Source organism: Varanus komodoensis, unplaced genomic scaffold (assembly GCF_004798865.1).
Source record: "Varanus komodoensis strain SLA01 unplaced genomic scaffold, ASM479886v1 scaffold12, whole genome shotgun sequence".
NCBI classification, from domain to species: domain Eukaryota; kingdom Metazoa; phylum Chordata; class Lepidosauria; order Squamata; family Varanidae; genus Varanus; species Varanus komodoensis.
In genome coordinates, this window is record NW_025335349.1 from 23586476 (window position 1) to 23647423 (window position 60948).

General features: G+C 45.8%; 2 protein-coding genes across 5 annotated transcripts in view; both read right to left on the reverse strand.

The window, feature by feature from the left end:
• Positions 1-9069, reverse strand: part of FBXO32 (F-box protein 32) — a 28655-nt gene extending 19586 nt beyond the window's left edge. Inside the window, exon 1 of one of the 4 annotated variants that reach the window (XM_044421848.1) lies at positions 8658-9069. In XM_044421848.1, the coding sequence (XP_044277783.1) occupies positions 8658-8779 (122 nt within the window). In that variant the 5' untranslated portion in view covers positions 8780-9069. Of the gene's footprint in view, positions 8301-8657 lie in introns of those variants that run through there. The other 3 variants (XM_044421849.1, XM_044421846.1, XM_044421850.1) reach the window with 3 other exon arrangements.
• Positions 9070-48629: 39560 nt separating this feature from the next.
• KLHL38 (kelch like family member 38) lies at positions 48630-56443 on the reverse strand. Its single transcript, XM_044421495.1, has 5 exons — positions 56225-56443; positions 55732-55892; positions 53846-55250; positions 52804-52909; positions 48630-50254 (listed from the first exon to the last, which is right to left on the reverse strand). Exons 3-5 carry the CDS (start codon positions 55193-55195, stop codon positions 49968-49970), a joined length of 1743 nt encoding a protein of 580 aa, XP_044277430.1. The 5' UTR covers positions 55196-55250; positions 55732-55892; positions 56225-56443; the 3' UTR covers positions 48630-49967.
• Between the last annotated feature and the right edge of the window lie 4505 nt (positions 56444-60948).

The window sequence follows — 60948 nt, forward strand, 5'->3', positions numbered from 1 at the left end:
ATGCTCAATGCCCCTAGAAAACACATTCTATGGGGGAGACATTGTGGTCCCACTCCCCCCAGGGGCTAATTTTCTAAATATAAAAAGTTCTCCATCCTCTTGTAGAAGAAGCATTCCAGCTATCCCCTCTGCCTACAGGCTGAAGTGTACCACCCAGGTTTCCGAATGTCCGAAAAACTCCATCATAACTTTTAACCTTGGTGCAGTTTAAGGACATCAAGATTCCCCAAGCTGAGCTGACGTTCACAAGTCTGTTCTGGGACCCAGCTGCTGCTCTAATACAGATGGCCAGGTGAGCCTAGGCTAGTTGGGTTGTCTTTACCAACCCACTAAGTGGTAAAGCAGCAATATAATGGTTAACTATAAGCACTTTCTTATTCAGTGCTCTTAGGGATGCACTGACACTGGGAAGTCTGGCTTGTTTCAGCTCAGAGAGCCTCCTGCTGGCTTCCAATCTGATAAGCTGAGTCAGTTTTTCCCCCCTGTAGAATTCTATCTCCAAGACAGTGTTAAAAAATAAAATGAGCAACCTGCAGCCTAAGAAAATGTGCCCAAACATGCAGGTTTTGCTATGTGCATAGACTTGAGTAAACCACACTCGAACTGCATAGAATTCCACCAACTGAAAACTAAAAACTATGCAATACTAGCATGATCTGTATAATTTATGCAAATAGAGTGATTGACTCACAAAATGAGCAGACACCAGAGCAAGACTAATGAACCGGAATAAAGGGGGCCAAACCCTCGCCGGATTCCCTATACATCCCTACAGGCAAACGTTTGTTTATGCATCTAAGGAGCTCTGTACTGTGGGAATCACCTTCTGCCTAGAGCTGGGACGGGCAACAGAAGAGCTGCGGGCTGCATGTGGCCCCAAACAGCCTCCATCCTCCAGCATGCCACACGTGAGTCATCAACAAGCTGCTGCAAAAGCTTTAACAGGGCAAATAAAGGACTCTACAGAGCCATCATTTATTTGAACCAAGTCTTCACACCTCCTTCACTACTCTGAGGCACTACAACAGCGCCATGGCTTCAGAATTCGTGCAAAGCAGAGCTGCATCAAGAGGCAAACTGGGTGTCTCCTTTACACCAGGCATGGGCAGTCTTCAGGGATTCATTCTGCACTGTTGTTTTTCATACCAGCTCTCAGGCCCACCAAGGGAGCCTGGGGCAAAATGGTGGCTCCGAGAATGAAGCGAATGGCTGATTGTGCTCTATGAGCCTTGCACTGAGAAAACCTTCCTAAACAAGTAAAATCTTATCGAAATCATAACGCTTACTGTTGAACCATCTGCCTGCCCCTACCTCACACCACTGCCATTGAGTAAAGCTAGAAGGGCATGTGGCTCTCCAACAAGTTCGCAGCCTTTTTCAGTTAAACTTGAGTTTTTGCTGAGTTTGTACTACAGAAGTTTGCTCCTAATAGGGAGGCTGAGTTCAGCCAACCAAGTGACTTAACGATGAATTCGACACAGCCATGAATGCAACAATTTTTCGGGTAGTTTTAGAAAACTCAAAATGTATGCAAACACTACCCCATAATGTCTTTTCCCCCCACACAGAGCTGAACAATTATGGCAGGAGAGCTGTGAAGCACTAAACCTATAATCTAACCAATTCGTATTTACATAGTGATCTGTTTTTATCACCCTAAATGCAATGTTTGGGTCATGAACTATTTTAAAGGTATGTCTAAGAGAAGAAAGTTAAAAGAAAAACAACAACTAAAAGAACAGAAAAGCCCCTGCAAAATGAGAAATTCCCTCCTGCTTTTTAAAATTATAACAAAAACCTGTTCAGATCCAACACTATTGCCAAATCTCCTGGCTGGTCTGTGGGTGGATTAAATCTCAATCTCAAAACAATGGTAGGGGGAAAAAAATAATGACTTCCTTCTCTACTCTGCAATGCCAAATAGAGGTTAGTTTCCTATCGCCCATTGACTTATTCACTAGTGCAAGGATCAGACAACCTACTGGAGCCTTTTGTACTCAGGAGACTAAAACTAGGTATCCTATTTCTTTGTTCTGCTCCAAACAAGGGATCCTAATGGTGGTGCTCCAGGCAAAACAAAAAGGATATTGTTTCTGCCATAAAGTACAGTAAAACGATCTTATGTTCTCGAACTCCATTTGCAGCTCTAGCCAGAAACATGTTCACTTTGCAACTGCACCTTGTAAATTCAGGAGCTAGTACATTGGATACAAAATTCAGCACTGCAAAAACATCAACTTTTTCTTCTTCTCTGTTTGAGACCACAAAAAAGGCATGAAATACAGGACATAATGAAATCTCAAACAGCAAATCAGGTTTTTTTGGGATGGGTGGGGTGCAAGCTGGATTTTCAGGGGTCAGGGAAAGTAGGCCCTCTGTTGTTCTTTGTCCTCCTGAATGACCAGAAGCAGAATAAATTAAGGAAATCCAGCAAGTATAGGCTATTTTTCTGGTTTGTATGATAAATACAGGCTGCAGAATTCAGCTCACTGGCTTGCCTAATGCATTTATGGTCTTCTTGCAAGAAACTCAAGGAATCTTAGTTTCCTTGTTTTATCCTCGCCACAACCCTGGAGGTGGGTTAGGCTGAGACTTAAGCTTCGGAGCTGCATAGGGGCTAGAACCCGGATCTCCCAAGTTTGTAGTTCAGCACTGGTCCTACTGCACCACACGGGCTCTTTTGCTGTGGATCCCCACTATTTCTTTTACCTCCCATGTAAGTACTCAAGAGTCCAGGCTTGGCCACCATGTGGAGACATGGGATGTTTAAACCTTCCCAAACAGTCATTTCGCCAGCACCACCTACATTCACCCTCCTTCATGGCACTCACGAAGGTTTTTCTTTTCCTTTTTAGCTGCCGCAAGAAGAAGGCAGAAAGGTGGAATTTAGGAACCAAATAGCTGATCCGATGCAGAGGAGAACACGACGGGGAGATCTGACCACTTCTTACTCAGAACATGCAATCTGGAATATTGCCACTTGACCTGGCCAGTGCAGAAGTGAATTGTACTCAGCACATCTACAAATGCTTACAGAGCACTGGTATTTCTGGATATGTTCAGGGAAAATTCCAAATTATTGACATGTTTGGTTTGGCTTCCAAGGCACATGCTTGGTGATGCAGCAACAAAAATTGGAACACAACAGCTGTGATTTGGAGCCCAAAGGAGCTGCAGCGCTTATGTGTTACTTAGAGAAGCATCTGCCCCCTCCTACTTCTCCCTGTGTTTTCCCAAAGCAAAAGCTATCTCTGTCCTTATCTTCAATAGAAACTATATCTTTGTTTACCCGGCTATGTTACTAGGACATAGAAGTGTCAGTGGATCAGATGATTCAAGGGTGTTTTTTTGCCCAAGACCATGTGATGTCATTTGAAACTTGTGCTACAGAGGTGAAGAGTTTCCAAATACCAGGGACAGTGTCAGGAGTCAGCATGACTGGGTGGATGCCAAGGCCCATGTTCTAAGAAGGGGTACACTAGTGACCCCCAGAACCCGCTGGGTTGCGTCTTGTGCTTTTCTGCCATCATTGACTAGGTTCAGACAACACAATAATCCACACTCAAGGGAAGAGTGCGGATTGTCAATGAACTGTGGGTTATTACAGAAGCATGCATTATCATGTTGCCTGGATCCAGCCAAGACAACAAACCATGGTGAACAAGACACCTTTCATAAGCCAACATGAAACCATGCATTCTCTTGTTCAGGCAGTTGGATTCAGACACCACAATAAGCACTGCTTCAACAACAACCCCCACAGTTCAATGACAACTCATAATCTATTCTCAATCCTGCAATGTGGGTAACTGTGTTGTCTGAACCCAGCCATTGTCTCTCTGTGCATGCACAGAGTGAGCAGAACAAGAAGAAACAGCAGCCTGTGCTTCTCTTGCTGTCCCCTTCATCCGGAAGGTGCAGGCAAGCAAATGTGTATTTGTGGGAATGGCAGCAATGGGATCCCACCCAGGGAGCCCCCCCACCCGAGGGCATCCTGCTTAAGGGACCCCCAAAATCTGGGGCCAACACTGCCAGAGACAAATGTTTTGTACCAGCTGCAGAAAATGTATCAAATCCTGTAACACTTCAGAAACAGTTCAAATTCTGGGGAAAGAGAACAGGGGGCCACATGTTATACCCAGGGACAAAAGCATGTCTGAATGCACCTCCATTCTAAACATGTTCCTCTGCAAAAAAGCAAGCATGTCATGCGAAGGGAGCTTCTCTCTAGATCTCAATGTGCAGGGAGATTTTATGCTCCAGCAAAGGAGGGTTCATGCATCAAACTGCAGCAACACCCATTCCAAGAAGCTGCTTACACCAAGACCATCTCTCAGTTTTGTGATTGGGGCTGGCAAGAGCATTCCAGGTTCTTAGGGAGATGTCACTGTTGTCCTTTGCTGTAGGATAAGTGGAAATGCTGGGCACTGAAACTGAGACCTTCTGCTTACAAAACAAGTGCTCTACCACTGAGCTAGAGTCTCTTTCCTTAGAATCTTGAAGGCACAGTTGCCCTTCGCCTCCCACTACAGGACTAGAACCTGCAAGCATCTTTGAAAGCAATGGCTCTGATCAAGTGCTCAGGCAGCCCCAAACAATTGCATCACTCCCTGAAGCAACGCCCTACTATTCTATGTACCTTTGCTTTATTCAGCACTTTAGCAGGTGTGAATATACCTGCTTCTCTTGTGCTCAAGTGCACATCTAGTCAGATTCTTTTTTTTTAACCATTAACAGTACTACAGCTATCTTTCTGCAGCAAGACTATCTTTCCAGACTGATGGATGGCAATTCTTCTTGCAAGGAGGTTTTCAGGAGCATCATACAACGCTGTTAAGGTGTAGCCCTGACAGATAACACGATAACCCACATTCAAGGCTTGAGCATGGGGTGTCTTTGAATGGTGGGTTGTTGTAGAAACTGGCGTTATCATGTTGTTTGGACCCAGCCACACTAACAAAGCATGGTTTGTTAAACACAAACAACTCACATTCCATAAGCCAACAACAAACCTTAGGTCCTGTTCATGTGGTTGTTTGTGTTATCATAACATGTTTGGATTATGATAACACAATAACCCATGGTTCAACATCCCACAATTCAAGGACATCTCACACTCGACCTATCTTTAACCCTTGAGTGTGGGGTATCACTGAACCCAGCCAATGACAAATATATGAGCAATGCACTAATCCCAAGTACTGTTAAGTTCTGCCACATATACCGAATCCCCAAATTGTTGCATTTAATGTTGCCATTCCAATTTCAAAAAGTAAGTATCCACTTTCTCTGCTAAACATAAATAAAAGCCAACTTTTATACATTCGCATCCCAAACAAACATTCTTGGGCCCCAGAGTACCACAATCCCATAACAAATAATTCTGCTTTATTTTTAATGTTGCTATGAAAATGTTTGTATAGTGTTTAAATGATCTGAAAAGATACAAAACGAACAGTTACCCAGCCAAAGCTGTTGTTTCTACTTGTTCTTCATTATTGTTCATTTTATGGGACAAATGTGGAACGAAACATCCGGATCGGTAACATGCAGTACCAGTCCCTGCCAGAAACAGGAAACTGGATTGCCTATTAATTCACAACCTTTGGTTTTTATGCATGGAAACTTTTAATATGCAAACACATGTCAGTTTGTGGCCAACATTTTGTTTGATGCCAAACAAAATAAACCAAAATGCCCTGCCAAAATCAAGACTTTTGTTAACTAAACACATTAAACCAACAGAGATCTCCAAGTTTAAAAATAGACTGGGCCCATTGTTTTAGTTCCACATCTCAACTATTGTATGCTCTGAAACCTCTTGAACTGTCAGTATCAATCGCTTGTAATTAAACAGATACCACAGCTTGAGCAAAGACTTCAAGCACAACACTCCTGATGGTGATGCTGTGTTCCGTTGCCATAAATGTGCATTTTAGCAATATAACCATGCAGTGATTATTATGCAACGCTGACCCTGAGATTTTTTAAACTTCTGCTTTCTTGGAAAGGATTACTAGGAGACAGTTGAAAATAAGTTCTCAAATTAATAATATAAACGGTTGAATCTACAGCCCCTTTAGCACTGAAGTTTCCCCTCTCCTAATGAGGAACACTTCAGCTTTACATTTGCTATTCAGAAGCATATGCAGTGAGCCTTATGCCCAGGTAAATGCACTTGGAAATGCAGCCTCAGCCCTGTACTTCTATGCCTGTTTACACAGAAGAAAGCTCCTGAGAGTTCAGGGGGATTTACTGCTGGGGAAGTAGGCTAAGCATTGTTGCTCTGAGCACCTTTAACTCCAAACACTTTGCCCCAGCTAGGCTGCAGACCAGGCCAATTCTGTTTCTCCTTATTTTCTCGCTTGGTTAGCAAGCTCGTCCAAGTAGCTCCAAACCCTCATAACTAGAAAGCTGGCTCTCATACAGAAACCATCCATCTTAAACTGTCTCCTGATCGGCTGCACTTTCTAGGCAGAGACAGGGGAAAATATGTGCGTGCCAGGCACAATTCTTCTGCTCACTGTAACTGCATAAAGTGTCCCACACAAGCTTCTGCCAAAGGAATAATCACTAGCGGTTTCTAGGCTTTCACTGCTGTTGTTGATTTTAATAAATATGACACATACTAATGCTTCCTGATCAACCCTGCCTGTTCTTTGGTATGCCAAGCAATGTACTTAGTCCTCAAGATTCTCAAGGTTTTCTTTGAGGAATCCAAATGCAACGGGGTCATTTCCATTCTCTGAACTGGGCACTTTTGCCAGGTCCATGCTAGGAACAGTGAGCTCAGAGGGAGGAGACTGGGCGGCACAGACTGGGGCTGTTACACCACAGCAACTGAAGTCTGGAAGGACTCAGGGAGGGTTTAAATGACAGCCTGGTCAAAAGGTGATGAAAAGCCAGGGATTCTGAGAGTTAGAGAAAAAGCTGGAAGAAGCTAGAAGTGGGGTATTAATGCTACTTTTATAAAACAGATTTTCTTGTACTCCATGGCAGAGTATCTCTGAACATGTACAGAGTTGTTTCCCAGGGGACATCTCTTTCATATCTCTCTGGAGACTATGCTTGGGTGTTGTATGCAGGCCAGTCTGCCAATACGGGTAGGAGGTCCACAGGTGCTGCTGAGAAAAGGTCTAGAGCATGACAGCCAGCGGAGAGCCATGTGGCGGAGAGGTTTGGATTCTGGAGTGGCAAGGTCAACAGCACAGCAGCTAGGAGACCGACACACACACACACACCTTGGCTCACTCAGTGCACTCTGCAAAAAGATTCCAGCCAGCCACCCCCACCACCCAGACCTGACCAGGCGGAGCTCAGCAGGGTGGTACAGTGTGTGGCCCTTTGCACTCACAGCATGCACGATGCATGTGGCACTAATAATACCCTGCCGCACGCATGCCCAACGAGGCAACATTCACATGCACTTACCCAGAAGTGATTCAGCAAGATCCCTCCCCCCACCAAAAAAGCTTCGGCTCTGGATCAGCCAGTTTTGGCGACAGGGTGAGAGAGTAAAATGCAGGTTGAACTGAGGCAGTTCTGAACCAGTGGTCACCCCATGGCATGTGCTGGGGAGGCAGATGGGAGCAGAGGCTAGGAAGGGAGCACATGATAGTCCATGATGGCACGTAAGATGCCTCCTAAGTAGCCACAAGCTTCCTTGTCGCTTTGTTGCTGTCACTTGCTGCCAAGTCCCCAGTCCGAACTGCCCTGTCCTTGTCAGCCCTGCTCAGCTCTTGCAAACTTAAGGCTGTGGCTTCCTTTATGGCATCAAGCGAACCACATCGCTCTGTGCCTCTTGGCTTGCCAGCTGGGGTTCGAGAGGCAGCTCTTAGGCTCAGCTCTTCCAGTCATCCTTGTTAAGACTTTGGTCAACAAACCGACCTACTGGAGGCGAGCATACAAATAATGCCACCCCAGGCTCCGAACCAGAGTTTTAACAAAGCACAACCATCCCCTCTGGTCAAGTTCCTAGAAATTCCATTCACTCCCCATAACTCCCTCAACATTCAGATGCAAACGCTGACAGGACGACGCAAACAACCGGAGCAGCCCCTCCCAAAGGCGTTGCACTACAACTCCCAGCATCCCCCAATGGGGTTGGGGGAAGCTGATCTGAAGCAAAGCGTGAAGCCATAAAAATTAAAAACGTTCCATCTGGAACTGGCAACGCTTGCCGCTGCACCGCAGGAGTGGTGACTGCGCTCTCGCTCGCCTTTCGCCTTCTGGGTCGTGGAGACGGTTTTGCTTGGCAGATGATCGTCCACCGCGCAATGACGCCACCACAACCCCAAGAGCGTAAACAAAGGCGTTGCACCCGCGCACCAACAGACAGGCACGAGGTAAAGCGTCCCTTCGCAATCGCCATCGCCCTCACTCTAGCAATGGCCCAATAACAACAGCAGGTAAAGCCCTTCACCTGTTCTTGTTGCATTGTTTGCAACAGCATCATCTATTCACGGCTACGATGCACTGCGTTTCTGCAAGTACGCGCACGGCGCCCAGCCAGGGCCCGCCACCGTTCCCCCGCAGCCGCCCCCGAGTCCGACAGCGCTGCTTCCGTCTCGCGAGCGCGGGCACCTGCCCGGCACCTTCCGCCCTGCCCACGCCCGACGCCAGCCGGGCCCGGACAGCCACCTGGGCGCGCGGCTCACCTGTTCCACTCGCCGCCGTAGCCGCCGGGGTGGTCCTTCCCGTCCAGAAACCTCGTCCAGCCGTCCGCCGTCTTCACCCAGCTCTGCCCCGGGGAGCGCCAGTCCTGCCCTAGAAAAGGCATCGTGGCCCGGCCGAAAGCGCAACCGCAGGAGCAGCAAAGCCGGCGACTTCGAGGGCTTTTCCTCTCGCACCCTCTTTCTCCGTCTCTCTCGCACTGCCCCCCCAAAGCAGAGGCGCACGAGAAGGGCTCGCTGCGGGGAGGAGCCTCCGTTCGCCGCGGACTCCGGAGCTCACGGGCCGCACGCCCAGGACAGCGGGACCGCTTCTTCCTGCGCCCCGATGAGCCTCGCCGGCGCCCTCCGAGGGGTGTCTCTGTGCCGCCTCCGGCCGCCTCGGTATTTATCCAGTGGGTGCTGGTGGCTCTTTGTTGCCGGAAGAGCGACGCGAGCTCCTCCCCTTGCTCGGGAGGGGACACGTGGCTTTGTTTATTGCCGCGCTCCGGCGTCCGCTGCAGAACGGCGGAGAGAAGGCGGCGCTGCTCGGCGCGACCTCCCTCCCCGCGCCTCTTGCGCAATCCCTGGATGGAAACTTTTGCCCTGGCACCGGGGTCTCGCTCAGCTGCCCAGCCTCGGTATATTTATAGGGCCCCAAAGCAAAGTTTAGCACAGACCAAAACAAAGAGAGGCTACAAGGAGACACGATGGACAACAATGCGCCATTTGGGGGACAAATTATTATTTTGCAAAATCCGCAGTTTGGCAGTACCTTTATTAGGTTTTTATTAGGATCCATTCAGTGGCAAGAGTGAGCTTTCGAGGGCTTCACAATTCTTCCGCAGCCTGCATGGTACATGAAGCAAGGGGTGGGGGAGTTTAAAAGTTAGGCTGAGTATTGCAAGCGTAGGGCCATATTTAGACCAGTGATGAGCAACACGTAGGTCCCATAGGGCCCTCCCAGCTGTTTTTGCCATCTTTATCTCACATCGCCAGGATCTCACAGTGGCAAAAAGAAAGCAAATTTCCCTCAAAGCTAGGCATGCGGGAATCCCACACCTAGTTGGGAAGCAGCACTACACTCCCAGGAGTGCAGTTTTGCTTCCAGACTAGGGGTGCGTCCCCATGATTTAAAGGAAAACCACCTTTTGCCACCTCCACTGTTTCTTTCCAACATGTTGGTGACCAATATGGTAGCAAGAAGATCTAAGGTATGTTCCTGTGGCCTCCAGGTCAACAAATTGCCCATTCTTGATTTAGACCCCCTATCTGAACGATGATTTAATGCATTATGGTGCAATCCTATGCATATTTAGACAGAAATAACTGCTGCAACCAAGGAAGTACGTCCCCACCCCAGCCCAGAATGAAGGAGCATTGAGGGGTGAGGGGGTGGCAGTGGTGATGACAGCATGTATTCCCACATCAGTTGGCCATGTTTCCCACTGCAGCTTCTGTCTTTTCGCTTATGAGAAAAAAATCCATTGACATGGAACAGATGGACTAGCTTCACAGTGTACTAGACTGGTAGCACTAAGAGCCCTCCGCCTGAAAGCACCCTGGGAGAATATTTCAGGGACACTGCAGTCATGTCCAGCAGCTGCTGATGGGCCTGGAACCATTCACAGGTTACTATTCTCCTAAAACGGTGGACTGCATCCACCTGCAAGAACAGCCTGGCTATCGTTTCTAATATCATTTCTCCTGGAACCAAAGAGAAGTAACCCAAAAGCCAGATACCTGGAACTGTGGATAAAAAAGACATGTAGCAATTGTGAGCAGCACTTCCCCACAATGTGCGTGGATGCAGAGACAAATACCTGATAAATACTTTCATACACGCCTATTATACTTGTGCATCCGTATAGTAAATGTGCAGAGTACTAGTAGAGCATGAACTAGACCCTACTCCTTAAATACATAAGCCCATCAATTGCTGGAGTAAGTTGAGGTTTATTATCCTCAGAGAGAAGCTTGTTCTTGGAGTTGGTTGGACGTCTCTATTGACATCCCCAACAGGCCTAGTCAGGCATTATTTCTTCAAGTAAGTCATGTCACATATAGGTGAGAAGAGGTGTCCAGCTTTGGGAAGAGGTGTCCAGCTTGCAGCAGAGAAGCCCGTAGAACATGTGCCAGCTTTCTCTGTAACCCGAAATGCTCTGCAATTAGGGTTCTTGATCACAGGAAGGGCATGCAGACCTGATCTCTCCTACAGGCGATGCGGAGCCCTAGGGATGACCCTGTTCTCCCATCCATGCAGTATTAAGTATGTGGGGAAACAATTCCTGAATAATAACAGAAATGACAGGGGGGCTTCCCTGAAATACAGCTTGCTCACCCGGGCCAGTTGTGCTCTGCAGTGGAGAGATGAAGTAGTGCAGTGGAACTGTGTGCATTTCAGGGCGGGATGGGACCTTTTGAAGTTCTTCAGTCACACTTGAACTTTGCATTAGTTCTTCAATCTTAACTTCTTTCTCTCCTATATGTAAAAAAACGTACATTTTGTTAAGTTCTTATCAAAAACAAACCCAAATGAAATGCTCATGCATCTGCCCAGCCAAATTCAAAGCATCCAGCTATTTCCAGCATGGAGACAACCTTGATATACTGGTATGCAATAAAGGTGCCAAAGATGAAGAGTCTGTTAGGGAAAAAAAAAAAGATACAGCAATCCTAATTATGCCCTAACAAGGTTGAACAGAGAGAGAGTTAAATCCAGACTTTCAAGAGCAAGAACTTAATGCCTCAGGCCAGGATGGACAAATTTGTCAAATTTGTGGGTGTCTCCCACATTCATACACTTTCCCCACTCCAGTTATTTTTACCCTGAATTTGGAGAACTTCAGTTATGGTAAATTCTGTTCAAAACTGTCCTGTAATGATATTCTTACGCATCCCTACTTGAGTCTTAGTTCATGTGAGGTGACAACAATTTGGCCATGGACCTGGGTTTGCACCCGAGCACATGGGCCACCATTCCCTGCTATGCACAAAGAGTCTGTGGCAGAGATTGAGATTCCTTGGCAGGCAAGTCAAAATGGAAAGTATTTCTTGAAGGTAGAAAGTTAAAAACCACTGTTCTAGGATGAGTGATCATGTAACAGACCTTCTCTCTCCATTTAGCCCACTTCACTGGGGCTGCTGGGAAGGTTAGATGAGGTAAGACTGAGAAATCACTTCGTACACTGGGGATCTTCTATCAAAAATATGAGCACAACTTTTAAATTGTGTGTCTATGCTAAAGCCCTCTGGGCAGTTTACAAGTGTTCCTAAGGGGACCCTGATGCAAGAGAATAATTCAGGAGGGTTTTATGATCATTCCCCCCTAAATGCTTCCATGATTCTTGTTGTTCAGACATGCAAGAAAGAAATTGATGTTTACTTTTCAATATATCCAAAGATAATGCATCTTGATTCTCCCTGTCTAAGAGACCATCCATCACTTGACAGTGTTTCTGTCATGTGAGTGTCTTACTTTCATTTGATTACAGTTACAATCCTATTGGGATGCCCATGTGGCTGTGAATTCAGAAGCTCACGGTCATCCTTTGGTCAAAAGGAGGAACGGTGCCGGTGATCTTTGCTTCCTCATCCTCCTGTCCGGCATATTCCACTAGACTGTTTCTTATTTTCCATGGGGCAGGGAATGAGGCTGGATAGACTTCATTTTCTAGATTTTCCAGTCTTCTCTTGTCCCTGCCCATTGCCTCCTCTCCGAGGTTGTTTTCCTGACCTATGAGAGCGGCCACTGTTATTCTTTCTGCACTGCTGCAAGGGGGCAGGAGAGGGACACAGAGTTCTGATTCCTAGCCCTGAATTCAGAGCACTGTCTCCACCCTTGGATCTTGATATCTGAATATCCTGTTTTTGTTCTGGGGCCATTGGATTGCTCCCTCTTCTGCTGAAATTAGAGCTTCTCCTTGTACAAGTCATGCAAACCACAGAATCAGAATCGGTACCAGAGCAGGGCATTTTCTTGGAAGTGGTTCTTATTTGAGACTAGGCATCAAAGAAACTGCCCATTTTGGATTCTCTCCATTTTTCATCTTCCAGTCTAGAATTTATTTCATCCAAAACATCAAGATTTGGATAAGATTGGTATGCATCTTTGTACACATTTCTCATAGGTGCATTTAATGCCATGTTTCCTTTATATTCATGTTTTTGTGAGCAAATTTGCTAATGTAATGCATGCTTTTCACATTATTTTCACCATTTTTGCATGCACTTCCCTCAGATAGATGCACTCTTGAACTTTTCTTTTTTTTATTGGAGACCTCCATTGCAAAATTTGGAGAAGTGAAAATTCCAGTGAAAATTTGTGGAAAACTGGTGTTCAGGCTTGCATGGCTGCATAGAAGCTCTCTTCTTTGGACAGTCATACTGCATCTGTAGGCAGTGATAAAAATGGTGTTAGTTAACATGCTCCCTCTGCTTGCACATTTGCTCCATTTGGATACAAAACTTCTAAATACATTTCATTGCAAAAATTGTTGTACTAGCTGAAGGCCTTGACTCTCTCTATACACACACGTATGGAAGTGAAGACCAAGCCCAAGATCATGCACAGTCTTGTATTCCTGATCACTGTGCATGGGTGTGAGACCCTGACAGCACAGAAAGCTGAAAGGAAGAGAATTGACGTGCTCAAAACACGGTGCTGGAGGAGAGCTTTGTGAATACCCCGGACCAACAAAAAGACAAACAGGTGGGTCCTACATCCACTCCTAGATCTTTTCTTGGAAACAGAACTGATGCTGTCTTCTCACGTCATCAGAACGTAAGACTCCCTGGAGAAGACAACCATGCTTGGGAAAGTTGGAGGAAGCAGCGGTGGCGGCAGCGGCAGCAGCAGAGAAGAAAACAACAGGGAAGACCAACTATGAGATGGCTCAGTTCCATAAAGGAAGTCTTTGCCTTTACAAGAGCTGAGTAGGGCTGTTAAGAACAGAACATTTTGGACGGCATGCATTCCCAGGCTTGCCATAAGCTGGAAACAGTCTGACTGCACATAACAGCCTCAAATACATACCAACACACACATATAACAAAGTACCAAGAGTTCAGAATTGCAAAATAGTGCAAATGAGTTAAAATTATTATAAACAAAAATTCAACTTTAGCTCGACACTTTGAACCCCCAAAGCAATATCTTGCCATTTCGACTCTTTCTCTCTTCTTAATCATTTTATTTTATTTTATATTTTTTGCTGCTTAGGCACTCAAAAGAAAATGAATCATTTCTGCCAGGGCATTCCTATATCTGTATGTTAACATGGATAACATCTGAATACAGCAAAAAAAAAAAAAAAAAAAACCCTTCAAGTTATTCAGAACCCCATGGCAGAAAACGGGCTGTAAGTTGTGATTTTGAGCAGAAAAGCAGTAAGCAATGGAGCAAGCAAGTTGAGGGGCTATGGAGAAACCCCTGGTATATTTTCAGCATCTAAGTCTGCATGAGATTCTAGAACAAGGAAGAGTTGCTCTGGTTAAGGCTGGAGGACCACTTTTGGAGCAAGGAAGCTGTGTTAGGGGCACCCTCCGTGCATTCAGTCCAGACATACACTCAAGGGTCAAATGCTGGAAACAACCACAACGCACAAGACACAGTTCCACAAGCTGCAATTGGCATGGGTTGGCCTTCCTCCTATGATGTTACCAAGGAACCTACATTGCCCAGATTTTGCACTTTTAAAAAAACCCTGCAAGTTTCCTTTTAATACTAAAGAATGGATAAATGCATGTGTGTTCATGTGGCAATTCTGCCAGTGAAACAACAGCAGATAGTCCGCCAGTAGCGTGGGGCATTTGTTGATATGCAGGCTGCTTTTCTTTGGGGACTTTATTTTCATTCCCTGGTCTGCTCTGGGTGCTTCAGGGAGGAAAAGAAAGGCCAGAACTGAATAATGGCAGAACCAGGGTTTGATTTGCTTTTCTGCCTCTCAGTCATTTTATCTGGGAACCTGCGAAAAAGCAGGACCCATCTCAGAGAAGCTGGATGCATGTAGCTGTGCTTTTGTTGTCCTTTGTGTATTCCAGTTTTCCCCAGAGGATGCTGTTTGTGAAAGATCAGTGGTGCAAAGAGGCATGTCCTCTCCTTGGTATTATGCAAAGGAAGAGAAGAGAAGGTGGCCTGAGTTTGCTTGTGTAAGAGTGTTTGGAGATAAACATCTCCCAAAGCAAGTCTAGGTGTCATAATCCGAGGCCTGCTCTCACCCCAGCTCCTGATTGATCTGCTGACTTGTGGAATTGCAGCAACAGCTGGCACTTGCTGTACAAGGTGTTATGTGTTGTTCAAAATAAAGTCCCAGAAGGCAAGGGCTCAAGGTTATCAAGATAAATGTACAAATATCGGAGCCTGGCACGGCTGCAGTGAGCACCAAGTAGTTGAGAATGGGAGAAGAATGTTTTGAAGTCAATCGAGATTTTTTCCATTAATTGGACCCACTGACCTAGGCCAGCGATAGAGGAGAGGTTATCTTTTAGAGAGTTGAAGGTAGTTTGAAAAAGAAGTCATTGCTTCTGGGTATGTGTGCATGCACTTTCATTTTGCCTGTAGTAAACAACTTTCATAGAGTTCTCATTTCTTTCAACCCCTCTTTTGCTCTCAAGGAACAGGGGGGCAAATGGAACACACTTGTGCGTCATGAGAAGCAACTCCTGTTTCATGCCATTTCAGCTTCCGCAAACACTCTTATTATATCTCCTCCCAGCCGGTTGCCTAGTCGATTCTGGGACAGCGGTGCCCTCCTTTTCTGAATGCTGCATGAAACAGTTTGAGATAAGGGTACCTTTCAGAAAACAGTATTCAGAGGGCGGGACTGTGCCTGTTAGTCAGTCTGAAAGCACCTGTCCTCATTCTTCCTTTGTGGTCAAACATCAGGAAGCCCCGTGAAAGGGGTTTGTTTGTGCATAGGAAGCCAAGATGTGAGTGCAAGCTCTGATTGGCCTGGATTCCCACTTGAGTGGACAACCCTTATATGGATGCCCCAGTACATCTGTAGATCCCCTATAATTTCAGACCAGTTTCAAAGGCACAGACCCTGGAGCATGTCAGCAACATTGAAAGGGCTAGAAGAGCAATTTCACATAGAGCAACCATGTAGAGGAAAGACTATGGAGAAGATCTACTGAGGTTGTTCACATAACATGTGCTGGGAAAATTCAGATAAATCCTGGCAGAAAAAGGTTGCTTATATGTGCCCTTGTGTTATAAAAATACCTGCACCCCTTTCTCAGAAAGCAGCAGAATTCCAAGCCAGGTCACTGTTTAGTGCTGCTGTTACTTTAAGATGGTGGAATTCTTAACTGGACTGAGAAGCTGCTGTAGGCTAATACTATCAGTGAGGAAATACTTGTGTTCTCATCAGCTGCAGAAAAACCTGAAACAATGGTGTCTATTTGTTTCTGAATGGACCCACTTAAGCAACTAATTCCACAGAGGAAAGCACCTGCACAGTGTAGCTGTCAAACCAGATTTCCTGAATGGTTTCTCAGTCAGACACATTTGCATGTTTAAGCAGGAGCCAAACTGCAAAGAAGTTTACTGAATTGACACATCAATAAAGCAACCAGTAAAGTTTTCCATACTATTGTTATCAGTATTTCTGATCGGTTTAGAACGTTATGTCATGCTTAAAGACATCAGGAAACTATTGTACTAATATTATCTGGAAACTTAACACTCTGTATTGGTCTATGGGACTAGCAGGTTATAAAAGTGTCTGTACATGGGCTGTGATTTTGTAGTTGGTGGAGGGAACCACTACCTGGTAGCGTGCTGCCATAAGTAACTGCAGGGGTCCTGGGTGATCTTTCAATAAAACTGCTAAGGTTCAAGGCGAAAGGGGCCTTTCCTGACTGAGCCTGGTTACCATGTGTTGCGGCTGCCATTGAGGCTACCTGATACATGTCAGCTGAGAGTATGGGCTAAATATGCGTTGTCATTGAATCATGGGTTGATATCAAAATGTAGGTTGTGTGAACCTAACTATGCTAACCACAAACAACTCAGTGCACACAGCTCAAAAACCATGGGTTCTCTTTGCAGATCCCTTCCAGACTAGCAATTCTGATAGTGCAAGATCTAGGATCGCTGTGTGTGTGTGTGGGGGGGGGGGGGGTCAAGTAAACTGCTTAAGAGAAAAACCAGTTGGCCAAGTCCCTGAGTTGGCATGCCCTTTTGCATTAAGGGACACCTTGTCAACACAGCTGTCACCTTTGTGAATATGCCAGGAAGGCAGGGAGATGACTCATGCTTTGGATCTCTTGACTTGAAGGGGGACGGAATTGGCCTCTGTAAAAGCAAGCAGCCTGCTGCTTGGGGGTCAGAAACCTATAGAAAGTGGGTCAGAGAGTTAAATGATTCCCAGGGAGTTTTTGGAGTGCCTGTTGGAGTGTCAAGCACCCCATTTTGATCCGTACTATGGTCAGTAAATGCAGAAATTACAATGAGTGCAATGACTTCCTTCCAAAGGGAAACCAGCTCAGGGTAATCAGTAGGAAACTAGGGTCCTCGTGACAACCTGGAGCCATCCCAGATTGGATTCCATTCCATGTAAGAAGCATAGCAAACAGATGTTTGGACCATGCCAACTTTGGTAAAGCCGTTGCCCATACCTGTGAATTGCCTAATTACTATTGCATTGCACATCTCCTTGGCCACGTGGTGCACAGTGTATTTTAGGTTAGTGGGCACATTTTGAATTTTGAGAGAGTGTTGCATCGGGAGGTCCATTCATATAATGGCAGCTACGGTGGGCAAGACACAAAACACTGGTTTCACAGAAGGCAAACTGGTGGGAATAAAGGAAAATAACTTGCCCAAGAACCTAATAACAAGACAGAGGTGGGGTGGGGGGTGATCTGCAAATACCTCCTTTGAACCCAGACAATGATGATTCTGGGGGGGGGGGCACCTTTTGCTTTGCAACGTGCCAAACTCCTAGTGAAAAAAACCTTCTGAAAAATCAGAAGAGGAAGGAAGTCTGCCTGTGTTGCATCATGCTGAAGACTGGCCATACACCATTTGATTTTCCCCCTCCCCGAAAGGTACTAACCCTCATCAAAGATGCTCCCCGAAGTTAAGCTAGCATCCGTAGGATAAGGACCTTCCTATAGTGAAGCAGTGGTAAAAAGTGAGGAAACAGAAGTTAAAAATCATTAAAATCCATGCCAATCCAAAGGAGGACCAGGAAAAACCTTAGGCTGAGCTCACCTTCTGTTGGAACTTAGGTGTGTGGTTTTTGCAGCTTGATGGCCTAAAAATATATTGGCATCTCTCACCCCTATATTCTTGAGTCATTCCAGGTTATTCCCTCCCACCTGGGGCTTTCAGACAATCTTCCCAACAGCCTGTACAGTCAGCCTCATCACATGAGAGCTAAGAACTCTGGCAAGTGAGTCATCCTGTGAGAAAAACGTCAGGCTATCATGTGACAATCCCAACCACATCTTTTGAACTCATCCACTGCCTCAAGAAACTAAATGCAAATGGCAGCTGAGCTGGGGGATGCTGCCTGTTGTAACCCAACACATCTGCAGGCTGCCAGGTTGGGGAAGCTGGTCGTAAAAGAGGTTAAAATTTGTTCTCTATTGCCCCAGAAGACAGAGCTAGATCTGATGGCCCTAAGTGGAAGGGCGTGTACATTCTGGCTGACTACTGGGTGAGACATCTTAATGGAAAGACCAGTTGAGAACTACCTTAGTGGAGGGATGGGTTCTTCCCAGCTTTGAGGAAAGGTTGGGCAGCTAAGGTTTGTATATGCTAATTTATATGTATAAATGTAAATGTAGATATAATAATGTACTTTAAATAGATATACTATGTCTCTCACCCTAGTGTGGGAGACTGTGACAAGGTAATCTAAATGCCTTGTTTGGTCTGGTGCCCAGTGCTATTGATGGGTAGCTGCAAGGCCCAGTTCTTCCTTCCAATGGTTCTTTAAGCTTGACTGGACAGCTTGAATAGAGGACCACTTCAAATAGAGGATAGTCCTCTGGCTGCTCCATAAAGGACAGGGGGAGTGCATCCCTGTTGGTTCTTCTGGACCTCTCAGCAGCTTTTGATACCATCAACCATGGTATCCTTCTGGATAGGCTTGCGGGACTGGGGGTCGGAGGCACTGCTTTGCAGTGGTTCTGCTCCTATCTCAATGGCCAATTCCAGAAGGTGGTGCTGGGGGACTATGGCTCTGCGCCATGGCAGCTATGCCATGGAGTACCGCAGGGGTCCATTTTGTCCCCTTTGCTGTTTAACATCTACATGAAACTGCTGGGAGAGGTCATCAGGAGGTGTGGGCTGCAGAATCATCAGTACGCTGATGATACCCAGCTCTACCTCTCGTTTTCCACCAATCCAGGTGAGGCAGTGGCTGTGCTGAACCGGTGCTTGGCCGAGGTAATGGGCTGGATGAGGGCCAATAAACTGAAGCTCAATCCAGACAAGACGGAGGTCCTGTTGGTTGGCAGATCGGGCTTCGGAGAGGGTGAATTGAACCTAGTCCTGAATGGGGTTGCACTCCCTCTTAGGGACAAGGTCTGCAGCTTGGGAGTGCTCCTCGACCCAGAGCTTTCATTGAAAGCTCAGGTGACAGCAGTGGCGAGGAGCTCTTTCCTTCAGCTTCGGCTGATCCACCAGCTGCGCCCCTATCTGGAGTATGACTGCCTCGCAACAGTGACACATGCATTGGTGACTTCCCGCCTTGACTTCTGTAACGCGCTCTACATGGGGCTACCCTTGAAGACGGTCCGGATACTTCAATTGCTTCAAAATAGAGCTGCCAGGCTGCTGACGGGGACTGGGCGTTACGTTCACATGACTCCAGTTCTCCGTCAGCTTCACTGGCCCAATTCAAGGTGTTGGTGATGACCTATAAAGCCCTAAATGGCTTGGGTCCTGGCTACCTGAAGGAGCGCTTACGGCCATATACACCCGCCCGCCCCCTGAGATCTGCGGGAGAGGCCTTTCTCTGGGAACCCTCCATGAAGGAAATTAGGAGGGTAGGTACTCGTAGAAGGGCTTTCTCTGCGGTGGCGCCCAATCTATGGAATGCGCTCCCCAGAGAGGTCCGCCTGGCGCCATCGTTATTTGTTTTTCGGCGCCAGGCGAAGACCTTTTTATTCAAGCGTCATTTTAATTGCTAATATTATTTGCTTATTTTATTCTTTGGCCAGGGCAACTTATTTTATATTGTTAATTCATTTTATATTTTTAGTGTATTATATTTTAATTGATGTTTTGTGAGCCGCCCCGAGGCTTTGGCGAATGGGGCGGCATAGAAATTTTCTAAATAAATAAATAAATAATAAAGGAGGACACTTGGCTAAGATTACCTGTCTAGCAGTAAAACCCTCCAGGCTTTCTTGAATTTACTTGCCATACAAGGATTTCACTTTTGCCTAATGAGATGAAACTTTTCCTCCTGTGACATTTTAATGTGCTAGGAAAGGAGCCATTCACTGTATGTATCCTTGCATAGAAATCTTGGGATTTCCCCCTCTTTTTCTCTTTCCTTTTTGACTTTTGCCCTTTACAATGGCCCCAGGTCCCTCTCCTGCAAAACAAGGTGTATTCGTTGCTCTGCTGATCAGGATGGGACTTGCTTGACAAGGAAAAGAGAGAAAGTACATAGGCAAGGTGCCATGGCTACTCCTAGCATTTCAGCTCCTATTAAAACAACAAAAACACCTGCATCTAGCTCTCATGATTTTGCAAATGCACTTGAAAGCATGCAAGCACCTATAGACACCTGTTCTTCCAATAGGTTCCCTCTGCCTTCACATCTCTATTCCTCATCTGATCCTACCTCAGTTTCTGCCATCATGGGTCCATTTCTCACACACATTCCAGTACAAACATTCAGACAGGAGCACGCGCAGTAACCCCGCTCTCTCATGCATTCCAACATTTTCTTGATTGGCATCTTACACAAAGTATAGCATTTCCTACTCTTCTGGTGCAAAATCTGGATTTCCTTGGCCTAAGATATAAACCACACTCTCCCCAGATGGCAGCGCATGGGTGTGTAAATCCAAAATCAGGCCTTCCTGTAGCTCAGGTTAGAAACCATGATAAGAGTCTCTTCTTTCATTTAGGAAATAGGAGATTGCCTTCTACAGAATTAGACCCACATGTTCTAACCCGGTGTTGTCAACACTGACTGGCAGACACTCCAGGGTTTCATGCAGGAGCTTTTCTAGAGCAACCTGGAGATGCTGGGGATGAAATTTGGGACCGTCCACATGGTCTGCATGTGTGTGTGGGCACGCTAACACTGAGCCATGGCGTTTTCCTTCCCTGGCATGGAAACCAGATGAAACCGGTCCAGACGGGCCAATGCCAACCAACACGTATAGTTGCTTTGGTTATCCTTTACCCAGCTTTCCATGTGCATACATTGTATTCAGTGCAAAATTTGCTGGGTGGCCATGTGCCCCCCTCTTTTTCTTTTTTTAACAAAGGACAGTCCTCTCTTTGAAAGACTGCTAGACGGTTGTCCTCTGCTTCGAAGGAGTCCGCTCTTTGAAGAGCCGTCAGTAGGAAATGCTGGGCTCGGAAGTGGCTCATCAGCAGCGCCTGGACAGCTGCCCGAGCAAAGCAAACCAGTCACCATTTTCACAGGCACGCCGTCTTCTCAGTGTGCTGTGCCGTGCCTACCTCTTCACATGCTGAGATGCAATATTGCTATTTAAATTATAATTATTAGGTCTGAATGTGCAGCTATATTTAGCATATGCAAAAGCTAGGCAAATCAGAGGAACCCTTTGTCCTCATTTTTAATTATGTGTTTTCTCCTTTTTTTAGCCATTCACAAGGTCATTTAGGACCACCATGTTGCAACCAAAAGGTTTCTGTTGCAGCTAAAAATGGATCAATTAATTAGAAAAGTCAGCAGGGAATGGTGGACAAATGTAAGGAGTATTTGGGTGGGTGGGGGCGGGGGAGGAGGGGGCGAGAGGGAGAGAGAAAGAGACCTTCCCCAAAATGTTGGCCTCCAGATGTTTTGCATTATAACTCTCATCTCCTCCAGCCACTGTAGTCCATGGTCGACAATTACAGGACATGTATCCAGATCTGATAAGGGCACCATTAGAGCAAAGCCTGGTATGGTCAATGGAATTTTTGGTGACTCTGAATTGTAAATTGGGGTTTATATTCCCCTGTTTCTTCCTCAGAGCCCAAGCCTGAGTACACAAACCTCCTCCTCCCCATTTTATCCTCACAATAACCCTGTGGGGTAGGTTAGCCTGAGCATCAATAATAATAATCTGCGACTGCCCCCAACTTTCATGGCTGAGTGAGGACCTGAACCTGGCTCTCCCTGGTCTCAGTCTTACGCTCTAGCTTCTACACCATACTGACTCTACTGCTTCAACACATTGACTGGGCCTAATGGCTGCCATTTTCACTCTCTATTGCTCTTGCCTGATAAACAGGAGTATAAGCAGAAGGGTCTTCAAGTGCCCCTCGACCTGCAGGGATTCGCTGGTGGCCGCACTTGTCCCCACTGTCTGATAAACCTCATCTGCTCATTCTTGTGGTTCCAGTTCTTGCTAGAGGAGCAGGCTGGCCTGGTTTCAGTTTTATCAGCAAGTTGCAGGTCAATGTCCCTGTGATGTCACTCTGACTTTCTTGCCTTGGTGCTTCAGTTCCTACATGCATTTGCATAAAGTATCACAGCTGCATATCTTTTCTGGCGTTATTTATTTATTTATTTATTTATTTATTTATTTATTATTTGCATTTATATACCACCCTAGTAGCCCAGAGGGCTCTCTGGGTGGTTTACAAACATTAAACATTAAAACATTAAAACAGTTACTCACTGTTCAGGTCGGCCTGGCTCCACCTTCTAGGTAAGCAAAGCTGGTGACGTGATTTCACTGCCAAACACACACATGTTTTCAACTGAGAACAATTTTGGCACTCTTTGAATGAAAAGCTGCCCATTGCTCCGCAACAGATGGAAACTGTACACATAAATCACCCTGGATCGTTTGGACATGATCCTGCCAGAGTTAAGCATTTTATCTTACCAGAGTTAAAGCACATTTTTCACATGCCCTTTCCCATCAAAATCAGCAGGTCTTTAAAATTGCATAACCTTGGCTGGCTTGTACAATCTGATTCCTCTGAGAATATTTACACTCTTGTATGATGCTTCTTGCAGCATATTCATTGTCATTCTTAACCCTAATTTCTTTATTCATTTCATTTTTATACTGCCCAATAGCCAAGGCTCATTTCTGTCTTTGTATCTTCAAGACAGTATTCCAGGACTAAAATTGTGCTTGAGCAGAAGAACTTGGGCATCAGAAAGAGTAGTTTTTTCCATCTGTCCCATACTCAAAACAAAGTGTGTTGGGGGTGGGGGTGGGCAGAAGGGGAGGGGAGGGGAGGGGAGGGGAAATTGAATCCACTATTTCTAAGGAACACTTTCATTATATGGGGCCCATCCAGGACAAATTTCTTAAAAATAGGTAATGAGCAGAAAACAACATATTTATGATGACAGTATTTGAACAAGTGCAATGTGTCTGCATGTGGCTGCTGGATTTTATGCATCATCTGCGAGTTGCATTGGCGGGGCTCCATGCTGTTGTGTTTTCACCTTGTTTGTTGAAGGGATCCCTGGACAGTGTGCAAAAACATGGAAAGAGTTTGCATGAATGACTTGCACATCCTTTTCATATGTTTTCTGGTAGACTTTGAAGTGCTGACCTGCATGAGCTAGAATCACATCTGGCACAGCTCTGCATCAGAACTACCAGTCCAGGTGTGTGCCCTCTAATTTGATGTTCGCTGCCTAGAGATGCCATGGGCAAAATAGGGAGCATATAAATGTTTTAAATAAAATAAATAACTGGGGTCTAGCCAATGTCTCTGGGTTTCTCCACACCCCCAGTTCTAAAGCTGCACATGATCTGGCTTGTGCAGAAGAGTAATTGCAAACAATTTGCTCTGGTATGCATCTTTTAACAATGTTCTGGTACTTCATAATTTAGTTTGGAGAGGCTGGCCTGTAGCCTCTCCTCACAGAATCAGATTGGAAGATTACATGGCCCTTTGGTCTCTTGCAAGTCTGTAATCTACGTACATCTTGTTAGAGAGACAGACAGATGGACGGATGGACAGATTTGGAAAAGAAAACACCTCCAATATAAACAGCTTGGAAGTTACTGTCAAGAAACAGTGAATGCAATTATTCTGGGGTTGTACAATAAAAAGAATGTCACAGTTGATTCAGACTTAGAGGGAATGCATGCAGCAGGTAGGTAGACCCCAGAGGGATAGATTCTGTACAGGATGATTTTCTAACTGTTTGGAGGAGACTGGTGGGAGATCAGGCAGACAGTTTGTTAGAGGCACATGAGAGTGGAAACAAAAGGATTGACTAGACTGAGACAATGCAGGGGAAAGACAAAAGGCATATAGCAGCATATGTATACAGGTGCAGGTGAGGAACAAGACTTGCAACATGGTTTCCTGATCAGTTCCAGATCCCACCTTACGTCTAAAGCCGTTCTTACAGTGTCAGGCTTTTGGCAGTCATAGTATGCCAGAGCGTTCACTCATTTTGTCCTGACACTATCTTTGTCTTACATTGAATTGTGGCCTTTGAGGTCAACTCTACCATCAGTGCGGCAAGTCTGAAAAACAAGGACGCATAGAGAGACACCCTTGGTTTCTGTTCTTAGCTGGGCACCTGTGCATGCTCCCCAAAAGGAGAAAAGATGGCGTACATTTGCATAAAATGTGCATATGCAGATGCATATGGAGAAATACACATTTAGAAACAATAATTTCAATAGAAATACAGTACATGTAATCAGAGTAAGGAAGATTTTGACCAGATGGCCTTTGTGTCCTTGCTCGGTCTGCTGTCCAGATGCTGTTGACAGGCAACCTCAACTCTTTGATCCGAGTCCATTGTTTTTAATATCTTTAAACTAGACAAGGCAGGACAGCCTTTTAAAGGGAGGACACCTTTAGACAGGAGACAGCCTTCTAGCAACTCTGCAAATGCAGTGCAGTCCTCTGTGATGCCGGAGACGTGGTCGCACTGTGTCAAGAGTGGACTTTGTGATCACTTGCACTCTGCTCAGCCTCAGGCAGCAAGATTCCTCCAGATCCAGTGAAGTTCCACCAACCTCAGGACATCCTATTTCTGCTATGGGAGTGAAAGGGATTCTAATAACATCTCTGATTGTAGGCTTCAGAGTTAATAACACTGTGGATGCCCAGGGACAGGTGAACACAGGTGAATGCTCAGTCATGGAAGCCCTCATGGGAATTATGCAACACTTGACGCTGCAAATCATTGGTCCGCGTTCATTCCTATGTGCCCTACTCACTTTGGGCAGGTGAAGAAATGACATTCTTGTCTTTCCACCAAGTGAGAAAGAAAAGGAAATGGAATTAGCTGTCTAGGACTTCCAGCCCGTGAGTCAGTGTCCCCAGAAGTGTGAGAAAGCAACAGGCCATCACTGGCAGAGGGCACACATGTTCAGATTGGTGAAAATAGTTTTGACATGAGTTCTCTTACTTTTCAGAACATCCCTTCAGATGGTCCCAAAGAGCATGAAGAAGGAGCATGGGTTGCCCATGTCGCTAGCGACTCCAACACCCTGTGCCCCAGCTGAGACCCTGATGCCCTTGTGCTTCGCACATGTACAAGGGGGAGCTGAAAGGTTCTTGGCTCGACCAGGAACAGAACAAGCAACACAAAAACAAAAGAAAAGATGCAAAACTTGGGCCAAGAACTTTCCAGCTCCCACCCCCCAGTAGCTGTACACACTCTTCTTTTCAGATATTGCACGGAATGATTTCCAAAATTCTGGTTCAAAATTCATGGAGAACTCCTCAGAAAAATACTCTCCACAAGTAGCAGATGCTGAGTGCTAAAACTGAGAGAGGGAGGGAGGGGGTGGGACCAACAGCTTCTCTCTCCTCACCCGTTTCCAGAGAATCAGAAGGCCTGGCTAGGGCCACACTGATGTTGCTTTGTGAGTGCCTCCACTGCTGCCAGAAACAGCCAATTTCATGGAACAGGGTGGGGAAATGGGCAAAGGCACGATGGTGTGCGAGCGATACTGCAGGGAGGATTTACGTGGGCTGCTACAGCAGACAGGAGAAGTAGGCTGACCAAAGGATTCCATTGACAGCAGCTTTTTGGGAGTGAAGGGAGGGATACCATGCACTGCAGATCCTTCCACTGGAAAGCTTCTTCTTGGATGCAGGATGCATAAGGCAGCTCCAGAGGTCTCAGAGTAGGGCCTTTAGTGGCAAGATGCAGGTGCCTTCCTTCCCACCACTTCCATTCCTCTTTCATGGACGGAGATAGCATTGTCTCTTTATCAGCCCAGCCTGATCTGAGCCAGGGTGTCTTCCCTTCACACATTCAGAGCCACAGGCCCTTCTTGCAGAACATTCTTTATTGATTAAAGTGTTTTCCAGACACACAAACACCTGGAACGGATCCCTGAGCATGCGCAGTGCAGTTCAGTGAACCCAATCTAGTCTTCACTTCCAGGAACTCTCCCTATGAGCAAGCCTAGACACCATTCCTTTGGGAGGGGCCTTCTGAAAATGGGCACCCCTCCTCTCAGCACACCTGTCTTCTAATAGGGCTGATCTCCTCTGCTGATGACACATCATGGGGTCAAGAGCCGTGCCTGCCACATCGTCACCTGAGAAACTCCCCTGCTCCAAGTCCCCTGCCCACCTGGGGAGCCTGGCCTTGGGACAAGCATCTCCACTTCTCACATCTCAATGGCCGGGAACAGCCCACATTCGCCAGCCCACTCCTGTGCCTTTCCTCCTTCTTCTTTTGATTCTGATTCTTCTGGATACCAGCCAGCAGCCCTTGAGTATGTGGGCCCAAAGCAGCCATTTTTGTCACTCCCAGCACAACCAGACTTGAAGACCCAAAGGCTTATAGAGTTCCTTCTCCAGGCCTGAGCCTGGAGCCTCCAGTTCCTCAACCTGAGCTACTTTCCTGTGAGAAGAAGGGACCACACAGGCTGCTCCTTGCCTCACCTGCTCTGGAACTTTCTGCCCAGCCTTTCTGATTCTGAACATTTGGAATCTTGTGTGTCCACAGGGGAACCCGGCCACCACCTGCTTGGCTCAATGCCTGACTGTAGAAGGTTCTGTCGGTAGCAGCTGATGGGCAATGTCCCATTTTGGTGTGCAGGTCATCCCTTGATGTTGTGGCCATCATAGAAAGAACACCCTCAGACTGAGTAAGTATACAAGCATACCTAACCGCCCCCACCCCCCCGCTTTAGTTCATTACTTCATCCCAACATGGACAATACCAGTTTGGATGTTCTTTGTCCCAACCCAATGAGGTAGCAAAATGGCATTCACTCTAAAGGGTTGACTACGTGTGAATGCAGCAGAAGCATCTGTCAGTCTGTCTGCTTATTTTGATTTATTTAACAAGTTTTACGTGCTGCTCACAGCTCATGAGCTTTCTGAACGGCTTATAAAACATAATTAAAATGTGTTTTAATTATTAAAATGCAATGCAGAACAACTCAGGTGGCAAAAGCCACACATGGAGGCACTTCCTTCATAGTCTATCATCCCCTCATAGTGCCCAGTAGATGTATTGGCAATTTTAGGCAGCCTATAAATACATGTAAATAAATGTAATAATAACAAAAGTAATGATAGATCAATTAAAATAAATATTATGAATATTATAATAAATAATACAAACAAAAATAATAGCAACAGTTATAGTCATATCTACAATCCAAAACTGCAGTTATAGCCATAACTATAATTGTAACCCTAATTGTATCTATGACTGCTCCTCAGGGTCCATAAAATAAAAATAAAAATATAAATAAATATGGATAAATCAATAATGAATTGTCAGCTCAGCAGTTTAAATATAGGGAAAATAAAAAGATCTTAGCCTGGTGCTGAAGAGAATACAACCTTGGCACCAGGAGCACCTCTCTGGAGAGCTGGTTCCAGGTTGGGGCCACAGCAGAGGAAGCGCTCTCCCTTGTCGCCATCCTCCTTATTTCCTCTGTAGCTGACCTTAAAGGCCAAGCAGTCCTTGTCTACCTGTTTGTCTGCCTGAATGTGTCCTCTTCCTGGCACATAAAGACATGGCAGCTAACAGTAAACAGAAAGCTCTGATTATTGGGCAGTATAAAAAATATAACCTTCCCATGTCCCTCCTACCAGTGGCAGGACATCATCATGGCTAGACCACCTTAAGATATGGCCCCGCTAAGCAACTATTTTCCATTTTTCACCTAATCTGTAAGGATTTTCAGTCAAGAAGTTCTTCTTCCCAAACTTCTTTCCCCCTTCACTTTACCTTGAATAATCAGCTGCAATAATCTAGATTTTTCATTTCTAATTACATGCTGGAAATTTGTCATTTCCTGCATTTTTATGTGGCTATTTTGATGCTTTAATACTTTTTCACTGGTTACCCTCTAAGGTCCAAGCAAATTGTAGCAATTTGTAGAATCCACATTTCAAATGCATCCATCTTTTTTCAAATCCGCTCTGTATTACACTCCATGATCCCAAACCATACAGTAGAATTAGGAATACATAATATCTTAAACAAAAAAACTAGAACACTATAAATTACCTGACTGACATACAGTTAAACTGCTTAAATACATAATAAGTGACGTGGGTGTACATGTGAGACATGCATTTCTCGCATTTGCAGCCATGTCCAGAATACACATTTAAAGCTGTTTCTGCCCACTCACCATCTTGGTTTCTAAACAAGGCACTGCTGTGCTACGAAGAGGCAGGGATTGCAGAGAAAACCATCCTGCAGAACTATCAAAAGCTGGAACTCACAGAGTCCATTGCGTGTGGCTAATGCAATTAGCCTAGATGTTTTGAAACTGCTTTAAATTCGTGGCACATTAAGAATGTTTCCCGTTTGACAAGTTTGCACAGGATTTGTGACACTGGCCCGAACATAAAACATTTCACAATTGTCAGCTAATTAGGATTAGCGGGTTCCGATTCTCAATGTGGTTAGAACACTTTGGCTTTAGCAAATACTTTCCAGCCCGTCTACATTCCTAAAATACATGTTCTTTGCTTGCATAGCTGACACAAAGCCAGGCCAGGAATGTGACATCAAAGTGAAGTTTATGAGGCTCGTCCCTGAACAACTGCAGCCTGCAAAGGACATAGTAAGGAAAAGAAAAGGAGTAACTCTAGTCAGGATTTCACCTTGGTGAATTTTAAAAAGATTTTAAAGATTTTCTTCAAGTAGCTTTTATTCTTGATCTTTCTCTTTTAGGGTGGTTGTTCTATGCCCTCAAGTCTTCTCTGACTTATGGCAGCCCTATGAACGTCTTACGAAATGTCCTGTTCAATTCTCGTAATCTCTCTTATTACTACCTTAAATATTACTCATGTGCTTATGATTCAAGGACCAGACACCCGATCCCCATACATGCAGAGGAACTGCAAACCATGTTATGATGTCCACACTCCACAATTGAGCAATACGCATGTTATACAGTCACTTAGACACATAGGAGCAGTGAAAACATAAGCTTCCATTCTGCAATAGCCATAGATATGAGAGCATAAGAGGGACTATGCTGGGTCATCAGGCCAAACGACTACTTGGTTCCCAGACTGGCTAACAAGATGCCCGTGAGAAATCCACCAGCAGGATATGAGGGCAGAAGTGCCAGATATACAATGGCGTACCGCCTCTGATATTTAAGGAAATATAAAGCCTGCATGATTGGTAATCAACGGATGTTACAAATACACAAGAGTATTTCTGTTCACTCTTTAAATTCTGGAGGGGGTAGAATTTGGGCTTTTAGGTGGCCCAAAATCAGCCCAGTGCTGCAAACCACTGAATGATGTGGCACAAAGCTAGGATCAAATGCAGGTGCTTTTCTTATTGGAGAGCCTCTGCCAATCTTGTGAGTTGCTTGGCAAGATAACTGATTCCAGAGAAATTGAGGCTGATCTCATGTGACACTGGAAAGTTAGAGCAGGGAGGGAAATAGCTCTTCCAGGAAATGCATCCCAAAGCTCTGGTGGGGACTGATGGTGTCAGTCAGAGGAGGCCTAAATGAAGCCCCAGCACATGTGGTTGTGCAAAATAACTCTTGACCAAGGTAACGCATGAGAGTTATGAGACCACAAATAGATTACAGCTGGGTGAACAGCTGAATTGTTAAGCTCCGGAGCTCACGGGGACCACAACTAGGAATAACAACACAGCAGTATGTGAACTAAACTGTGCTGGCCTGCGGTAGCCACCATTGTATCTTATCTCTGCTCTGATGTGTTTTTAAGATAGCTTGTGCTTTTTTCACCTCTTCCCTCTTGCAGTTTCAATTCAGCCCTGCCACAAGGAAATTCAGGCCTCCGATTTGCAGAGAGGTGATTACAGGCTTCTGGTTTTAATAGACAGACTGCCCTTCCCCAGGTGGGTTGAGAACATTTCTAGGGTTCCTTATTACACCTTAAGGAAAAGTATTGGTAGGATCTGAAGGGAAGAGTTTTAACTCAGTAATAGAGCCCGTGCTATAGAAGCTCAAGACTGAACCAGGGACTTCCCCCTTAAATTAAGACTCTACCAAGCATTTCTTCAAGAAATGTTCTCAACCCATTTGGGGAGCGTCAGATAATTGATTAAGAAGGATCTTTTAGAAGCCTGTACTCCAAAACATAATTGTAACTCTGTAAATCAGGTTCTGAGTTGCTGTCAGCCAGTGTAGACTATATTGACTTGGATGGTCGAATGGTCTGAGTAGGTACAAGACAGTTTCCTGGGGTCCTATCTGGGGGAATATTGTCGCTCTCAAGGCTGTTTTTCTACTTAATCTCAGACAGCTGATTCACAGAGCTATGCTTGTGGCCTCATGCAAGCAACCTGAGTCAGTAACAAAATGGCCACTTCGCCCAAAAGGCTTATCTAGGATGCCAGCTATAACTAGACATTTACTGGTCTGGCTGATGAAAAGTTCCAGCAAACCATATTGGGTTATAAAAAGTCAATCCAACACAGTTTTCTGCCAAACTCCACCCCTAATCCATCAGTTTCTGTCTCTACTTCCAGACACCTCCCTGGGGACCAATCTTTTTTGTACTCAAAAGCTGGCAACCCTAAAGTTGTTGCACAAAGATATGCAGTTGTTGAAATCAGCCTCTGTCTGCTTTGGCAGTGCAGTGTGTTTTCCCTTGCTCAGGGCCGTGCAAATTTCTCACCCGTGCATTCTGAAGTCTGCTGCATGGAAGCCCCTACTGTACACCCCAAGTCAGTTCCACTCACCTGTAATAATTCTGGGTGAAGGAAATGCAACCTCTTGTGTGACATATGGCCAGGTTACAGCTCTCTCGAGGTGACACTGGATGGCTGAAAAACAGACTGAGCTCGTAGCAGATATTTAGAATTTACCCTGTTTGGCTCTGTTGTACATCAGAGGAAGCAGCATAGCTCAGTGGTAGAGCACATGCTTTGCATGTGAATGGTCCCAAGTTCAATTCCCAGGTTTTCAGGTAGATCCAGAATTCTGCCTGAAACCATGGAGAGCTACTCTATGGGAAGTATAGAAATGTACGTCGTCGTCATCGTAGTAATATCAGTCAGTGTAACTCAACCTTCCCCAACCTGATGCCCTTTAAATGCATTGGATTGCAACTCTCATGATTCCCGTGCATTTCCCATGGCCATTAGCCATGTGGGTTGAGCATGATCAGATCTGACACGCGAAGGACACCAGGTCGTCTCGTCATCATCACCACCACCACCATCACATTATTGCATTATACCCCGCCTTTTTTTTCTCCGGCAAGGAACCCAAAGTGGCTTACAAAGTTCTTCTCCACTCCCTCTTGTCCCTGCAGCAGCAGCAGCCCTGTGAACTAGGCTAGGCTGAGAAGGAATGACTGTCCCAAAAGCTGATACAGACAATACTGAGCAGGACAGACCAATGCTCAGATTGCACATGAGGCATCTTCGTGCATGCACAGAAGAGAGACCTGCTCTTGCTGGGATCATGGCATAGCCTGCAGGAGGAAGGTGATGGGCACGGATGGGCAATTTGGTTGCTCATATTTTTAGAAAGGCATTTTTGAAAGGTGCCTTGAATCACACCCGGAGTGAGCGGAGGTGGAACGTTGCTCCTATAGCATGGGGTTGCAAACACAGCCCCTTGATTTCTGAAGCCATTTCTGCCTTCCGGCACTTTAGTTCAGCTTGTTCACAACGCTTGTCTACAAAGGAAGACATGTTGTGTATGCAGTGAGAATCTGAATCCTTGCTGTGCTTCGTTTACTTGTTGTTAATTTCATTTCTGTACTGCCCCATAGCTGAATCTCCCCGGGCAGTTTACAACCATTCATGAAAACAGTTCAATAACACACCATCAAATCTGATCAAAATATCAACATTTGAAAACAAAAAAAATTAAAAAAGCAAAAGCAACATGCAAGGAAGAATAGCCCTGTAAAAACACCTGGGACAGATAATATCCTCAAGTTCTTTGATATCCAAGTATAACTTTAAAACCTCAGCCTAAAGGGCCTTCTTGATCTGGCACCACTGTGCTCCATTCAAGGGAACAGGCAGCAATATAATTCAGCTTAATAGCTTAGCTATTTCTTTGATTGGTACCCCACCTTCCATCCAAGAACTGGCACTCAAGGGAACTGAATATGTGCTCCAATCCTGCATGGAATTGGCTTAGTGCCGCAAGAGCTAAAGCAGCGAGGGCAACCCTTCCTTCTCAGCCACCTGCGGACACACTGTGGACAACTCACATGTCAAGGTCCTCATCGAAAACGATGGACGAACATCATCATCTCTCGCTTTGACAATCCTGTCAGCCGCCTTCTTATTCTGGAAATGTATCTCAGAAACAAAGCAAGTATATGGCTTCTGCTCCAGGAATGGAGAAATCACAGTGTTTAACCACAGTGCTACCTGTCAGTTCAGAGTATCACTTCCATAATTGTTGGTGCACCTAGTTGCAAAAAACCCCGTTGCTGCAGCTACTGGGGGTGGGGGGGGGGCGTCCTGTGAGATGAAAGGTTGTTGCAAAGGGGTGCTCTTTGAGAATGCTGCTCTTTTTCTTCTTTTAGATGGGGAAGGTGGTGTCGCCCTCCTTGCCCACAGTCATGGGCCATCTCTAGCTGCTTGCCCACCCGGCCTATACAACATGTAAGGCCATCTGGACTTGAGGCAACACCCAATTACATGAGTGACATTAAAAAAAACAACTCAGATCCTTGATACCTAATGTTAATGACAGCTGCTGCTTTCTTTGTTCAGTTCTTCTTGTGATCCTCAAAAGTTGTGCAAGTACAGTGTGTTCCAGACCCAAGAAAGGCACCCGGAATGTCTTCCTTGGAGGAAGATAAGAGGAGTCCATTACAATTAGCAATAGGGCCAGACATCAAAGCTTGCATCTGAGCTGAAGTGCCCCAAGTGTCAAGGGTTTTTGGATCAAGGTTATGATTCAAAGCTGATTCTAAATGCTACGGAATTCTCCTGCCTAGCATATCCCATGTGTTCCAAACACTGGACAAGCATCTGTAAGCAACTGGGTGAGTAACACCCTGTCTATAAACAATATGAGGCGGGGGAGAATGAGAATGCCCTCCATTGCACTTTCCCAAACAGCCGGCTTTGTGCTAACACGAAGCAGAAATCTTTAAACCATCGATAGACGCATCCTTATAGGCCAGATGATGACTCTTGCCGTGTGCCCCCCGCATGCTGCGTGTCGGCCCCAAAATGTCCATGGCAATGAAGTTGAATGGGAAAAGGAAGTTGCTGAGCTTCGTGGGCCAAAATCTACTTCTTCAAAACTGTATGTAATGCAGCGGCATCCTCAGTTTGGTTGATTTTAGTGGTGCCTGTGATCACTAAAAAGAGAGAGGGTAGGGCATAACCTGGAAATGCAAGTTTTACTTGGATCTGATACGCTGTATGGGTTTTCTACTATTTACTCAGTAGCAGCTGTGTAGTGGTAACGTCTGAAGTGTATCTTATCTCCCAACCCTTTGTGATTTCTGGGAGCACTGAAGATGGCTCTGATGAAAATATGTGTCAGACTGCTATTCCAGGGAAAGTGCTAACAGTTCTATATTTAGGGGGCCCTCGGCTGGAAACATGCCCATCTTCTGCAAAGGAACCCCCAGCAGAACCTCCATCTGCCCAAGACTGCAGATGTGCGAGACTACATAATCAAGAATTGGCCCTTTAATAGTTCAGCCTGCTCTTCCACAGTCTATGGAGCTAACCACCCTATAGATTGTAATTGCCAGCTTAAGGCTTATAGCCTGCTGCTGAGACAACATCTTCCTATGTTTCTGGCAGCAAAACTTACATTGAACAATCTGTGCCCCTGTTCTAGCTTCCCTCTACATAAGAAGGTTTCTGCCTTTACCTTGCTTTCTGTGTCCAATGCACTTGATCACACTTCATTTACCTAACACAACTTCATGTGCCTTCTACACAGACTACTCCATGGAGCTGACCTTTTGACAACATTAGCTTCCTTCCCCTTTGAGGCTCAGGTAGTTACAACATGTGATGAAGTACAGGAGCTCATCATAACATCATTACCAAAGAGCGACTATAGATGGCAGTTTATTAGGTTCAGCTTGACTACAGTTCTATGCATAGTTACCTGGGAAGAAGCCACTTGAACCTGGTGACTGCAGAGGTTCCACTTGTAAAATGCTGAGCTTTAGCCAAAAATCTTCATTCAGCTGGAATGCAACCGTTAGTTATCAATTAGAACACCAGACCCTGTCCCATGTAACCTGCTTGGGTGAATTAGGAGGGACATCAAAGGCAAAAAGACATTTCAAGCTTTTGCTGAACCAGTTTCTGTGTTCTCCGACTTCCTGTATGGCAGGGAGAGGCCTTCCAGGTGTTGTTCGGCTGCAACTCCCATTCGCTTTAGCCTGCATAGGCAATGGTGAAGGATGATGGGAACTGCAGACCAAGACCATCTAGAGGGCCCCACGTGGCCCATCCTTGATTTAGAGTATTCGGACAGCAGCTGCTAAGCTGGGTTTCAAGCAAACGTAAGTCTCTGTTCTGCTTTCTGAAATCCATGAACTGAAGATATTGGGAATGAACCTGGGCCTTTAGCATGAGAAGCATGGCCCTTCCCATACAAGCTATGGGTTCAGTCCTCCTTCCAAGAGGCATCTTGTAATAAGAGCATGGACCTAAGTCCACTTTCTTCTGGCCAAACCGCAAATGTTATCTGGACCATCAGATGATCTGCATCCAGTGGAAAACAATACTTGCCATATGTAGAAAGGATGGACCCCCACCCCCCACCGCGCCCCAGTCTCTGGCCTAAATGTCAATTGTACTTCTCAGCCAGCGAAAAAGAAACATCTACAACAGCTAAAGTGACTTCTCTGGGCTCCTTTGATTGATCTCACAGAAGACCTTGCCTCTGAGTACAGCAAAGCTTTGTAATTTATGCCAGAGGTGATTTCCCAAAATAGAAAGCAAAATGAGAAATCAGAGACTTGTTTTGCTTCTCCTTAAAGCCTAAGCACTAGAGAACCATCTGTGTGAAAACAGCTCCAAAACCTTCTCTTCCACATGTAGCACGTTCTTAAAAGGGGAAAAAAAACCTGCTGGACATTCTGCTAAGCCTTTCTGTCCAAAACCACAAATATTAGTGTGCCACTTAATCCCAGATACACGCATTCATTATTCAGAAATAACTTGTGTTTTGTTCAATGCAGTTCAATGCAGTTTTGCTTCCAAGTATGTGCACCTTAGGCCACAATCCTTACACTCCACAATCCTTACACACTTGCTTGCGAGTAAGCTCTGCGCATGTGCATAAATTATTTATTAATTATAAACATTAATTATTCAAAAGGTCTTCTCCTGGCACTGGAAAGAGTGCAAAGAGGGCACCAGGCGAGCATCTCTAGGGGGCTGGTTCCAACGTTGGGGTGCCATTGCCAAGAAGGCCCTTTTCCCTGTAGCCACCCTCCTTATTTCTTTTGTGGGGGTGGGGGGTCCCTCAGAAAGGCCTCCAATGATGATCCAAGGGAGCAGTTCCCAAACTATGTTCCACAGAACTCTAGGATTCTGCAAAGGCCTCATAGGGGTTCCACAAAAAATCTCAAAAATCAAATTTAAAACGGATTTTAAAATGAAAGCATGTGAGACCAACTCGTTGATAATCAGTCCCATCAAGAAGCAAACAAGGAAATGCATCACGTCATTTGGTTCCCAGGACTCTATTGTGTAGTGTGGTGGATTATGGAAACAATTCATTTGGGATATCACCATCTAATCACTTTATTCATTCATTATATTTAAAACGTTTTCTCTTTATTTCCAAACCTACTACATTATGCAAAGCACTCAAGCAATAGGAGCAGATGAAAGAAGGAAGAATGCTGTGGGTTCACATTGCTTAGTAAAAACCAGGGGTAAAGTTAGAGATCTACGGAAAAAAAGATGTCTTCAGAAAAGTTCCATGACCGAAACCACTGATCCAAGAGACAGCGTAGACACTTGTGGGAAGAGGTGCTCCTTTAGATCCCCTGACCTCCAGCCGTTTAGGGCTAACACCTTAAACTGGGCTTAGACTTCAACTGGCAATCAGTGGAGATGGTAGAGGACTTGCTTCATAGGATCACATCTGCCAGCCTTTGTCAGCAGCCTCTCTGCCCTGTTCTGGACCAACTGAAATTTCTGGACTCTCTTCAAGGGAAGCCCCATGTGGAGAGTATTGTAATAATCCAGATGAGAGGTTACCGGTTCATCAATAACCATTGCCAAGCTTTGCCTTTTCAGATAGGGTCATAGCTGGTAAATCACCCTTAGCTGATCAAAGGTGCTCTAGCCATTGAATCCACCTGGAATTCCAGCAATAATTCAGGGTCCAGAAGCTTCTCCAAGCTATGAACTAGGAGGAGTGCAACCCCGTCTAGGACAGGCAAGATGTCACCCATCTGGACAGAAGATCCTCCCACCAATAGTATCTCCATCTTATCTAGACTGAGTTTCAGTCTATTTGTTCTCATCTAATCCATTATCAAGCCAAGACCACAATTCAGAACATCTACTGCCACTCCTGTGTTAGATGTGAACATCTAAAAAGAAAGGTAGAACTGAATGTCATCAGCCTGACGACCTCTCAGCCCACGCCTTCTGATGACCATTCCCAGTGGTTTCATGTCTATGGGAAAGACTATGGGGCCCTGTGGAACTCCATGGTGTAGATGCCATGCTGCAGAACAATAATCCCCCAGCCCTGCCTTCTGGGCTTGGCCGTTCGAGTAGGAATGAAACCACGGCAAAGCAGTGGCTCCTACTCCAAGCGCGACCAGCCTGTCCTGAAGAATACCATGGATGATGGTATTGAAAGCTGCTGAGGGATCCAGGAGAATCGACAGAGTTGAACTCCCCCTGTCTTTTGTCCGCCAAAGGTCATCCCTCAACATGTGGGTGCACACATGTGCACAATTTTGTTGTTGTAGTTGTTAGTCGTGGAGTCGTGTCTGACCCATCGCGACCCCATGGACAACATTCCTCCAGGCCTTCCTGTCCTCCACCATCCCCGGAGTCCACTCAAGCTCACGCCAACTGCTTCAGTGACTCCATCCAGCCACCTCATCCTTGCCGTCCCCTTCTTCTTTTGCCATCTATTGTTCCCAGTGCACAATTTTAGTTTCTTCAAAATGCTGTCATCCAGCAAATGCTGATGAATCTCAAGGCCTTCCTGCTCTTTCTTCTGTGTGGTGCCTTAGATGTCTGCCCCAAAATCTTGCTCTAATGATGCCCATTGGCCTGCTGCTTCTCCTGATACTCTCACAGAGGACACCCAAACACCCAAAGTTAGGCAAGCTGTTCTTAATGAACAAGTTCCTCTGTGTAAGAGGAATCAGTTCAAAGAAAACAGTTTGTTCCAGACTGTCTTGGACTGACAGTTGTTTGAAACTCAGATCCACAACCTCTCATCTCCATGACTGATGAGAGGCTGGGTATTTAATTGTAATCCATATATGAAATTATTCCCCACCCCACCATCCCCTGGTTGTTCTTGCGAGCTCTCCATTTCTAAGCTCCAATCCTTCTGCAGGCAGCTGCTGGATGAATTCCATGATTTGTATTGGACTTCACATGTTCAAGTCTCAAGCGTCACGTGGTCCTGTAACGTTCTGTACTTGCACGATGTTTCTGTCCAACCCGATGGCTCTTGTTGCCTTTTGTTTTTAAATGCAGATGCAGAGCAGAGGGCCTGGTATTGTTGCTGATATGAATGGCCTTTCTATCCTTCCTGGCTGGACTCCAGATTTACCCTTTGGTGTCCGATTTGAATGGCTGGGGTATTTAAGCTCAATTATGTGTTAGACGCAATCCAGGGCATTGTAATTTGTATGGCTAAATAATCTGGAGTACCTAAATAGCTGGCAAACATCCTTCCCCAGCCAGGTGCCCTCCAGATGGGATGGACTACAACTCCCAGCATCCCCCAGCTATGGCTATGAGTCAGGGTGGTTATCATGGCCAAACTAAATGATGCACCCTTTCTTTTAGGTCACAAAAGAAGTTTCTACAATTCCCCAGCTATCTATGAGGGTCATGATCCCAACAGGGCATCTCCTTGGTTATTTGTAAGTAGTAGAGAAAGTGAAGGTCAGCTATATAGAAACATGGAAACAGAGCGAGTCAGAAGGGTTCTCCCGGGCCATCTAGTCTGACCCCTGGCTCCAGCCGGATCCACTCATGACATGCCCACTGTGTGTGTGTCACATATTTATCTTACTGGGTCATTTGACCTTAGTGGCTGGGGAACAAAAGCAGGTTAAAGATGCCCTTGTGTTCTGTATATGGGCTTCCCAGAAACATCTAGGTGACCACTGTTGGAAACAGGATGTTGGACCAGATAGAGCAGAGGCAGTGTTTGGCAGCAGCCCACCAGGGCTGGATCTCTGAATCTTTCATATGCAGCCCCAAATCTCTGAGCCCTCTCTGCCACCAGCAGAGCACCATGGGCACTTCCTGAACTCCAGGCTGGGGCCCCTGAGGGTCTCTACTGCATCACGTCCCTCTGGAGGAGCCAGCCTTTTGCCCATGTAGATCTCACCTCCTGTTGCCCACCTCCCTTGAATCCCTTGAATCCTTCCACCTGAATTCTGCCCCTGAAATCCAGTACCTTCCTCTCTTCCTGTCCATGCATCCCTTTTACAGATGGGGTGTCCTTAGGAGACAGGCCCTTTAAAGACAAACATGGATTTCAGAGCAGATGTAAGTAAGTATATGTATTTTTAATTTTTATCTTTTGGTCTTGTGGGCCTGAGCACTGTCTCTTTTTGGTCCCTAGCACTGCCCTGACACAGGCCTTTGGTCTGACCAAGCAGGGCTCTTCTTTTATTCTGCCCTTGGCAGAGTCCACAGTCCTTGCCATGTAAGGTACTCGCTTCTGAAATGCAGGCAAGCCCACTCCTCAGGTGCTCTACCTCCCCCTTGGTTTACATCCAGCAAACTCTTTAGGAGAATAGTCAAATGCAAGTTTGGCTGGACATCGCTTGGCCGAACAGAATGCTTGGTCCTCTCACATCTTGATCAGCCATGCCCTCCTCAAACGATGCTCAGACGTGCATCGCCCAGTGCGGGCTCCGAGTCTTTGGGGACTCATGTGGGCCCCCTCCCACAATGCATCTAGCTTCTCACTTCCACTGTCGGCACCCATCTTGCTTGTCCTCCTCTGTCATCATGGCCACCACTTGGACCGGCTGAGAGCCAGGAAGCAGGTCAGCAGTGTCTTCGGTCGTTCCACTTGCTCACCACTGGTGGTGCTGGCTAGCATGAACGGTGGGTGAATAAGGAAGTGGCTCTGGTGAAGAAGAAGAGTCCAGGGGCCTCTTCCTGGCAGGCCCCTGGTGGGGTGAGGACTCTTGGCAGCTTCCTAATTATACTTCACTTTGGTGCCAGCCCTGGAACCCTTCCCACATTGGCTGTGTTTTTGTTCCTTCCACTTGCGCATAGATAGACCTCCAACTGCCGGTCCTTGGCTCCTCCACCAGTCACAAGTCCACCCCAGTCATTGTTCCACTGTTTACTTTTACAGATGACTTACGTCTCCCCACACAAACAAATCCTCCCTTGATTTTGACAACCCTTCCAACAGACCCCTGCCTGTCCTTTCTGAACGCTTGTTTTGGTTAGGGTTTGGTTCCAACATATCAGACACAACTTTATTTGTGGGGGAGTCAGAAGGAATTCTTTCTCTTGAAATACATTACTAATACCTGCACTGGTCCTAAGAGCGCAGCTTTGAGAAAGAGCAGATGCTCCCATTTTCACAGGGTTTAAAAACAATCTCTTCCTTCTTCTGGTTTCGGTGCAGTCTCCTGCCACACTTACCCTGTAGAGCACTGGGGATGTTATGCAGCATTTCAAAATGATTTATATCTTGTTTATTTAAAAATAATAATAATAATAATAATAAGAGAGGAAATACCCTCCAGATCAGGAACATCACATCTTTAAAGTTAAGGAGAAAGCAGTACAAACCCACACTCCAAATACAGAATGTACTCTGAACGATCAGCACCCCACACAGAGTTGGTATAAATCAGCAAAAGTGCACCTCCATTATTAGAACTGTGTTGACTGCCTGCCCTTCCAGCTTGCTAAGGCAAAGTTGCTTTACATGAAAGATCTGCAGGGGTGGTTGAGAGTTCTTGTATACTCTCAGATAGGGGTGCAGATCCCTCTTCCAGCCTGAGGGCCGGCATGGCGTGGTGGTTGGGTGTTGGATTGGGGGTCCAGGATGTGGGTTCAGGCCCTCATTCAGCCATGAAGCTCATGGGATGACATTGGGCCAGTCACTCACTCTCGGCCCAACCTCGCGCACAAGGATAAAATGGAGCTATGAAGCTCACTCTCAGCACTATCCACGTCCAGGGTTGTTGTTATGAGGATAACAACGAAGAAGCAGGTTTCAGTGCTGAAGAAGTGGGGGTAGTCCAGGGGGATCTTCCCAGTCAGCCCTGCCAGGATTTGGGCCTTTGGCAGGCGACCCTCTGGGCATACCCTGGACTCTGGCCCTGGAAGGACCAGTGGCCTGATTCTGTCCAAGGCAGCTTCCTATGTTCCCCTCTCACTGATTTGGGAAAAGGAAACAAGCAGGGTTTCAGCTCCGTCTCAGTGCTTTCTGCAAGTTGGACACCATTGTGCCCCGTCACTGGACATACGAATCCTCGGCTGCTGCTGAGTCTTCCAGGGCAAAGAGCTGCTGATATGATTTACAGTCAACCTCACTTCCAGAAAGCATCTCATTTTCTAGCTTGTTTACATTCTCAACTGGAACTCACTTCCCATGATCGGCTGTCCTGATCCCCCTGCCTGAGTCTTGGGGGATACTTTTCTGAGGGTTGGACTGAGGACAGAGATGGCACGGGCACCTGTTGCTGCAAGTCTGACTGTCACTGGGTACCCGTTTCTATTTGTTCCCGTGCTCTCTCTTTCTGCACTGCTGTAACCACACATGTGAGCGATCAGTCACTCTCTGCTGCCCACACTCACAAACGCCACCACCCCTTGCGCTGTAGATGCTGGGACTGTCACATGAGGAGACAACAGCCGACCTGCACTCCGCTGACCCGATCAATATAAACAGATCAGTTTATTTCCAGAAAGTGTGGATTACCACCGCTTGCTGTTGCCCCCAGATACCTTTCACCCAGACAGATGCACCGTAGTGGAGTACAGCCTCAAAACAGCCACAACCCAAAGCTAGCCATGAGTTGAAGAATAATGCAGTCCCTTGAACAATGAAACATTCAGTGGCTTGGTGCCAAAGTTTGGCATACAACTGCTCATGGCAGACAATACAGTTGCATCCGCAAGAAGAGTCCCAAAATCCAAGCCACTGTATTATTTGACTGTGTGTGCCTGTGCATGTATGTATTTTCCAGTTATTAATTTCTCTAGCACTCCAAGAAATATCTCAAAGCAAACAGAAATGTTTTTGCAGTGTTCATCTCTTTTGCCCATTCAGGAGCAAGCCACCCCAAAAGAACGTCTCAGAACATGTTACTGTTGGGGAAATAGAGTGGCCATGTGTGCTTTTTTTTTTTTTTTTTTTTTTTACAATGGACAGTCCTCTGTTTTGAAGGGCTGACCAGTCCAAGCCTGGCTTAAGGATCAAGGACCCTCAGTCAGAAGGCTTGGGCCTTGAAGCTACCCATCCGTGGCACCTGGACAGTTGTCTGAGCTGTGAATACTACATTCCACAGTAGCATGAAATATCTTTTGGAGTTATTTAAATTGCAATACTTCTAATGTAATTAAATGCAAGGCTGAATCTAAAACTATAAATTAGCATGTGGGAATTTCATTCCAGTAGATGTTCCCTCCTGTTCTGTTCATGGGGTGTTGCATGACCTCTGTTTTGGCACAAGTTCCCAAGTGGACACCTTGATTTTCCCTCAGACACTATGAGCATTGCAGCAACACTCAGAGGGATTGGGGGGGGGGCAGGAGTGATGTCATGGTTCCTCTCATCCAGCAGTCCTTGAGCTTTAACCCTGTGAGCCCTGGCAAAAATCCAAAAGAGTAAGCAGATGTTGCTTTAAAGATATCTCAAGCAATGATGTAATTTCTTCTTTTTAGCCTCATGTAAGTGCAGAGGGTGGATAGTTTTGGCACTGAAAAGTGCAACTGCAGGGTCCCAGCTCTGGATCGGGACTGCGGTGTCAGGACAGGATGTAAGAGTCAGTGTTGGTGCTCTCCCAACCCTACGCAAGGTTCCCAGTCTGCATCAGGAGCCCTGCATTTCCACTAAAGGGGGGGGGGGGGGGGGGGACACCAGCATCAGCAGAAGCAGTGGTGGCAGCAGTGGGCTTCTCCCTAAACCTTTAAAGTAATTTCTGTTTTGCCTCTGTGTAAAACGATACTTTCAATTTCCATGGGCTTTCACACATGAAACTCCCTTTTCAGAACTTGCTGTGACTCATGCAGAGAATCTTATAGGATATCGGGAAGAGGTTTCTTTAAATGAGGCGTGGGGAGGCAATCTGGCACCCTCCAAATATCTGGGAGCACAAGTCCCATAAATCCTGACTACTGAACAAGTTGGTTGGGCCTGGTGGGACTTGTAGTCCAAAAATCAGGATGGCAGTAGGTTGCCTATCCCTGTGATGGGTGTCTAAGCGCTAAAAAGAGCCAAACTGGAGTCAATAAAGATTGGATGGTTGTTATCAGAATATGCTCTTGACTTTGCTGATCACAGGACTCGCTCCAGGTTTGAGATGCCCTGGGTGAGGAGCTGTATGGTGGGCACCTACATCGCTGACCCCCACAGATTTACTGATAGCAGTTAGGAAGGTCACTGCAGCAGTGCTGAGATCTCCAGTGAGTGCTTGTGAGCCATCAATTTCTTTTAAAAAATCCCACAATATCCTCTTGTGGTGTCCTTCAAGGACACTGCAGGAAACTTGAAATGGCAAGAACCTCACACCGCCCCTCTCTAGGTGGACTCATGCCAGGCTGGGTGGGATCAATGCAGACCAGGTGTCGGTCCCTAGCACCCGCCCAAAGAGGCCTGGTTTTGGGGCAGGCCTTGGCTGGCCATTTTGGCCTCGCCACTACTGGAAGGCATCTCCTGAGAGCTTCTATGAAATTGAACTCAGTCCTCGTGCTATAAGAGAGTCCACACCCCTGCTTTAAACAGTTGTTCCACACCCCTGACTTTCCTGGTTTTATGTCCACTGTGACCTGTTCCTTGGATACGTTGAACTTCCAGCAGTGCAAAGTCTTTCTTTGTTCTTTATATAACCACAATGGATCACAACTTTCTATCATTGCTCTGGTCAGAGATTATCAATATTGTCAAAGGTATTCAGGCAAGTGGGCCTGCATTGTGGCCTTCTCCAACCTGATGCCCTCTTGAGGTTGTGGTTGGGGACCACCATTGCCAGCATCCCTGACCTCTGCTGACTGGGAGTGGAAATCTAACGCCTCTAGAAAGGACCAGCTCAGGAGGGCCGTCCTGGAGGGTGGGAACTGAATCAAGGGGTTCAAATGACAACTGTGGGGATTTTGATGAAATAGCAGGAAAGCTTTTCTGATGGTTCATGCAGTTTGATGGTGGAACAGGTTACCTTGGAAGGTGGCTGAGTCTCCTTTATTAGAGGTTTTAAAGCAAAGGCTGCATACTGTTGGGGAAATCCAGATAAATCCTAGTAGAAAAAGGTTGCTTACAGGTGTCTTTGTGTTATAAAATCAAACCTGTGCCCCTTTTTCAGAGAGCAACAGAATTCCACACCAGGTTACTGTTTAGTGCTGCTTTTACTTTAAGAAGATGGAATTCTTAGCTGGACTGAGAAGCTGCTGTAGGCTAACACTATCAGTGGGGAAATACCAGTGTCCCCATCAGCTGCAGAGAGCAGAGACAATGGGTTCCATTTGTTTCTGAATGCACCCATTCAGTCATCTCGTTCAGCACAGGCAACTGCCTGGGCAAGGTTGCTGTCAAACCAGTCTTTCTGAATGGTTCCTCAATCTGACATATTTGCATGTTTAAGCAGACAAAGAGGCTGATCCACACAGTCAGGAATTCACTGAACTGACTTGTCAATAAGGCTCAATCAGGGAAATCTTCTATTCTATTGTCACTGATTCTATTGTCACTGTGATTTTGGCATGAAGCTCACTAACGGGCAGCATGCTGTGGTAAGTAACTGAAGGGGTCCTGGGTGATCTTTCAATAAACTGCCGAGATTCAAGGTGAAAGGGGTCTTTCCTGACTGAACCCGGTTATCTTGGCTCACGGCTGCTATCAAGAAGCCCTGACAATAGCCACCCATGGGTGATGTTATGCTGATAGGGTTCCCGCATCAAGAGAAACTTAGAACAGAGGACCTTCGGGCTCCCTTGTAATGTTAGTATTCTATCACAGACCTAAGATGCAACAGCACATGGCTGCCAAAAGAGGGATTTGGTGTCTGAGAGGCTGTCTCTGAAGCAGATAGCACTGCTATACATCTGATGAATGCGTTACGGCCCATGGTCTCTTATAAGGCAGGTTCTTCAAGCCTCTTGAAGGTGCCACAGGGTTTCTTGCATGTGTGTCCCCAAACGGACGAGGCTTCTGGCCATTATGAAGCCTTATGGAAGGAAGCTTTGCCGTTATAAAACCAATTCTTCTGCTTGCTCTGTTCTTCCTATGCAGTGCAAACTGTCCCCACTATTTGGGTTTGCTCCTTGCTCTGTTTATCTAAGTTTCACAGCTATGTAATCATCCCGTTCTCTGTTTACATGGGAGATTTCATACATGGTGCAGCAACAACTGGTGGCAGGCGTACTCATTTTTATTCAGCAGATGGGCTATCAGTTGAGATAAACGGTGGGGGAAGAGATACTTTGCACTGATTCAGGGGAACGTCAGGCATTTTGTTTCTATTCTCGGGTGGCACTATCTTCATATTCTCTCCACAGAGGCTGGGCCTTGTGGCATGAGAAAGAGTTTCCTTTTCCCTTAAGAATTTATGTGCAAGGATTTTACATTAAAAATGGGGACAGACGCCTTCCAGGGCTGGTGGGCTGCATTGCCCTCCCCTCAGAACCAAACTGTGGTTGCAATCCACCCCTAACACTGCCAAAGCAGCAGCTACTGCTAAAAGTTGCCACACTGGCAGCAACTTGTGGCGGTCGAATTTCTCCTTGCAAAGACCGTGCACGCTCTCCACATACCGTGTTTGCAAGGAGCATGGCTGCATTTTTATTTTTATTTATTTTCATTTTGCTGCTGCAGCACATGCATGCAGACATTGGCAGTGGTGGGAGCAGAGAGCACAAACTTGGCCCAGGAGTTGCATTTGGCCCACGTGTGGTCCACCTCTTGACAGGATACCGTTGGGGTGGATAGTGGCTTTACCTGTCTCTTGCATGAGGTGGGCACCGCATCTCAGAAACGGACCTGTGAGGGTCCCTCCCTACTGTGTCACAGGGTGTATCCCTCTCAGATTATCCCACCAAACTAAGTGGAAACCATGGAGAACCAAATCCACCCATGTCCGTTCAATAATTTGGACAATAGCTGCACCCTGGCTTCTATTCTTTGCTCATACTGGAAGGTTACAGAGGGACAAAAACCAGAAGCTGTTGTGTGTGTACATGATTCAAGCGTTTGATTGTGAATATGTGTCTGTACCTGGATCAAGTTCTTGTGTAGCAGGGAGATATTGCAGTGTGTGTTTTCCTGGAAGCTAAACAGGGACAGCATGGCCTCGCTTCTGCTCTTACAGTTTCCAGGAGTTATAGCCCATCCTGCCATGTTTACTTTGCCCTTTGGAATATGAGCCCTGGTTGAGAAATATCCACAAACCCAATGGTGTGACACTCTCCCTGCTTTTCAGTGTTTTCAGGGCACTGTATATGTATGTCACAACAACACAAAGCAGACGTATTTTCCTCCACTGTTCTTGCCACACTGTGAAGTGGCTAGAGAAGGGAAGGTCTGATTCAGCATCAGCGTTTGTGCTGACGGAGTCCAAAGCACCACGGTTTCCCCAAAGCTGCCACCTTTATCCTTGCAGACTTTCCTTCACTCTCCAGCATAGTGGGTGTGTTAGCACAATCCATGGCAGTGAGCAAAAGTGCAGAAAGGGCTACTAAAAGGATCAAGGGGGCTGAGGAATTGCCTGATGAAGAAAGGTTACAATAGTTGAGATCATTCAGCTTGGGGAAAAAGCAAGGAATGTGATTATGCCTGGAGTGGAGAAAGCAAAGGGGGAGACACTTTTCTCCCTTTCCTGTAATGCTAGAACCCGCGGTCATCCCATGACGCTGGTTGGTGGGAGGTTTGGGGCAGATCAAAGGAAGTCGAGGCAGTGCAGGGTCAACCTGTGGAATTCTCTTCCAGGATGTGTGGTGGTGACTACCGACCTGGATGGCTTCCAAAGGAGACTGAGCAAATTGTGGGAGGATGGAGGCTGTCAGTGGCCACTAGTTCTGACAACTATATGCCCTCTCCAGTATCAGAGGCGATCGGCCTGTATACACCAGTTGCTGGGGAAGATGGGTGGGAGGACGGTGCATTCCTGTTCTGCTTCTAAGTTTTCTGCAGGCAGCTGCTTGGCCACTGTGTGTCTGGAATACTGGACTGGGTGGTCCCTTGGTCTGACCCAGCAGGGCTCTTCTGACGTCCTTGTATCTTCATTTGTTAAGCATGCACCTTCTGCCTGCCCTCTCAGGCCACTTCCTGACAAGCTAGAATATTAAGCCATCTTCAAACCATGTTTAATATTCTCGCTTATTCTGAACCTGGTAACTATGTTCAGATGCAATATGTAATGGTGGTTAAAAAGAGGCTTCCTGGTTTAATTGCAGGGTGTTTGTGCATGTGCAAAAGGCCAGTGTCAGGCACAGATGCTGGATTCAGCTTTAAACCGGGCTGGGTGTCACCACAGAGCACCCCTGGGCAGCTGCAGGGACCCCAGTGGGGCAGGGGGACCCATCACTACAATGTGACCCCTTGAAAACCAGCCAGGACCTGCAGCGTTAATTTCCCATGATCCCCTCTGACAAAACATTATTCCAAGCACAATAAGAAATTGTTGCTATCTGTCCCTAGCACACTGGCACCGTCCCCACATTTTGCCCTTAATTCTCGCTCTTCGGGATGCTTCATTAAATGTCATTAGTGAGAGTTGCCAGGGTTGCAATTGTTCAGAGCTTCCACAGAATATTGTCTGTTATCTTCTTCTGATATATGCTTGACCTAAGCAAGAGAACTAACAACAGTTCACGATGCCAAGCACCAGCTTGGCTATTCAATAAAATGGGACACTGCAGAAAGAATAAATAATGTAACAGGCGGAATGGAGTCTTTAGTGATGTAACTCTGGAAAGCAGTGGTCTACTCTTGGTCTAAGAAAATGCGTTCATTTATTAATTATATTTATATCCTGCTGTGTTTCCTTCCAGGGACCCAGACTGCCTTGCATAATCTCCCTCTCCCTCTCTGTGTTATCCCCACAAACATCTTGTGAGATCGGTTAGGCTGAAAGGCAGTGACTGGCTGGAAATCACCCCAGGACCTTCACAGACAGTGGGGATGACGCCCAGACCTCCCAAGTCCCAGTCCAACACTCGAACCAGGGTGCCGCACTGGCATGTCACAAGTATATCCAGATTTTCACCTGTGAAACACTGAAGGACAAACCCTGGGCATCTGTGTGGCAGGTCCTGGGGCTTAGAAGTGTAGCGTGCTGAGGTTGGTGGCTAGAAAAGATGAGGCAGAAGAGCCCAGTGCAGTACCAGGTCTGGCCGATCCAAGGGCTTCATGTCACCCGCCAGTAGCAGGAGACAATCTGGTGCTCCCGTATGATGCTCCTCAAGAGGGTTCCAGGCCTGAGCACCCACCATTCATGGTTGCTTATGGCAGGCTAGATAAGCAAACCAGGACAGACATTACTTTAAATCTGGCAGCTTCATGCTTACCCTTATTGTTATTTTTTACTCTGGAGCAGGCATGAGGGAGTGCATTCCAGATTTTAAAAGCCATCCTACTGCCGTGCACTGAGGTACTGACCCAGATTGGGAATCTCATGTCTACTCTAGAGTAAGAAGGGAAGGGGAGAAGTTGCTGCTAGACACGGATTTAAAATAGCATCTATTTGGCCCTGAACTTTAACTATTGAGGTTCCTGGTTCAAATCCTTGACATAATTCTAACTCATACTTCTGGCACTCACAGTGAAGAGATTCCAGGCCCAAGAGAATGGAGCTATGATTTTAATGCACATAATAAAGATGAATCAAGTTCTCTGTTCCATCTTTTCTGCAAAAATGGTCAGAGCTCAGAATCCCCTTTCCACTGAACCTGCTGAAAGTTGAGAACAGGAAAACAGAGGGAGCAAGAGGGAGAGAAAGTGAAGCAAAGCTGGAGTACTTATTTATCTTTCCACCAATATATTTCATAGTTTTGTCAGGTCTGTTTAATCAAAAGGAAATGAGAAATGCATTAAAGTAATAAACATTATAGCACAAGGAAAACACGGCCTTTCGAACCATCCTTGCGCATGAAGTTAAAAAACAGAGGCATAATAATACGCTGAAGAGTCCTGAGGAAGGTCAAAATGAAAATCTTTAAAAACATAGAGGATTCATGGGAGGTTAAGCGATTAAAGACACAGTCCTGCTTAAGCTTAGATTGAAAAAAGGCCTACAACTTCCCGCATGCCTTTTTCTGTCTAATCCTGCATGGGAAGGTGTCTTAAGTGTGGGGCAAGGGAATGAATATCACCCCAAAAGAGAAAACGCATAACCAAAAAAGAGAGCAAAAGATGATGCTGATCTCATAAAATGTGCACATGCTAATTTATATGCAAAGATACACATTTAAAATATTTATTATAATTTAAATAGAAATACACTACATCTCACTCGAGTGTAGAAGTCTATGACCTGCATGTTTGCTTAATCTCTTGTCAGGGTGGTAGTGATGGACAACTTCCAAGCCCAGCTCTTCCTTTTCATGGTGCTGCATTTTTATACCAAACCTGGGCTAGTCGTCTCTTAAACAGAAGTTCCCTTTCTATCCTCTGGCAGGCTTTCAAATAGTGGACTGTCCTCTGTAATAGCAGGCACTAGTCACCCTATCATCCTGTCGTCTCCCAAAATGCAGTGTTGACTAGTATTTCACATCTTCCTGCCTTCTGTCTTTCTTTTTCTTTGTTCAGCGGAACATATGATAACCCAAGCCAGCCCCATGTGTGGCTTCCTTCTCGTACTCCTTCTTTCCATGACAGAGTCTGCCAGTCTCTCCTTCTACTTCAAACATGGTTGCACAAGATCCAGGCTGTGAGGTGGGACTCTTGGTTTCAGATCCATTACTGCTTTTATAAAACATCATATAAAAAGGACATAAGCTTTAAGTGTTGGTGGGGGAATACTTCCAGGAAAGCAAGAACATTTAGATTTAATGTCCTATATATGAAGACCACTCAAGAAAAAGTGTTGCCCAGAAGGGGTTGCTAAGTTCCCCAGAAGTCTATTTGTGACTTTGTACAGAGCCACCACTTTTCAGAGATACCCCTCACAGTGATGAATAATAATAGTAATAAATTATAGACCATTTGCTGTCCTTTATGCAGCCTTCAAATCTACCTCCTGAGAGAAGCATCTCATGTTACCTCATGGTAGGGGTGGGACATGAGTAGTCAAAGAACAGGGAACCAGATGACATGCAAACATCTTTAGAGTTGGCCAGTATTTCTCCGTGTAGTTCACAGTCTGGGCTTTCTGCTTTGGAAAAGCCTTTTCCCTCATTTTTCCTCTCACAAGATGTTGGCATAAGGCACACACTGGAGTGCAAGACATCCGTGGTCAAACAGTTTGTGTGGCAGCTGCCCGCTTGAAGTCCAAGTGTCTGCCTGGGGGTCGTAGCATTCGAGGGAATCAGAGTCTTCGATGGCATTATCTGCAGTGAGGCAGCGACCTCCAGCCACATAGAGCTTTTCATTGATTGCTGCGGCCCCGTGATGCATCCGCCTGTCCTTCATGTCTGCACACTTCACAAATTTATTCGCTTTCGTGTCATACGCAATGACTCTCCTGGTATACCCTAGGAGGTAGAAACCAAAACCATTGTGATTGAGGAATACCCTCCATGTCAAATAGAGGACTATCCTCTGTAAACAAGGACACCTCTCCACCCTACATCAAATGCATAAAGAGGGTTGTTAGAGTTATAAGTGTTTCTGAAACGGAGATCATATTAATCATTTGGGCCTAGCAACTTGGCTAGCGCTTGATCATGCCATGGTGAGCAAATGGCTCCCGGGTCAACCCAATTATGAGAATAACTCAGTCCATTCTGAACACATCATTAAGACGTTCCTTAATTTTTTTCAGCTTACAATTACATGGTGACTAGAGTCAGATCCACCATGTCATACATCATTTGTCATCTGGTGCACCAGTCTCTGCTCCAGGGATGTCAAACTATGTTGAGCCCAGGGGTTCAATTTTGGAAAGATTTTGGAGGACGCCTTCCAGTGGCGAGCAGGGCCGGAGGTGAAGGAGTGGGCTAAAATACCTCAAATAACGGCCTATTTTAGCTTAAAGTTCTTATTGCCAGTATAAGTCCTCTTGAAGGTTTAGGAAGGACATTTCAGAATGGGGAAAGACACGTGCAAAAGCTGGGAAGCCACCAAATGAGAGGCAGCTGGGGGCAGGGGAAGGGGAGGGTAGCCATGTGTGCAACCCCAGAGAGCTGGACTGGAACCCCAGGTTTGGCATGCAAGCCGGAGGTTCAACAACAACTTTTCAGGTTGCATGTTCAAGCGGAAGTGCATGTACATGATGCACCTCCTTACGCTCCCTTTCATAAACCCCGGTCTGATCCGGACACCTGAGCCATAGTCCTCTGCACAGTCTCCCACTACCTGCCAGTTCCGGGGCAGAGCAGTGGCAAAAACCAGCCGCTTAGCCCAAGAACTCCAGGCATAATTCAGCTGGTGCTGGGAGCAATCTCTCTGCTGTGCTGAGCCCTTCTGCCCAGAGACTGAAAGACCTGCACTGTGGACGCAACTCTGCTTGGAACACTCTTCCAGCGGCATCTGTGGCTGAGATGCTCACAGGAGCCTTTCTGTTCAATTTCTTCGAGGGGCTAGAAGGAGGATGGGAGATAACTTGGTGAAGGAGGAAGCGGGCAAAGAATGGAAGGAGCTTCCTTTTGCTTCAGTTCCCTTATCTCTACTCTTAAATTCACAGATCTAATCGGGGGGATTAAGGGTTTTTGGTTTTGGCTAAATTTAAGCTGGTAGATAGCTCAGTTCTAAGGTCGTGCAAACAGGCCTCGGAAAGCTGGCCCTTTGCCAAGTTGTTATTAACAGCCATGTTTTATCATGCAGTGGTTTTATTAACTCAGAACCAGTGTAGGTTCAGCCTTCAACAGAAGTAGGTGATAACAATGCAAAAGAAGGCACTATCTAATTAAATGTGAGAATTGCATTACTGGAGCCAATGAACTCTGCTTTGCTTTGTTGTAATTCTTCAAGGAAAGTTCGAAATAAGCGGCATGCTTTTTTCATATGGATACAAAAGAATCTGTTTGTTATTTTTTGCCATTTTCAGTTCCAGTCACTGATAAGCCAAAAACAAACAGGTGATGTTATAGCATGTCTACTGGATAAATGCAAACTTATTGGCAGTAAATCTCTTCACTTTAAGAGAAAATGAATTATGTTTGAAATGAGGTGAAATGTTTGGGCACTTTGTTAAGTAAACCAAAAAGCCTACGGCTTCAGCTTCTCAGCTGACTCATTTCCAAAAATATTCAGAATACATTGGAAGACCTCATTTTTGAAAATACTTTTTAAATCTCTGCTCTTTTCACACTTTGAGCTCCCTTGTTTTCCCTCATATGGAGCCATTTCGTACATTTTCCTTCTCAAAAGAAAAAAAATCCATATTAGAAAAGCACGTATATTCATATGGATATTGAAGCATAGCTGTCATATATTTTTTTGTGTCGCATACATATTGGGAAGCCATGCTCAGTTGTGGCTGTGAGAAAGTCCAGTTCTAGATCAGAGTTGGGCAACTTGTGGCCTTCCAGATGTTTTGCTCTGCCTGTCCCACCCCTGGATGAAGCATAAAGGGGGCTGTGAATGGGACAAGTGCTAGGTCTCATTGGTCCCCTGGTGCCCCCCATTAAAGGTTCACTGTGGGACTCGGAGCAGCAGCTGCCCCGCCTAGAGCTATTCCTCAGAATTTTGGGCTGTGAAAAACAAACATAAAGGAACATACAGGCTGGTATCTTTGCTATGGGTCCTTCATGTCTGAGTCAGACAACTGATTTGGATGGTCAAGTCTCCCATGTGGGACCTGGAGTAGCTTGCCTCTTCCTTGATGTTCTTAAGGATGATAAATCAAAGCCACACAGCGTAAGACGCTGCACAACTTTATGCAGCCATAGTTGCAGAAAGGAATGACAATGACAATAGTCTGGAGAGCCATCTGAGTGGGGTGACATAACGTGGTGTCCTGCAACAGCAAGGGGTTGGACCTGATGGCCCCCTCCAAATCTACTGTTCTATGATTCTACGAATTTTAACCCTGAGCATTTCAGTTCTGGAACTCACTTGAGAACACCTGAATAACCATTACCTCCAACGATGAAAATCCGGTCTCCAATCACAACTGCTGGCGCACAAACATTCTTGACCATTCTGGTTTCCATTCGGAACCACATATTCCTAGTCACATGATATACCTGTGAAGTACAGGAGATGTGAAATAGATGCCTAGATTTGAGGTACAGTGAAGAATGACATATTTGCATCCCTATAGCTATTTCAACCCTCTCCTGGACCACAGACAAAGGCAACCTTCAGATGTGCTGTATTACAACCCCCATCATCACCACCAGTGCCCATGCTGGCTAGGCATGTTGGATATTGCAGTCTAACACATCTGCAGAGCATCTGGTTGGGGAAAGCTGAGCTAAGAAGAACCATGTACATGAATGGATTTAGGCCAGCCTCAAACCTGAGCAGTTAATTGCTGAATAGCACAGGAAGGGTAGCTTTCAGGAATGTGAGAAAGGAAACAAAATATTATTTTTCCTTTCCCTACCTCCTGAGCTTGAAAGACTCCTGTTCCAGGCTGGCTGGAGCCCAGAACTGGAGCACTCCTGTTTGAAAGCAAAGATACCCTGGATTGCTTGCTATATTCCAATGTGTATTTCTGTTTGCCCACTTTTGATGTCAAAAATTTGGACCCTTTGGGACAGATGAAATGGCAGAACCTATGTGAACACCACTAGGCAGGCAGGCAAAAACCCACCATGAATGGCAGCATATTTTAGCTTAAAGCTCTTGGTGTTGGTAGCTAAGTTGTAGGAGAGCCATTTCAACTTTTTCAAAAGTTGGGGAAGCACCAATCATGGGAAGTTGGGAGGAAAAGGTAAGGCCATCTGGCCATCCCCAGAGGGCTGGAATGGGATTTCAGGTGGGCTGGATTTACCTGTGTGCTAGAAGTCAAACACCCCTACGATATAAAGGCAGACTTCTATATTGCCCACTGAATCTTGACACATTCACTTTGGAGATGGCAGAAGCAGCTGATTGTGCTCAGTGCCAATAGTCTGTCAAGGCTGGAATGATGCAACTGGCCAAGTTCACCCGAGATGGGGAGGTCGGGGAGGTACCTGTATGAGTCGGACCGGGTTTTGCATCATGTCTTCCCCTCCAAAGAGATAGATCCTTTGGTCTTTGGCGGACACAGCAGGGTAAAGAACAGCAACAGGCATATTTGTCATTTGCTCCCAAACATTGTAGATGCTGTCGTATCTTTCCATGGAATTTAAGATTTCCTGGTTATCTCCAATACCCCCAATGGCAAAGATATAGTTTTTATAGGCAGTGCTCCTATGGGAATATCGTGCAACTAGCATGGGTTCTATCAGCCTCCACTGGTTAAGTTTGAGAGAGAAAATGTAAACATTGCTGCTGACGTGATTGTTCCCATTCCCTATGGGAATGCCTCCAAGGAGATAAATGTTGCTGTACAAGCTCACTGCGGAGGCCTTGTAGAGACGTGTTGGGTGTTTGGCCAGACTCAGCCAGTGCCTTGTCTTCTCATCATACAGCAAGACGTCCCTCGTTGTCTGTTGGTTGTCTTTGCGGCCACCAATCAAGAGAAGGAATTCTCGGTATGAGTATCTCCGAGGAACATGCCACATAGGTTTAGCATCAGGAGCACTGATGCTGTACAAAGAAAACATCTGCCTATTGGCCAGCTCCAAGATGCGTCTACAAGCAGGGGATGACTGAATGAGAGAGTCATTGGCAATGAAGTGGAAGAAAAACGTTGGATGAACGTACTGAAGCCTTACTTTCTTGAACAAATCTTGGATATAACCTTGACGTTCCTGTAGGTCATGCCTCACCCAAACCATGAGAGCCTCAAAAACCTGTTCTTCCTCTCCACAGAGCTCATCATCTCCAAGATAGTCTATCAATTCCAAGGCACAAAGTTCTTTTAGGTCCTCTGATGTGGCTACTTCAGGGAAACATTGCAGGGCCATTGCTTTGGCTTTCTTGTTGAGAGTCTCACAGTACAAGATTTCTGAGAGCCTGATGAGGCTGAGGCAGTTGTCTGGTGTCAGTTGGTCCTGGAGGTAGGCCGAACAGGCCTCAAATAGTTTTGTGTACTGGAGCATGGAAGCTGTCTCCATGAGATACAAAACATTCTCCGCTGTCACAAGAATCTCTCCTGTGTAGACATACATGATAATACAGTGGAGAACGCCTGAGTCAATGCCTTTGAGGTTGACTTTTTCTTGACCACTCTCTTTGAAGTTATTGCAAAACATTGCCTTGAAATAGGGGCTGCTTGAAGCAAGAACATTCCTATGGCAAGGAATTTCAGTGTCACTTGTGCACAGAACGACGTCGGTAAGGATTCTGTTTTGCCGCAAAATGTTCAGCTGCTTTAGCAACTCAGAGGAGAAATCCTGGTCCCTGAAGAGGAGCTCTTTGGGGGATTTCTCTTCCATAGTGGAACCAGAAAGAGATCAACAGCAGGCGAGCACGAATTCTCTGTGCTGTTTCCTGAAAACATTTGATGTGAAAGATCACAATACAGTGGCCCCTATAAATATTGTCTGTCTAGTGTCGAAATGAGAAGACTAACTACACATACCAATAAAAGGGCAACTAGATGAAGGAAAAGGCATACAACAAATCTTCTGTCAAATAAGCCATTCTGGAGTTACCCAGTTTCGGCAGCCCGCTTCATAAAAGGGATAGAATTTAAAAATATGTGAGAGCATGGGCTGCAAAGTGATTGTGGTGATTAATGGTCAAACCCAGAGCAAACATTTTGTTTGGGATACATATCTGCAATTCATGCATGCTAGCCTTTCATTCCATTGGAGCATTTACAATTCTGTATCTTCCATCTCAATCACCTCCCTCTTCTCCCTACTACCCCGCTTAGTCATTCCCAAAGAATGCAACTCTGGCAGAGCAACATGACAAACTCAAGTCCTTGGGTCTAGGAATCTGTAGGAAAAATGATATATTTATTTACTCAGAATTGCTTTTGCTTTCATATCAACCAGGAACAAGAGCTGCAGATTTCTTATTCTTTACTCCGTGTCAAAGTCTGCTAGAACGTTTCCCCTGGCTCTGCAGCACCCCATTCTCATATGCAGCCAGCACATTCTTCATAAAATGGATCCAATGCTTTATCTAGAAAAGAAAAGAAAAGAAAAGAAAAGAAAAGAAAAGAAAAGAAAAGAAAAGAAAAAAGAAAAGCGGTAACGCTGTTAGATTTTATTGTGGCGTGGGGCAAGGAAAAGTTAATTTAAAGTCTCTGCTACTCTTGGGAGAGAAGGACAGCTGCAAGCTAGCTTTGCAGCCACCCGCCCGGCTCCATCAGTCAAAACCCAAATATATAAACTTTGTATTACAGCCTACATAGTTTAAATGCAGTGGCTAAAAACACCCACACGTGTCAAGCAAAATGATCTTCCAGTTCTAAAGGCTCACATTTGTAGTGAAATTGTGGCAGATCTGTTTACCTTATTATTCTTTCCCTGCCTTCAGTCGCTTTGGCTTGTTTATTCTCTGCTGAAACGTTCGATGGCTAGATCATGAATATGAATGCTATTTTTTTTAAGCCATTAAACTTCTCGAGATTGTTCTTTTGCTGGCAAAATACTCGTTGAGGGGAGATTTCTGGGTTTGTTTAGTATCAAGGTACTGTCACACTGATCTCTGGAGTTTGGTTAATGAGGTAGCAGGACGAGGCACTGTATACATTCCTAAACTAAGAATAGTCACCCATGTACTTTTCAGTGTTGTCCCATGTGACTCTGCAGTTCGTTGCAGAACAGCGCACTACGGAGCATGCTCAAGGCATGTTTTTCCGGCAAGTGTTTACTTACGAAAATAGATGCGCAGATGACGGATGGGGCACTTACAAAAGCCCTGGCTGGAAACCACGATGGGGCTCTGAAACAAACCAGTAATTCGAGAAGCTTGTAAACAGTCTGAAACTTCTAGAAGCTTCTTGTTTTGTGCGTTCATCCTGTTTTAGTTACTGTTTCTTACATTTGGTTGGGTTGGGATGGTGAGGGCTACATACTGAAGCTCCATATTACTTTAAAATGTTGGCATTTCCATGAAAACAGTGGGAAAGACCTAACAATGGTAGGTTATGGAGCAATTTTCATGGGAAGGATAAATCCTTCACTTTACATTTATTAGATTATTCCAAAGTCCAAATTGTAGAGCAACACCAGATGGCCAAAGGTAGTGCATGAACTGGACAAACACAAATTTGACCAACAGCACTTTGTGTGAGTGATAAACCCTTTGACCTGGTTTAGACATGTTTGTATGTGTCTTGATTTCTTTGCGCTTGAGGACTGGCTGGCGGCTGAAGATATGAAGCGACTCCGCAGAGAGGTGCCCTGTCGAAGTTGGTAGGAGAGCAGGGCTGGCTCAAAGCTTTTGCTGGCCCTCGGGCAAGACTCACTTAATGGGTCCCAAGTGAGTTGTCCCTCTAGCCAGTGTTGTCACCAGCTGCAGCTCCTCGTCTCCCCCTCCTCTTTCTCAACATGGCAGCCACGAGCTTGTTTGACGATCAAACAGTGAGTGAGCAAGGGGGCCAGGGCACCTGTCCCTTCCTTACTGCCACCACGAACTGGACAGCTGAGCAAAGTGATTGCAATGGCGACATGCAGAAGCAGTTTCGGGAGGTCATTGTCCACAGGCCGACTGCCAGTGCAGGCTTTCTCTGGAATTCTGTGGGGGCTGGACTGGGAACCTGGGAGAGTCAGCTTTGGCTTTTTGGCCAGTTTGAGTTGCCGCTGTGGGTGGGAGCATTATCTTTGCCAGTCTATTCTATGGTAGACCATTGTACTCACAGCAGCCACCATCAGATGGGCTGTGGCCTGGTCTTTGCTCCCTTCTACCTAGCCTTCTTCCACTGGCACTAGCTGTGCCACAGAATCATAGAATAGCCGAGTTGGAAGGGGCCAGAAGGCCATCGGGTCCAACCTCCTGTTCTTGCAGGAGAGTAAGTTCCACCGTCCCACTGAGATGATTGTCCCCTGTGTTGTAGGACACCACATTACTGCCATGTTGAGAAAGAGGGGAAGACGAGGAGCTGCAGCTGGTGACAACACTGGCTAGTTTGGATAACCTCAAAAGACCAATTCATGGAGCATACAACTATTAAGGCTACTAGTCCTCGTGGCTACACAGTGCCTTCACTATCATGGACTGCATGCCTAGGTACACCAGTTGCTAGAGAACACAAGCAGGAGGGCGCTGTTGCATTCACATCCTGCTTGTGGGTTTTCCCCAGGAAGTTGATTGACCACTGTGCAAACCAAATACTGGACTAGAGTGACCAATGGCACAGCTTTTCTTATCTTCTAGCAGCAGAGAAGCAAAAACTCAGATGGACTCTTGATCATGCAAGATGCAACTTAAACTCAAATGAAGAGCTCTGTTCTTAAGCTTCAAGGAACGGCCAAAGGATAGATCTACAGAGTACAGGCTAGTCTTGGTTACTTCCAAAGATGACAACTGCACATAAGACAAGTATGTAGGTCCTTGACTCTGCACCTGTGACAAATAGTTCCCCAAGGCAGCCAAACATGCCTGCTTTGTAAACTGGGTAGGAAAAGGTTGTTCTTTTTTGAGGCCAGAGATGTGCTGCAGATGACTAATAAATGGAGAGGGCAGGCTAATAAACCCACAAGGCAGAAAGTTTTGCACTCTTCTTTGAAGGACTGTATTAAACATGCATGCAGGAAAAATGTCATATGCAGGACATAGCCTAAACCCCTGAGTAATTATCACATGGGAACCATTAGTAGGCTGGCCGTGTGTCTGACTTTGCTGAGAACATTTTCACGTCTGAAGGCATCCTCTAGTTCCTTCTTCCCCAGCATGGTTGTCTCCATATGTTTTGGACACAGATCCCAGCACTGGGACAAGTCCAAGATGTCTGGAGAGCACCAGGTTGGAGGAGACTGCTCTATTTTAAGAGTTGTGCAGCCCAAATCCAGTTTAAAGAACCCAATATATGGTTGCAACTGGGGGTTTATTTTAGCAGTTCTTCATTGTTTTTAAATGTTGAATGTGGACTTTTTTTTTTTTTTACTATGTGGTTGTTTTGTTATTGTTGTGAACCTTCCAGAGAGCTTTAGCTACTGAACAGTATGGAAAGGAAATATACAAAAATAAATCAGTGGGAAAGCAGCGACCTTGAAGTTGTCCACCTTCAAATAGTTAGTCAACTGGATCACAATATTCTCCAGTATGGGGATACCACATTGTTGGAGATTGCAGGAGTGGAACTGGCTGGAGCCGGGGGTCAGACTAGATGGCTCAGGAGGTCCCTTCTGACTCGCTTTGTTTCTATGTTTCTGTGCTTTCTATTTAAATTAGAAACAGTCTTTCTACATTTGCATGCATGTATGTCTATTAGCATCTGCACATTTTACACTAATTGATGTCTTCTTTTTTGGTAAATGGCCATCTTACCCATTAATATGATGAAATGCACTTTGAGAATGCAAGTGCTGTTAGCAAGTTATGGTATATCGTGTGCTTTTGCATTTGCTGGCTCTGCAAAAACACGCAGGCTTGACACTTTGATTCTGATCCTAGTTTAGCAAACCCCAGCTGAACTCTGACCCAGATGCTTAAATGAGGCCCCTTCCATACCAGCTGCAGCCAGCCTCCTGCAGAGATCCTTGCTAATTTTGTCTGTGCCTCCCATGGAATGAAGATGCCGCCGGATTGTGAGCCTTTCTTCTTGGCGTTCAGGGAGGCTACACTTTCAGCCCAGAAGCATACCGCTTCCCTGCTCTGCATAGCCTCAGAAAGAACACGAAATCATGGGGAGCAGTCAGTTGCTCTGGCTTTTAATGGCCCCTGGGCAGGACACCTTCCGCGCACCATCTAACCAGTATTGTCCTTGGCTGCTCTTGTTCCTCCTTGTCCTTCTCCACACAGTTGCTCATAGTTCCGTAAAAGGCAGAGAGCCCGTGAGCAAGGAGGCAATGCCCTTCCTTCCTGACACCACTGGGCCAAGGTGAGGGGCAGGTGCACAGAAGAAGCATCTCTGGCAGTCTTTGTGGAGAATTCACTGGCAACCATAATTTTATGGGAGTTCTCACCTCCTGATTTTGGGGATTATTTTAGCACTGTATGTTTTGTTAACTCTCTAGAATCCCGGAGAAGGAGTTCTAGAAGTTACAAATAAAAAAATAAATCTTTAGAGTATTAGCAAGCCAAGTTCAGAAACACATACACTGAATCCATTGAATATGCACTGAGTGGAGAAGGAAAAGATGGATAGCACTTGCCTTCCAAAATGGTTAGGGTTGTTAGTAACCATGTTTGCATGTAATAGTAAGCCAGCATTTGGGAGATCCTGGCGTTTTGTTCGTGAGCAGTGTACTCATGGCAGCAGAAGCAGCTAAATTAACTAGAGCCTACACAGAAGGCATAGTGTTACTTCTGAAATAGAACTCACATTTTGTCTGTCCTAATCAAGTCAGGAATTGGAAAAATACAAACCCTGGCTTCAGATCCTGGTTTGGTAGAGGAGAGACAACACGGAGCTCTGAGCTGAATGTAATGACAGCCTTTGCTTTTTAGTTAGTTTCTGGTCACTTTAGCTCAGGGGTGTTGAATTTGTTTTGGCTTAAGAGATGGATTCAACTTTGAAGAAGCCCTTGGATGCTGCATTTCACTGATTGGGAGGATAAGGTGCCGTGGGATCAGCCTAACAGCAAAATAGATGGGCCAAAATGCCCCAGATCCTGGTTTAGAATGCACACTGCTGGTCACTGTGGCTTCAGGCGGCATCTCAACCTTTTAGGGTGGGGAAAAACTTCCCCAAACCTGGGAAACCACCAACCAATCAGTGGTTGAGTGAAAAGGATGGCACAGGGGAAGGGAAAGTGGCTTTCTCTGAGACCCTGGAGGGCTGGATTGGGACCCCTGGAGAGCCAGATTTGACTTGTGGGCCTGTCTGGTTTAGTTGTATTTAGTTGTTTTAGCTGGTGGGAGGAGCCACCAACAAACAGCCTATGAGCAAAGCTGGGCTGCTCTGGAATTCCGGCTTATCATGGCCACCGAACGATTGGCTGTTTCATCTACGCTTGTTGCGTTAATGGGCAGTCTTGAAGAAGAATGATTGTCTGCAGACATTTGCACAGTATCTTGGTTGCAGTCACAGAACTCTCTGGGTGGCCAAGGGGAAATCTTTCTCAACCAC

Coding starts and splice junctions, on each gene's coding strand:
- KLHL38 (XM_044421495.1), bottom strand. CDS start 55,195: ATGGAAGAGAAATCCCCCAAAGAGCTCCTCTTCAGGGACCAGGATTTC. Junction 52,910..53,845: donor ACCCGGTCCGACTCATACAG/GTACCTCCCCGA, acceptor TGTACTTCACAG/GTATATCATGTGACTAGGAA. Junction 50,255..52,803: donor CCGGATTTTCATCGTTGGAG/GTAATGGTTATT, acceptor TCTACCTCCTAG/GGTATACCAGGAGAGTCATT.